At 37.3% G+C, this 72,089-nt stretch overlaps 1 long non-coding RNA gene across 1 annotated transcript; it reads right to left on the bottom strand.

Annotated features, from left to right (window-relative positions):
* Positions 1-18,092: 18,092 nt before the first annotated feature.
* LOC309643234 lies at positions 18,093-53,739 on the bottom strand. The gene is made up of 2 exons (XR_014253645.1): positions 53,651-53,739; positions 18,093-29,950 (listed from the first exon to the last, which is right to left on the bottom strand). It is a non-coding gene; the product is annotated as an uncharacterized lncRNA (long non-coding RNA).
* Between the last annotated feature and the right edge of the window lie 18,350 nt (positions 53,740-72,089).

The raw sequence follows: 72,089 nt of genomic DNA, 5'->3' as shown, positions 1-72,089 counted from the left end.
GGATCCTTGGACTATGTCCCCAGTAAATACCGGCTTCAGTCCGCATCCAAACAGTAGGCACTTTGGAGCACCAGGGAGAAGGAACATTAGAAGGAAAACAACAACAAAAAAAGGATGACCTAAAGGTCCATACCCAAGGGTCAAGGGGGAGCATTTAGTATGGAAAGAGTATTTTTCAAGAAAGCTATCATGGCTTCTGACATCTGGCACCAACTGGCTATGTGATTTTAAGTGAGTCACTAAATAACTGTGAACATCTAATTATTTAAAAATAAGATATTTACACTGGATTGTTATTTTAAAGAAAATTTACATATTGCACTAATATTGTAAGCTTTATAAATAAAAAAAATGAATATTTGGTATTATTGTTACCTGAAAACTGGGTTTGCCTCTTCGTGCGTGTCTAGCCAAAAGACACAACCAAGCCAAAGATTGGAAGGAAGGAAGGATTTATTACTACTTGCCCCAAGTAAGAACAACAGGGACATTTCCCAAAGCAGTGTCTCCCCTTAACAGCAAAATTGGGGAAGTTTTAAGCTAAGGGTACATGAATATTCATGAAGGGGCTTGACCAGAGGAGAATTCAGCATAGAATTTGGGCAAAGGTCAACAGAGTCCAAGCTTTAGTTGATTTAAGTCAGGAGGGTCAACATCATCATTCCATTCTCCACCTGGGTGGGAGCCTTAGTTACTGAAGAACTCAAAGATATATTATTATGTATATCCCTTGAGGAGGAACTAGGGTTCTGCTTTATCAATACACTATTGTTTGACTGCCCTTTCTCTGTTCCTGCATTCCTTTGTTCCCTTAAGATCATTAATTATTGAGACCTGTTCAAGGGCAAGCATTATGGCCAGGCGTAGATCACAAAATGGCTTCCCTTATGTCAAGAAAGCCATTCCTGCTTCTCTTTCTCCAGGGACCCCCTAACCTATCCGATTACATTATTATGATAATTTTTGTTTACATAGTCAAGAAAAAAACTTCTTTAATTGATTGTGTGTGAGCAATCCACTTTCTGGAATCCTAGAGCACTGGAAGAGGCTCCGTGTGGTTTATATTTGATTCAAAAATTCACCCTGACTATGCTCACGAGAAGAATAAATCAGCATTTATAAATGTGTGGTTTGCCCTTTCCGATTCCTTGTTCATTTTAATGTTATATAGGTTTTTAGAATATTTTACTCTTACAAGTTTACTTGGTGAAAAATTCATGATTTACATTTTTAGCACATATCACTTAGGTCCTTAAACTGCCATTTAAAAATCATCATTCATTCAAGATACGTGTGTAGCTCAAAAAGCTATATGGATAAACAATCACCTTAGTTGCGTGGTTTTACTTCCTCTTTAAAGAACATGGGAAGTAGCTAAACGCTATGCCCAACACCCATGTTCAGCAACAAATGCAGGGTTGGGAGACTCTCCATCTGTAGATGTCGTCCTTTGGTATGCTACAAAAGGCATCAAAGATCATCTTATAAAGCCTATGGTTTTGACATTGAAGAAGTTGAAGGCTAGCAAACAACTTTCTCTAGGTCTCTTATTAGTTTAAGTAATTGAAACGAATTAGCAAGGTCAAGTACCTATTATGTGGCTCCTAAGAACCCAAGGACCACTTCACAATGAAAGAATCCTCTTTCCTTACATAATTCAATTCCTCTGTGGATGGAAGGAAGGAAGGAGGGAAAAAGAAAAGAAAAAAAGAAAAGAAAAACTCAGGGGAATAATATTGGATAGGGTGAAAAGCTTCCAGCTGTTTTCAACAGAGAATTACGAATAAAACTGGGGTCATCAATGAACAAAAAGAGTAGAAGGTCATAGCCTATGGAGGTGGCTTCTGCCTTGACTAGGGCAAGGGTTTCCTGAGCACCCAGCTAGAAACCAACTGTCATGTAAAATCTTTAAAATCTTCTATATGTTACACCAAGCTCCTAACTACCACCTACTTCCAAACAAACTTAGACTATGCCTAGAAGAATCCAAGTATACCATAATCTATTTTCGAGTGTGAATTGACTCTGTAGATATTTAAATTCCCAAGGATTGAATAATTCATTTGGATATTATAACTCATTTTTGTTTGTATGATACTAGAGATGAAGATAATATTCATTTTCCAAGTGAAATCCTTTCCTTGACTATCTGGAATTTGCCAGATTTTCCTAATCCTTTTTCTTTCTCCTGGTTTCCCTATGAAGGAAAGGAAAAGGAAGAAGGAAGGAAGGAAGGAAAGTAGGAAGGAAGGAAGGGAGGGAAGGAGGGAGGGAGGGAGGAAGGAAGAAAGGAAGGAAGGAAGAAAGGGAGAGAGAGAGGGAGGAATAGACAGAAAGAGAGAGAGAGAGGAGGGAGGGAGGGAAGAGGAAAGAGAAACCCCAATTATTAATATAAAACTCTACCTTTCTAAGGAGAAAGTAAAACACTCGTGTACAAGTCAGTTAACAGGTGCAGCAGGCGATGAAGCTAAAGACCAGGGAAAAGGTTTTTCATTAGAATGAAATATGTTGAGAAGTAGCTAGCATTTGTTAAAGGTTTCCCACATGATCTCATTTAATTCTCATTACAGGTAATAATTTCATTAATTATTTCAACCTCAGAGATGAAGAAGTAGACGTTAGGAGGGGATAGAACACATAACCAACTATGAAAATATTGGACTGCATCCCAGTCTATTCCGTGGCATATTCTTTTATCACCAGTCTATGATAATGCCTCTAAGCAACAGTCTATTAAGGAATTACTCTATGACTAGCACTGTAACAATCTGAGTTCAGAGAGCAGCAAAAACAGAGAAATAGCACATTTGTAGCAATACAAGTTGCCAGGGCAAGGGAAAGCAATGCATTCAGAATTGGGATTAGCAAAAGAAAATACGCACTCTGTGTCTGCATATTTTTAGTTGAAGTGGTCCATGACTTTCCTTAAGAGAAAAAATGGCTGAGAACACTTTAGAAGCCACATACAGAATAACCATGAATAAACTAAGAGAAATCTCAGTAGTTCCCCATCAGATCATCGAATCTACCTGCAGTTACCTATAGGCAGAAAAGTTCTGTGGTCTTTTTGCAGATAAGCAGAAAAGTACTTAAATGTAAATTCTGTTCAAAGTTAAAAGAAAATACATGGATTTACAAAAAGCTTTGTAACTTTTATTCACTTCCAATTAGGTTGAAAAAAATAAGAAATGTCTACATTCCCTGTGTAGACCAAGTTATTAAGGATTTTCCTTGCTTGCTAAATTGTTAGAGAATAAAGACTGAAAAACATTCTCAAAGAGAAGCTGGGATTGATTTCACACCCAAGGAATAGTGATGCCATTTCTATGGTTAGCACTAAAGAAATAATGAAGAAGTTTATTTTTCTAAACTTATTAAGTAGGCCAAATTCAATGCCTCTGGTGGAATTAAGTGGTGATACTTTTTGACTCATAAAGGCAGTACAGTTTACCAAATCAAGCCTGGAATTGGAAATCATGGAGACATATGTTTCCAGGCTGTTTTCGCAATTTGTTAAATAGGGAAATTACTGAACTCCTCTGAGCCTCAATTTCCTTTTCCACAGAATGGGAGAAGTCCATATCCCACACACACCCAAACCACAGAGAACTCTGTTATCACCTGATTGCTCACAGGAAATAGCTCGGTTACTGTTTCTCTACCCACCACAGTTCCTTTTTTTCAATATTTACATATTTCTCACCTTGATGTTTCTGGGACTGGAATATTTCTTACAGTATATGTATATATTTAGTGTGTTGATATTTTTTCTTTTTATTTCTTGAAGAGCTGCTATTAAATTGCTGGTATGTTTTACAATGAATGAGGTCTCCAGATTGAGGAAACAGAACTCAAAGTCACTAAGATGAACAGATAAACTGTAACTAGTGGGTCTTAGTGAGAAAAGTCAATTCATGCAAAAGTGTTATTTGTTGATGCCCAGAATATTTTTTATTACCCCTTACAGTGAAAAATTATTTAACTCACCAAGATTTTTTCCTAAATAACAGGTATTGGTTCATTACTGATATAATAAACTTGCATTGTCTGCATTGTACTAAGGAACCAGCAGATTTAGAAAAGTTCATTAGGTATGTCCTGTTTCTTACAGTTACCCCTTGCTCTCACTCTTCTTCTATACATAAGGGCTTAGAAATCAGAAGACTACAATACCTTATCACCAAGCAACTTCTCCTAGAAGAACTCAAGCACATGTGTATTAGATTACATGTATTGTTCACAGTAGCTCCAAAATATGTGCAATCTTAATGTCCATAAACAGCAAATAGATAAATTATACAATATTCACACAATGGAATACTATATAGCAATGAAAATAATCAAGGTATAGCCACTTGCAAAGCATGAATGAAGCTCAAAAAGCACCAAAGTATGCACAGTGTATAATTCCATATAATAGAATTTAAAACACAGAAAAAACCAACCTATAATTTATAGGGATACATATATGGGTAGTAATATGAAGAAAAACAACAAAATGATTATCGTAAAGCTCAGGATAATGATCATCTCTAGGGGAGAATAACGAGGCTATAACTTGTGATGTGTACACTGTGCTCTTCTGAGCACTGGAAATGCTCTAATTGTCTGGATGTGGATACATGAGTGCTGACTCCATGAAAATTCATTAAATTATGGTTCACACCATGTGGGAAAAAAATATATGGAGCAAATAAGGGCTCAGAAATTTTATTATCCGTGAACTACAGGAAAATTTGCTTAAAAATGTGATCTGGCAATTTTGTTTTTTATCTTCCCCCAGAAAAGGAAGGCACCAGTTGTAAAAGATTCTGTCAGTCCTCTCCTGTCCTTTCTCTGTATATAACTTAGATTCCAGGCCATTCTGCCCCAATGCAGAAACACCTTGAATCGTTATTGCACCAGGGGAGCAAAAGCACCCCATCCCCCCAGCATATCTGCAGCCGCATGCTTTCTCTATGCCTATATCTGAAGAGCCAAAGGCAGCTAGAGAATTTCACTTGTCATTGCACATCCTTACAGCCATAAATTCATGAACATGATCTCAAACGGGCCGGCAAAACTGCAAGAAAGAACTCTGGTTCTTTCTGCTCTCTCACTCTCTGCAGTAACACTTTTATACCTTGCTCTCTCACTCCTCAAACACTCTGACCCTCAGTCCCAACCCCTAGTCCTACAGATGTGTGTACTTTTCCTTAAGAGAAAAGTCAGAATTCTTCAGCTTCCTTCTGAGGAATATACTATCCAACAAATCTGCCTCCCCTCCCTCCTTTTACAGAAGATAAACTGTCCTTCCTTGTATCTGAGTCTGATTCCTCTACCCATGTGTAGAATTCCCATTCTAACTTCAGAATGTTTGCCTTTCTGCCTGGAATATTCAACATCTTTCTTCCTTTCAATTTAACTTCCCGTTAAATATACTATATCAAATTTTGATCCAGCAGCCCTTTCCAGATATAACCATCCCTCTCTCCAAAAAGATGAACCAATTTCAAAAATGTTTATACTCATAACCTTCATTTATCCATACTTCACCGAATTTTCAGACAAACCAGTTATCTGCCTCTGTTATGACACTAGAATAGTTCTCTGGTAACCATGTCACTGAGTCCAGTAGGTATTTTTTAGTCTTCATCCTATCTCACCTCCCACTAGCTTTCAATCCTATTTGACTACTTTTTCCTGGAAGCACTGTCTTCCTTTTACTTCTTTTTATACTACTGACATATCTATATCCTGCTTTTCTCCCTAACTCCCTGACAACTTCTCAGTCTTATTCTCATGCACCTCTTCTTCATGTTGACATTCGAAACTGAAGTTCTTCAAGGTTAAAGATCAGGGCCATTTTTCCTCTGACTCTATGCTCTCCTAGGCTGTACAATACTGGCCCATAACTTCAATTACCAAAATACGCAAAATTCTCAAACTCCAACCAAAACTGTACTACTAAGCTCTGGGATGACCTGACATCTCCACTTACATGTCTCAAGTTCATACCTAACTAAACATATTCAAACTGAAATTATGATCTTCACTTTTTCCTATATCCTTTGCCTAATGGGATGGCACAGTGTAGGCTAAATACTCTGAATCATTTTGATACTTTCATTTCTTTCACCCAATTTATCACCAAGTTCTATTGATATTACACCCTCGACTACTACACGCTGCCATTGTTTCTTCTTGAAACCACTGAAATAGATCTCTAAGTAGCTAATCTGCAATGTTCGGGTGTACTTCTCAGTACATTTTCTTTGCTGCATTCTCCAAGATCCTTTAAAACAGAATTTATTAAAACCAACTTCTCTCCCACCTCAATTTAAAAACCTTCAATGAAATTCTATGTTGCCTAACAATGCTCTGCATGATCTATTACCTACAAATATTTCAAACCTTATCTTGTACCTGCAGCCCTGAAATTTCTCAATTTTTTTACTTTCTTTGCACACTTTTGCCTTGAATAATCAAACCTCTACCACTCTTCCTCACTCTATTTATGAGTATGGATATGTGTATATATACATCTATTTACATATAGAAAAAGACAAACACATTGTTTTTCTTCTTCTCCTTTTCAAAAATTATTATTTAAGCATGGAGAAAACTACATAAATAAGATGTGATGTCAGTTGTACCCACCACCCATATATAATAAAGGTATCATTGTCAAAACTGCTTAATGTCACTTCTAAGAAAATAAAATATTATAAATACAATGTTCCCATGGAATTTCTTTCCAATTTCATTCCTCTCTTTCTCAAGAGGCATCCAGACTCTGGAAATTTGTGGTTTTCCTTTCCAGCCGAGTCCGCAACTCCTTATGTATTTATAATCCATTTATTTTCTCCCTCTTTCTCTCTGTCTGACTAAAACAGCAATATACTGCATTGTTTTTTGCATTTTCCATTGTTATGAAAAAGTAATATTATTATACTTATAATTCTGCAAGAAGGTTTCAGTCAATGTTATAGTTTTGATATACATAAAATATGTATGTGAAAATAATGTACTCATTAACACTGAAAGTATTCATCTTTCCTCCACTGAGGAATATTTCTTTTTTGCTTGCCTTTCTTTTTGCAACTATAAAAAATGTCACAAGAAAGTCCTTAAATGTCTCCATATGCATATGTGTAAGAGTTTCTCCTGAATATATACTGGAAGTTGATGGATATTAGTGTACACATAACTTCAGCATTATTAAATATTGGCAAATTGCTTTCCAACATGGCTGTAGACACTTAAAGCAGCAATATGATTCCCCCCTCTACATTTTCCCAGTAACTACAACTCTGGGCTTCCAATGCTGAAACCAGGTCCTTTGGTTTAAATAGGTATTGTACAAACCCCCTTTCCATTTGCTTGCCCACATGGAGCTTCATATGGATACCCAAAGCAAGCGTTGATAAAGTGTTTTGGCCTGTGCTAAATAAGAGAAAGAAAATGTCTGGTAGCTTCAACACTTTCTAACTTAAGTGTGATTTACTTCCACTACTCTCTACAGTTTGACGAGCAGATATTATACTAGCTTAGTATTATATGAAGATTATAATACTGACTTTGTTTACAGAAATATTGTAACTGAAACTATTTTTTAATTGAAGTATGGTTGATATACAATATTATGTTAGTTTCAGGTATACTGCTTCTCAAGCCAGAACACACAATAACTTTTAAGATTGTGAATTTAAAAAAAAAATTTTTTTAATTGGGGTATAGTTGTTTTACAATGTTGTATTAGTTTCTACTATACAGCTAAGTGGATTTCCCTGTGCTATACAGCAGGTTCTTATTGGTTACATATTTTATACATGTTGGTGTATATATGTCAATCCCAATCTCCCAATTCATCCGCCCCTCCCCACTTTCCCCGCTTGGTGTCCATACGTTTGTTCTCTGCATCTGTGTCTCTATTTCTGCCTCGCAAACCGGTCCATCTGTACCATTTTTCTAGATGCCACCTATATGCGTTAATATACGATATTTGTTTTTCTCTTTCTGACTTACTTCACTCTGTATGACAGTCTCTAGGTCCATCCACGTCTCTACAGATGACCCAATTTCATTCCTTTTTATGGCTGAGTAATATTCCATTGTATATATGTACCACATCTTCTTTATCCATTCATCTGCCGATGGGCATTTAGGTTGCTTCCATGACCTGGCTATTGTTAAGTAGTGCTGCAATGAACACTGGGGTGCATGTGTCTTTTTGAATTATGGTTTTCTCTGGGTACATGCCCAGTAGTGGGATTGCTGGGTCATATGGTAATTATATTGTTAGTTTTTTAAGGAACCTCCATACTGTTCTCCATAGTGGCTGTATCAATTTACATTCCCACCAACAATGCAAGAGGGGTCCCTTTTCTCCACACCCTCTCCAGCATTTGTTTGTAGATTTTCTGATCATGCCCATTCTAACCGGTGTGAGGTGATACCTCACTGTAGTTTTGATTTGCATTTCTCTAATAATTAGTGATGTCGAGCAGCTTCTCATGGGCCTCTTGGCCATCTGTATGTCTTCTTTGGAGAAATGTTTATTTAGGTCTTCTGCCCATTTCTGGATTGGGTTGTTTGTTTTTTTGATATTGAGCTGCATGAGCTGTTTATATATTTTGGAAGCAATATTTTTTTAAATGTATTTTATTGAAGTTTACTTGATTTACAATGTTGTATTAGTTTCTGGTGTATAGCAAAGTGATTCAGATATATATATATAATATATATATTCATATTCTTTTCCATTATTATTACAGGATGTTAAATATAGTTCCCTGTGCTATAGAGTAGGACCTTGTTTATCCATTCTATATATAATAGTTTGCATCTGCTAATCCCAAACTCCCAATCCATCCCTCCTCCATCCCACCTCCCCCTTGGCAACCACAAGTCTGTTCCCTATATCTGTGAGTCTGTTTCTGTTTCATAGATTAAGTTCATTTGTTTCATATTTTAGATTCCACATATAAGTGATATCATATGGTATTTGTCTTTCTCTTTCTGACTCACTTCACTTAGTATGATAATCTCTTGGTCCATCCATTTTGCTACAAATGGCATTGTTTATGATAACCAAGACATGGAAGCAACCTTAGTGTCCACTGACAGATGAATGGCTAAAGAAGATGTTATATTTACCTGATTACTAGAGATTAAGCAAATTTTCATATGTATCCATCATTTGAATTTCCTCTTCCTAAATTGACTCTAGATGTTGTTTGCCCATTTTATTTTTATTTTGGCTAGTTTTTCTTATTGATCTGTAAGTTCTATAAGCATTCTTTTAATTAATCCTGGGCTGGATTTTGGTTGTTGTTTTTTGGCCGCGCCGAGCGGCATGCTGGATCTTAGTTCCCAGGCCAGGGATCGAACCCAAGCCCCCTGCATTGGAAGCGCAGAGTCTTAACCACTGGACCGCCAGGGAATCCTTCAGTCGTATTTTATATGTTGCTAATTTCATTTTCCAAACTGCAGCCTATTTTAAAACTTAGCTCATGTAATATATTTAGACATATAGAAACTTTAAAAATATAATGCCGAATTTATCAATATTTTACATTTTAATTTTTGTGATTGTTTCTTGTTCAAAAAAACCTTATCCTACTATGACACTCCCCTGTATTTTTCTCTAAGCAAAGGGTTATTTTGTTTGTTTGTTTGTTTTGTATTTAAAGCACTAGACCATGTGGGATTTGTCCTATGTGCAGGAGGATAAGGTGGGGATCTAATCTCGTAATTTTCCAAATCAAATTGTCAGATATCTGAAAGCAGTTTATTAAACAGACCAGAGACTGGCAAACTGTGGCTTATGGGCCAGCTGCCTAGTTTTGTAAATAAAGCTGTACTAAACACAGCCCCCCTCACCCTGTTATACAATATATTTGGTTCCTTTTGTGCTACAACAGCAGAGCTGAGTAGTTGTGACAGGGACTATATGACACCCAATACCTAAAATAGTTAATATCTGGGTCTTAAAGAAATTTTCCAATGCCCAGACTAGTCAATCATTTGTTTACTGTTTTATAAACTGTGACTTGTATATGTCAAGTTCCCATAAAGGATTTGCTTCTGGAATCTTTATTCTGTTGTTTCCCTCTAAGTCCATTCTTTTGCCTATATCACACTGTTCTCATTACCATAGCTTTATAACATATTTGGGTACCTAGTCCAGCAATTTTTTTCTACTTACCTCCCACCTTATTCTGCTCTAAAAATGTCATGTCTGTCTGTTATCAGAAATTCTAAATTCTAAATCATCTCTCTAAATTTAAGATCACTCTGTTAAAGCTCTGTGGAAAAAAACACATTTAGATGTTTATTTGCATGTGAGAAGATGTGACATCTTTAAGATACTGAGTCTTTCATCCATGAAGTGAGATATCTCTTTATTAATACAGGCCTTCTTTTATGTACTTTGTAAAAAAAAATTTTTTAAACATCTTTATCGGAGTATAATTGCTTTACATGATTGTGTTAGTTTCTGCTGTATAACAAAGTGAATCAGCTATACGTGTACATATATCCCCATATCCCCTCGCTCTTGCGTCTGTACTGTGAAAAATTTTAAAGTTTTCTCTATAATAGCTTTGTACATCTTCGCAGATTGATTCTTAGATATGTTCCCAATCTCTTCTTTATAACTTTTACCTCTCATATTTCATTTTTCCATTTCTGTGCTGCATTGTGGATAATATTCTCAGATCTATCTTTCAGTTCACTAAATCTCTCTTTAAATGTGCCTTATCTGCTATTTAACATTCATTGGGGTTTTTTATATCAAGGGCTATAATTTTATTTCTAGAAGTTTTATTTCATTCTTTTTAAAATATGGCTGTTCTTCTTATAGTTTCCATTTTTTCTAATCCTTATTTTATCCATCTAATCCTTTCAACATATTTACTTTATAGTGCCTTTCAAATTGTTCTAGTCACTCACACCACGGGTATTCTTAATTTTTATCTCCTTTCTATTGCTGATTCCCCTCATGTGGAATCTAACGTGCCCTTTATTTTGACAAAATTCCTACAGATGGTTTTTAAATTCCTCCTGCCAATTGCCGTGTGTGTGTGTGTGTGTGTGTGTGTGTGTGTGTGTGTGTGTGTGTGTTGTTTGCAGCTGTTGTTTTAGTGATTAGAATAATCTCACAGTAATTTCACCACCTTGAGGATACATTCCACATGTTGGTATTTAAATTAAGACTCCACGACAATGTCTCTAACAGGAGTCACCCAGAGCTCCAGGACAGAGTCAAGCTTCTTTGCCACTTGGCCTTTTTTGATTCCACTTCCTTCAAGGTTCTCTGCCCCTTTCAAAGGCCCACTGAGCACATCTTTTCCAGTTTTGTAGATGTTAAATCCTCAGATTCAATCCTCTTCTGACATTTCCCCAGTTCCTTGCTACATCACTTCACAAGCAGGTTCTTTCAGATTCTGCTTTATTTCTGCTATAAGGGGATTCCACAACCTTCTTTCAACATCTGTCATATTTATTTTATTGTTTTTGTTGTTATATCTAGCTCAACATATTTTATGTACTTTCAAGAAAAAGTCTACTTAATTCTGGCATTGTGATGCTGCAAACAAAGCTGCCAGTTAAATGGGTCTTGTTCTTCAAATTTCAACTTCCTCAAGAAAAGATCCCCTACCCCAACTCCCCAACGTAGATCAGATGTCCTGTGACATGCTCTTATTGGAGTATTGCCACCTATCACAAGTAACATTTTGTCTTAAAGCTGGATCACTATCCTAGACTCATCTTTCGTTCTTCAAGAAGATATTATTTCAGAATTTTCCCTGGCTTTCTTCACCACTAGAATTTGGTTGGTTAGAACTACTTTTCCATTGCAATAATCTTCCTAACCTTGGATCTTGGACTTCACAACTGGAGATGTTAATTCAATAAGCTTGCCCAGGTCTTCCACAGTGAAACTTGTTGAATGACAAGGACTGAGGTAGTTTTTGCCAAGCTGTTCTAAAGGAAAATAAAATATACTTACAAAAAAATGTTGAGGGCTTCCCTGGTGGCGCAGTGGTTGAGAATCTGCCTGCCAATGCAGGGGACACGGGTTCGAGCCCTGGTCTGGGAAGATCCACATGCCGCGGAGCAACTAAGCCCGTGCGCCACAACTACTGAGCCTGCGTGTCTGGAGCCTGTGCTCCGCAACAAGAGAGGCCACGATAGTGAGAGGCCCGTGCACCGCGATGAAGAGTGGCCCCTGCTTGCCGCAACTAGAGGAAGCCCTCGCACAGAAATGAAGACCCAACACAGCCAATAAATAAATAAATAAATAAACAAATAAATAATTTTAAAAAAAATGTTGATACTTTCTTACTCTACACTTGAAACACATAGAAGAACACACAAATGAATGTTTTCCAGAATAAAGATATGGTTAAAGTGATTTCTATTTCCATCACTTAACTAGAAAAAATGAGCATTAATTTCACATATTCCTTATACCACAACAAGGTATCCTATTTAAAAGATATCTTGCTAAATAAATATAGGAAACAAAAGTTAGAAATAAAAATTAATATGTAATAGAAGTCTATGGTACAATGACAATTATAAGGTGAAAGTTTTAACAGAGTTATCTCAGTAAGTGATATATGAAGTGGCTATAATGCAATATATATAGAAATAAGTTGAATAACAGTTTAATAAGATTCACATATTTTATATTTGCGGGCTTTCTGTCCAATAAAAATAAAATACATTCAGATGCTCAAGAAAAATTTAAATACAAATATATATTATACTGTTAGCAATACACAAAGCCCACTAAATCATTCAAAGAATGAAGTAAGTAGGGAATTCTTTGGCAGTCCAGTGGTTAGGACTTGGCACTTTCACTGCTGGGGCCCGGGTTTGATCCCTGGCAGGGGAACTAAGATCCCACAAGATGTGCGGCACAGCCGGAAAAAAGAAAAAAAAGAAAAAAAAAGAAACAAGTAGAAAAACTATGTAAAACAATATAAAATAACATGTAATTAACTGTAGAAGAATAGCGAATAATAACCAATTTGGAAGTTAAATATACATAGTATACCTTCTAAATAACTTGGGTTATAGAGGAAACTAAAACCAAAGTAAGGGATTTTTTTAAATGATTAGAATTGGGATTTCCCTCGTGGTGCAGAGGTTAAGAATCGCCTGCCAATGCAGGGGACATGGATTCAATCCCTGGTCTGGGAAGATCCCACATGCCATGGAGCAACTAAGCCCGTGCGCCACAACTACTGACCCTGTGCTCTAGAGCCTGCAAGCCACAGCTACTGAGCCTGTGTGCTGCAACTACTGAAGCGCACACACCCAGAGGCCGTGCTCCACAGTAAGAGAAGCCACTGCAATGAGAAACCCGCACACTACAACCAAGAGTAGCCCCCGTTCGCTGCAACTAGAGGAAGTCTGCGCACAGCAACGAAGACCCAGAGCAGCCAAAAATAAATAAATAAATAAATTTATTTTTTAAAAAAATGATTAGAATTGAGAGCATTGTGTACATCTCATCTATAGCATTCAGAGGAAAAATACACTATTCAGTTCAGTTATTAGAAAATAACACAGCATTTTCAGTAAAGCGCAGTACTCTATAGAGTACTCTTTTACTCTATACAGAGTGCTGGTATACAAAGCATTAGCACAGAGTACTAAAAACTAATGAAACATTCAAAATAAAATTTAAAAAAAGAAAATATTAAATAATAATAAAACTAAACCAAGAGCTAGTCCTTAAAAAAAGACAGATTAAAGATAAAATCTGGGACTTCCTTGGTAACGCAGTGGTTAAGAATCCACCTGCCAATGAAGGGGACACGGGTTTGAGCCCTGGTCCAGGAAGATCCCACATGCCGCGGAGCAACTAAGCCCATATGCCACAACTACAGAGCCTGCGCTCTACAGCCTGGGAGCCACAACTACTGAAGCCCGCCTGCCACAACTACTGAAGCTCGCATGACTAGAGACGGTGCCCTGCAACAAGAGAAGCCACAGCAATGAGAAGCCCGTGCACCGCAATGAAGAGTAGCCCCTGCTTGCCACAACTACAGAAAGCCCACGTCCAGCAACGAAGACCCAACACAGCCAATAAATAAAAAAATTAAAAAATAAATTTATTTTAAAAAATAAAAAGTAAAAATTAAAATTTAATTAATTTTTAAAAATAAATAAAAACAATAAAGATAAATCCAGACCACCAGACCAAAAATAATATAGAGCAATAGCAACATGAAGCTAATGTAATTCTACACAGATGTCTTTAAAAGGCAAATACTCTATGTCAATGAGCTTGAAAATCAGTTGATATATACATGTATAAAATATGTAATATGTATGTATATATGTGCACATAATCACTTTATATATAAAATACATATATGCATGTATACATATATCAATTGGTATATCAATATGATATATATCAATATATATATATTCAAGATAATCAAACAAAAAATCAATCCTTACCACCTAAAAAAGTAATAACCACCTAAAAAACTGAAAAAAACTCCATCAATTAGTAGCAAAATTATATATCTTATGAAACACATGTGAAATACTATGTTAAGCAGAACATTCAGAAGAGAAATTAGCTATCAAAAAACTTAGCAAAATGTATAAATCCATCAAAACTTTATAAGCAAGAGAGAGAAAGCACAGAACTGTGAAATGCTTTGACTATCTTCTGTCAGTACAAAAGCACTGACAGCAAGGCAGTGTGGTTTAAATAAAATAGAGTTAAAAATGGGCAGAAGGCCTAAATAGACATTTCTCCAAAGAAGACATACAGAAAGAAGACATACAGATTGCCAATGAACACACAAAAAGATGCACAACATCACTAATTATTAGAGAAATGCAAATCAAAACAAAAGTCCTGGACTTTTGATTTTTGGAAGATTTTTAATCACAGTTTCAATTTCATTACTTGTGACTGGTCTGTTCATACTTTATATTTCTTCCTGCTTCAGTCTTGGAAGGTTATACCTAAGAATCTGTCCATTTCTTCCAGGTTGTCCATTTTATTGGCATAGAGTTTCTTGCAGGAGCCTCTTAGGATGCTTTGTATTTCTGTGGTGTCTGTTGTAACTGCTCTTTTTTCATTTCTAATTTTATTGATTTGAGTCCTCTCCCTCTTTTTCTTGATGAGTCTGGCTGATGGTTTATCAATTTTGTTTATCTTCTCAAAGAACTAGCTTTTAGTTTTATTGATCTTTGCTATTGTTTTCTTTGTTTCTATTTCATTTATTTCTTTTCTGATCTTTATGATTTCTCTCCTGCTAACTTTCGGTTTTGTTTGTTCTTCTTTCTCTAGTTCGTTTAGGTGTAAGGTCAGGTTGTTTATTTTAGATTTTTCTTATTTCCTGATGTAAGATTGTATTGCTATAAACTTCCCTTTTAGAACTGTTTTTGCTGCATCCCATAGGTTTTGGATCGTCTTGTTTTCATTGTCATTTGTCTCTAGGTATTTTTTGATTTCCTCTTTGATTTCTTCAGTGATCTCTTGGTTATTTAGTAACGTATTGTTTAGCCTCCATGTGTTTGTGTTTTTTACATTTTTTTCCCTGTAATTCATTTCTAATCTCATAGCGTTGTGGTCAGAAAAGATGCTTGATATGATTTCAATTTTCTTAAATTTACTGAGGCTTGATTTGTGACCCAAGGTGTGATCTATCCTGGAGAATGTTCCGTGCGCACTTGAGAAGAAAGTGTAATCTGCTGTTTTTGGATGGAATGTCCTATAAATATCAATTAAATCTATCTGGTCTATCATGTCATTTAAAGCTTCTGTTTCCTTATTTATTTTCATTTTGAATGATCTCTCCATTGGTGTAAGTGAGGTGTTAAAGTCCCCCACTATTATTGTGTTAGTGTTGATTTCCTCTTTTATAGCTGTTAGCAGTTGCCTTATGAATTGAGGTGCTCCTATTTTGGGTGTATATATATTTATAATTGTTCTATCTTCTTCTTGGATTGATCCCTTGATCATTATGTAGTGTCCTTCCTTGTCTCTTGTAACATTCTTTAAAGTCTATTTTCTCTGATATGAGTATAGCTACTCCAGCTTTCTTTTGATTTCCATTTACATGGAATATCTTTTTCCATCCCCTCACTTTCAGTCTGTATGTGTCCCTAGGTCTGAAGTGGGTCTCTTGTAGACAGCATATAGATGGGTCTTGTTTTTGTATCCATTCAGCAAGCCTGTGTCTTTTGGTTGGAGCATTTAATCCATTCACGTTTAAGATAATTATCGATATGTATGTTCCTATGACCATTTTCTTAATGGTTTTGGGTTTATTTTTCTGGGTCTTTTCCTTCTCTTGTGTTTCCCACTTAAAGAAGTTCCTTTAGCATTTGTTGTAGAGCTGGTTTGGTGGTGCTGAATTCTCTTAGCTTTTGCTTGTCTGTAAAGCTTTCGATTTCTCCATCGAATCTGAATGAGATCCTTGCCGGGTACATTAATCTTGGTTGTAGGTTGTTCCCTTTCATCACTTTAAGTATATCATGCCACTCCCTTCTGGCTTGTACAGTTTCTGCTGAGAAATCAGTTGTTAACCTTATGGGAGTTCCCTTGTATGTTATTTGTCGTTTTTCCCTTGCTGGTTTCAATAATTTTTCGTTGTCTTTAATTTTTGCCAACTTGATTACTATGTGTCTCAGTATGTTTCTCCTTGGGTTTATCCTGTATTGGTCTCTCCTTGGGTCTATCCTGTATTGGCCTCTCTGTGCTTCCTGGACTTGGGTGGCTATTTCCTTTCCCATGTTAGGGAAGTTTTCAACTATAATCTCTTCAAATATTTTCTCAGGTCCTTTCTCTCTCTCTTCTCCTTCTGGGACCACTATTATGTGAATGTTGTTGTGTTTAATGTTGTCCCAGAGGTCTCTTAGGCTGTCTTCATTTCTTTTCATTCTTTTTTCTTTATTCTGTTCTGCAGCAGTGAATTCCACCATTCTGTCCTCCAGGTCACTTATCTGTTCTTCTGCCTCAGTTATTCTGCTATTGATTCCTTCTAGTGTAGTTTTTATTTCAGTTATTGTATTGTTCATCTCTGTTTGTTTGTTCTTTGATTCTTCTAAGTCTTTGTTAAACATTTCTTGCATCTTCTCGATCTTTGCCTCCATTCTTTTTCTGAGGTCCTGGATCATCTTCACTATCATTATTCCGAATTCTTTTTCTGGAAGGTTGCCTATCTCCATTTCATTTAGTTGTTTTTCTGGGCTTTTATCTTGTTCCTTCAGCTGGTACATAGCCCTCTGCCTTTTCATCTTGTCTATCTTTCTGTAAATGTGGTTTTTGTTCCACAGGCTGCAGGATTGTAGTTCTTCTTGCTTCTCCCTACAGATTTCCAGAGCTGGGAAGGTCCATGCCCTTGATGCTAGACTCTCCTGCCTCCCTTGGATAAGGTGGGGTATGCCGAGGTCACTGCTAGTGTTGCAGGGTCTCCTGCAGAGGCGGGGGGTGGCTGTGCGTCACCATGAGGACAAGGACACTGGCAGCAGAAGTTCTGGGAAGTACTCCTTGGCGTGAGCCCTCCCAGAGTCCACCATTAGCCCCACCAAAAACTGGAAGCAACTTAAGTGTCCATCGACAGATGAATAAATAAAGATGTGGTACATATATACAATGGAATATTACTCAGCCATAAAAAGAAATGAAACTGAGTTATTTGTAGTGAGGTGGATGGACGTAGAGTCTGTCATACAGAGTGAAGTAAGTCAGAAAGAGGAAAACAAATACCATATGCTAACGCATATATATGGAATCTAAAAAACAGTACTGATGAACCTAGTGGCAGGGCAGGAATCAAGATGCAGACGTAGAGAACGGACTTTAGGACACAGAGGGGGAAGGGGAAGCACTGTCATATTTACACTACCAAATGTAAAATGGATGGCTAGTGGGAAGCTGCTGCATAGCACATGGAGATCAACTCGATGCTCTGTGATGACCTAGAGGGGTGGTATAGGGAAGGTGGGAGGGAGGCTCAAGAGAGAGGGGATATGGGGATATATGCATACATATAGCTGATTCACTTTATTGTACAGCAGAAATACAACACTGTAAAGCAATTATACTCCAATAAAGATGTGAAAAAAAATTTTTTAAGAAATAAATAAAATAGAGTCAGTGCCTCAAAAGAGGGCTGACACTCAGCTCCACCAATGCCAGTTACTCTGGCACTAGAATCTCCATTTTGCATTAATTACAGTATCATCAACTTAAACTTTGACAACGAAGTAAACAATAATTAGTGGCTGGCTAACCTTACCCTGAGAAGTATTGGAAAGGAGTTTGAGAGTGATTTATGCCACACAGGATGAGATACAGGGGAAAGAATTTCCTTTACAAATACAAGAGATATCTTGAGCCTGTATGTTTAAAATAATTCTGCATGAGGCGAAAAGCGCTTCAGCTAATTCTGGCCAGTGATATTTCACGAGTTGGTTATCTCCACTGTCCACCCATTGTGTTAGAGAGTAACTGCTACCTGGGAAGAACAAAGGCTTGGAAAGTGTAAAAATACATTGTCCTCCTGCCTTGGGATCTGAGCAGTGACAGCGACCTATTGGTTAATAACTTATCCCTGTCCCTTATTATAATCAGGAATGTTGGACCCTTCTATCAGGGCTAGGAAAGGATTAACAACCAAAAGGTGGAAAACAATAAATTTGTGCTAAAAGACAATAAAAACCTGAGCAACAGACAGTATTGTTCTGGGGGGCGGGAGGAGGTATGCTTGGGAAGATTTATATACAAAAATTGTTGCAAGATTATAATGGTGGCAATGGCCAATAAAATGTACCCCCAAACTTAAAACATTCTAAATCCAAATCCCAATTGTTTTAAAGGAATACGACAACTTGACTCTAAAACTGTCTAGAAAACTAAATGTTAAAGAATTTAAAATATTTTTTTAAATTTAGATGAACATTTTAGGTGTGAAATGGGAAACCTCAGGTAAGGATCATAATGGCGAGTAGAAAAGAGAACTACTTTACTCTGCAAAACAGGTGGGAAAAACTGGATTTCCAGAGTCATCTTGTGAAGGAAAGTATTGGGCAAATGAGGAGCACATTAAAATTATGTGAAGAGGTTAAAAGAGGGGGCGAATCATATGAAAATGGTCCTGGGGGCTGGAAGAAAATAGCAGAACATGAGCAATTTCGACCAGCTGAAATAACCGAGACATTTCTAAAGGCATGAATTTCAGTTTGTGATGAAACTGCGATGACTTTAAAACAGTTCTTTAAATTCTTTGACATTCTTTCCAACAAAAGGTGTAGCCTAATGTCTAATTATCCTCCTGTTGAATATGGGTCAGTCTAAAATACTTGTATCTAACAAATGGAGGGCAGCAGAAATGACTCTGCCTGACATAGGAGGCTAGTACTGTTTTTGCCCAAATCTCTCTTGAGATGCTAGCTCTTAGAACTCATCTACCATGTTATAAGGAAGCCCAGGGCACAAAGGGAGCCCGTATGTAGGTTTCTGGTCAATAATTCCAGCTAATTTCCAAGATGAGAGCCAGTATCACCCAAGAGAAATGCAAGTGAATAAGTCTTAAGATGATTCTAGTCCTTAACCTCTGATTTAGACCAAATTAGGCAGGGTGGAACAGAAATAAGATGTCTCTACCAAACCCTACCCAAATTGCAACTTTGTGAATAAAATAAATGTTATTTTTTTAAGCAACTACTTTCATGGGTGGCTTGTTATGTACCAAGACAATTATAATAATACCCTTTGTATATTAAGAGTTTGTACAAATCAAAATTTAAATGATAAGCTACCTGGAAAAAATGGCAAAAGTGGAAAAGTAATTCATAGAATAGATACGAACAATACATGTACTAAAAATGCCCAATATTATTGTAGGAATTAAAATTAAAATGACACAGCGAAAACATTTATCCCTTATTAATATGACTTCAACTTCTTACAACAAAAAGGATCTTAAATGAATACATTGATCAAAAAATGATGGCAAAATAAATTATGATACATCAGATGTGTTTATTACCGTGTGAAATATGCATGAAAATTTGTTAAATCTAAAATTGCAATGCTAAATAGAAGAAATCTCATTCTTTGGTTAATAAATCAGATGTCTATAAACACAGAGGGGATTGGTTGAAGGTACAGGATTAAGATAAAAAATTCAATTTTTATTCTATATACTTTTTTATTTTTCACAGAGATCACATATTGCTTTGGTAATAATAAAGAAACCAATTTTTCATTAAAGTCCCTGTCTGTGAAGGAATGTGGATGCTTTGGAACTGGTACAAAGATTTGAGAGTTTTCAGAAGAAGTGTGTCCCTGTTGTGCTGTTACCAATGGAACGCATTCCCTAACCAGATGAGATTGCATTTGTAAATTATACAATCAATAAAGTGAAAAGACAACCCACAGAATGGGAAAAATATTTTCAAATCATATATCTGATGAGGAACTTGTATTCAGAATGTATAAAGAATTCCTACAACTCAATAATAAAAAGACAACTCAAATATTTACAAAGGATTTCAGTAGACATTTCTCTAAAGAAAATACACAAATAGCCATGCACGTGAAATAACACTCGATGCCATTATTCACTAGGGAAATGCAAAACAGAACCACAATGAGATACCACTTCACACCCATTAGGATGACTATAATCAACAGGATAGACAATTACTGGAATTCTCATTCACTGCTAGTGGGAATTTAAAATGGAGCAGTCACTTTGGAAAACAATTCAGTAGTTCCACAAATGTTAACTATAGAGTTACAGTATCACCAGCAATTCCACTCCTAGGGAAAAAATGAAAACACAAAAAATTTGTCTGTACATGTTCGTAGTATTATTTATAATAGCTAAATTTTTGAAACAGCTCAAATGTCCGTTAATTGATGAATAGATGAACACAATGTGATATATCCATACAGTGGGATATTAATCAATCATAAAGAAGGAGCAAAGTATTGACATATATGCTACAACATGAACGAAATTTATCACACTAAGTGAAGAAAGTCTGATAGAGAAAGACAAATATCATATGATATCACTTATATGCAGAATCTAAAAAATATATATGCAAATGAACTTATTTACATAACAGTAACAGACTCACAAACTTAGAAAACAAACTTACGGTTACCAAAGGGGAAAGGTGGGGTGGAGGGATAAATTGGGAGTTTGGGATTGACATATACACACTACTGTATTTAAAATATAATAGATAACCAACAAGGACCTACTGTGTAGCACAGGGAACTCTGCTCAATATTCTGTAACAACCTAAATGGGAAAAGAATTCACAAAAGAATAGATACATGTATATGCGTAACTGAATTACTTTGCTGTACACCTGAAACTAACACAACATTGTTAATTAACTATATACTCCACTATAAAATAAAAATTTTTAAAAAACATGAACAAAACTTGAAAACTTTATGCTAAGCAAAGGAAGCCCATTGCAAAAGACCAATATCATATGATTCTATTCATATAACATGTCCACAATTGGTAAATCTTTAGAGACAGAAAATGGATTAGTGGTTGCCTGGGACTGAAAGTATGGTAAATGATGAGTGATTGCTAATGGGGATGGGATTTCTTTTGGGCATGATGATAATGTTCTAAACTTATATTGTGGTAATAGATGCTTGAGTCTGCGAATATACTAAAAAACACTGAATTGTATAATTTAAATGGGTGAATTGCATGGTATATGAATTATATCTCAATAAAGATATTTTTTCTTATCCTTTTTTTCTTTTTCTACAAAAAGAAGCCATATCCTAGTCAAGGTATTCAGTGCCTTATGAATTCAAGATAGGTAAGTCCAAAATAGATTCAATTCTTTCCATATACACATGAATTGGTAAAGGGTAACAGGCCTCTACCGTAGGAGGAAGCAAGGGAGGAAGAAAGATGCCAATCGACAGTTGTAGAAGATAGTCGATTTAATCTCCAGAAAACTGTCCCCACCTCTGCATTAAGCCATTCTGCATTAGATAACCATTTAATACAATCTAATGGCATTGAGTATGTAAATACAACAACACTAAACTATGATTATTTGTCAATTCTGGAAGGCTAAGAATTCCTATAAGTAGAAGACTATCTTATCCATCATTTCATTGCTTAGGATTGCAATTATGGAATGCCACATACGTTCAACTATTGCTGGTAGAAAATAAGAATAAATTTATCTGGGAATTCAAGAAGTTCCAAGTCACACCCAGGAACTTCTCAGAAATGTAAATTCTCAGGCTCCACCCAGACATACTGAATCAGACACTTCCGGCTTAGGGACCAGCAATCTGTGTTTGAATAAGTCTTCCAGGTGATTCTGGTTGACCCTAAAGTTATAGAACACTCAGATAAACACAGTCAATATGTAGTACACTTCTTTACAAAATAAGATATTAAGACTATCCTACTCTCTTTTACTTTTTTTTTTTTAGGCCCTTATGCTGTCCTTCCAAGGAACAGCACCTTTTTCTAATGTGACAAATCATACAGACAATTTTCCATTGATGTTTGTGAATACTTTTAATTAATGAAGCTATAAAATATAAAGAAAATTCAGTGAGTCTCCTAGACTGTATCAACAACTCAGACAGTTCTAGGTAGCTGAGATTCATCAGGTTAAAAAGAGTGCCTCCCACTACTCTCAAAAGTGAGAGACTTACCCAAATATTTTAAGCCCGGTCCTGAGAATTAGGCACGATACACTGATGCCAAAAGCTTCCAGCCTCCATGTTAGAAAGAAGTGTCTTTTAGGTTTCCAAGGAAACAGAGAAATTTCCTGTTTGAATCCTCACTTGGGCTGAAGTGAATTCTAAAAATCATCAGGATCATACACCCAAAGGCAAGAATAGAAATGGCCCAGGTTTAAATATAGTATCTGCCTTGGCCACCATAGGAGAAGACAAAGTAATAGGTATGAGCAACAATTTGCCAACTGCACAAATTCTACCAATTATGTTGTATAATTTTAAAGAATGAATTATTTCCAATCACTACTGCCACACATGAGTTAACCGGAGGAGAGAAGCAGATTCCCAGCCTCCAGTTAGAAGTGCCTCAGGCAGATTCAAAATGCACAATCAAAAATATCTTTGAAAGAAGGCCACACAGCATCTATTAGGAAGTAAAGCAGTTTCAAAGTAATTCGTGGCTGATTCTAGGGCTAGTATGTGTGCGCATAAATACACAATCATATATAGTGTTTAGTGTATGTATGTGTGTATGAGACTGGATATAAATTACATCAATTAAGAGTTTCCTACATAAAGATGAAATCTAAATTGAAGAGAAAGCAAGATATGCCCTGGAGCCTTGTATTTTAAAAAAGTGATAAAGTCAGCCAAAAAACACATCGCAATTAAAAAGTAAATAATCCTAGCTAGCTGTGCCAAATACGGTGGACCATAAAACAAACTTGTAGGAAGACTGATCCCTAAGGTAGCAGTACTGATTATCCGTAAAATTTATCCTGTGACTTTTTCTGTTAAGACAGAAGAATTAAAAGCACTCGGGATAGTAGAGTATTTTATCTTTTCAACTTTTAAAGCAAAGTCTCCATTTGATATTGCATTGATCACTTTTATTGTGTTGTTTTTTAAAGGTTCCTCCATCCGTTATGAAAGTTATGTAAGTAGTTATACATATTTTTAAATGAATAGACTACATTTTTAGAGCATTTTTATGTTTACAGAAAAATAGAGCAGAAAGTACAGAAAGTTCCCATGCACTCCCATCCCTCCACTCAGTTTCTTTTATTATTAATGTCTTACATTGATGTGGTATATTTGTTACAATTGATGAACCAATATTGATACATTATTAACTAAAGTCTATAGTTTACATATAGTTCACTCTTTGCGTTTTACATTCTCTGAGTTTTGACACATGTATAATGACGTGTCCATCATTATCATACAGAGTAGTTTCACTGCCCTAAAACTCCCCTATGCTCCACCTATTCATTCCTCACTCCCCCCTCACCCCCAACCCTCTGGCAATCACCAATCTTTTTCCTATCTCCAAAGTTTTGCCTTTTCCAGAATGTCATCTAGTTGGAATCACTAAGTATGTAGCCTTTTCAGATTGGCTTCTTTCACTTAGCAATATGCTTGTAAGATTCATCCATGTCCTTCTATGGCTCAATAGCTCATTTCTTTTCATCACTGAATAATATTCCATTACATGGAGGTACCATCATTTCTTTATCCATTCACCTATTGACAGACAACTTGGTTGCTTCCAATTTTTGTCAATTATGAACAAAGCTTCTATAAACATTCATGTGAAGGTTTTGTATGGACTCTTCATCAGTTATGAAAGTATGTAAATTATATTTTAATCAACACACATTTTTTTAAAAGTTATCTTTGCATCCTGAAGTATCTCAGTCATTCTTGTCATATCAGATCCATGAAATTTAGTCCTGCTGTAGGAATTGGGATTAAAGAAGGGAGGAAAAGAAGAATCATAGGAGCTCATGGTTAGAAAGAATACTGATGATCATCTAGTCACTTCCTGTGTCCTCAAGCCCACGTTTGGATTCTCCTGCATGTCTCATGTTCATACAGTTTCTGCTGACCAACTGTTTTTTGTTTGGCATGCTCTGAATTTTAAAAATATTACTTCTTGTATTGTACCATCTGAATTTCTATTTCTTAGGGCTCCACAGGAATAGTAGACTTAATCATCTCCTGGCAGCCTTGAGATTTTTGAAGACATTTTCACATTTCCCTAGTTTCTTTAAACTTTCTTCTTAGAATATGTTTCTGACTCTTCATCAGCATGATCCATTCATGATTCTAGTTCAATTGTATGCCAAATTTCCACACTATTTCTACTTAAATGAAAGAAACAGATATGTCATCCTACAGGTTAATTACACAACATAAAATTAGATAAAATTTCATGTTTTTGCATTGCTTTTAATGCCAAAATCAAGCTATAAATGTGGTATAACAAATCCATTGTTTACAGATCATGCTTGTTATTTGCATTGTCTGGTAGAAAGGTTGACATATACAGACATAATCTTAAAACCTATGCCAAACAGCCACTATGGAGAACAGTATGGAGGGTCCTGAAAAAACTAAAAATAGAACTACCATATGACCCAGCAATCCCACTACTAGGCATATACCCTGAGAAAACCATAATTCAAAAAGAGCCGTGTACCACAATGTTCATTGCAACACTACTTACAATAGCCAGGACATGGAAGCAACCTTAGTGTCCATTGAGAGATGAATGGATAAAGAAGATGTGGCACATACATACAATAGAATATTACTCAGCCATAAAAAGAAACGACATTGAGTTATTTGTAGTGAGGTGGATGGACCCAGAGTCTGTCATACAGAGTGAAGTAAGTCAGAAAGAGAAAAACAAATACTGTATGCTAAAACATATATATAGAATCCAAAAAAACAAAAAAGGTTCTGATGAACCTAGGGGCAGGACAGGAATAAAGACACAGATGTAGAGAATGGACTTGAGGATAAGGGGAGGGGGAAGGGTAAGCTGGGACGACGTGAGAGAGTGGCATGGACTTATATACACTACCAAATGTAAAATAGCTAGCTAGTGGGAAGCAGCTGCATCCCACAAGGAGATCAGCTCTGTGGTCTGTGACCACCTAGAGGGGTGGGATAAGGAGGGTGGGAGGAAGATGCACGAAGGAGGGGATATGGGATATATGTGTACGTATAGCTGATTCACTTTGCTATACAGCAGAAACTAACACAACATTGTAAAGCAATTATACTTCAAAAAGGATGTTTAAAAAAAATCCTCTGTCAAAACCTTTAAGGATGCTGTTTAAATTTAAGGATGGGAAAAATGCCTTCTGATATATCTCATTTGAATTATTAACAAAATTGCAAAATTCCTTTGATGAAAAATAAAGCAATCACAAAAAGTAAAAAAAGGAAAAAAGAAACCCAGGAAGACATAAAATGTATTAAAATCATAACTTCTGTATTAATTACAATGGATTTAGTGAATCCCAGATTAAAAATAGCTGAAGAGTAAATCAGTGAATTAGAATAAAAGTTCTAGAAATTCTTACATCACTCCTATAGACTGCTTAGTAAATTTACGCTTTTTAACCTCCAAATCTGGACAATGCATTTTAGAAGAACAGGGTCCTGGAAGAGAAATGCTTCCACAAAGGATACAGCAACATCTCCTAAAGCTACAGTTGCCACCACTTCAGGCTCCTATTATTGTCAAGAGACCAGGAGGACAGGAAAGAAGTCAGATGTAATTGTTCCTTATCATCAGGAGAAGACAGGTCTTCTAGAACACACTGAGGAAGGGAAGAATACTTTTGGTAATCACATGGTCCCCTGGAACATCTCTTGGTACTTTCTTGCCTAATTTTGATGGTAAATAGACAAATACAGTGGTCTGATAAGATTATATCACCCAGGAAATCAAACCTCTCAGAAATGAAGGTCTAGGTTACTGGATTGGGCAAGCTTTCTAGGGGTTTATTGGAAGGACAAGGGGAATCTAGATGAGCAGCAGAGGAAATATAAATGAGTATCAGTTGTGTCCCCAGGACAAACTGTAGTGATGGGGACTATAGTTCATTCCATTAAACTTCTTTTAACTTTCCCCAGAAGACCTGTTCCCAGATAGAGAGAACATATTATATAAAAGTAGAACCAAGAGGCACAAACAATGGAGTTACGGATGTCCTCTTCAGGACCATTCCTCCAAAGCTCACATCCTTCCAGAATTTACCCATGGCCAAAGAGAGCTGTCTCAATCAAGGTTAATCCCTCCCCACAGGCATCCCATATCTATTGCCTTAATTTAGGCAATCTTCAATGATAAAGATTTGAAATGGGGCAATAGATACTGTAACTGGTTCATATTAACCTCCCCATGCAATTTGTATCTGCATCTTGTCCAGTGAAAACAGCTCTACAAGTGCAGCATTTTTCTAACACCCCATTTTGTAGTCTCAGAACACTTTTCAATTAAACTGATCTAGATGTTTAATGATGAAAAATAAGAAATTTGCACTCTAAAGTTGAATATCTAATTAATTCACATTTCTTTCCGTTAATGTAAATCAGGAACAATTTACAGTAAACACAAAGTTTGGATGAACTCCAAAGCTCTCCACAGAATCAACTGTAGATTTTCTTCGGATTGCATCATAGCCTAACTTCTCCGTATGTTCATCCATCCTTCCTTCCATCTTTCACAGATATGGTTCCCAGTAGCACTACTCAATAAACATAGTGCATGCAATCTCCATCTGAAAACTTGTTTAGGGAAGCTAACCTAAGAAACTATGTTGCCAGATTCCACTGAGAAACTCTCTCACACTGGTGCCTGAATACAAACATCTATAAATCTTTACATAAGTTATCATTATTATGCTGGTATTTAGAATATCATCAGTCATTTACATGTGCCGAACACTTAATAATATATCATTAAAAAAAAGTGAAAAAAATTTATATATATATCATTAAAAGAGCAAATTCATACATCACGTATATAATATTTTGAATTCATATTTGTGTGTAAAAGCTAATAAATGTCAAAGTTAAACCTCTTGCAATAAAACTTATTTGTTCATGTCAACCACAAGGTATGTATTACAGGCTCTAACTATCTCAAGTACCAAACAACTATGTTAAACAACCCCATGATTCTTCATTTGCCTTTGTAAAAATTCAGAAATAACTGGGCACAATACAATCCATCATGAATTACCTTGTACAATAATTCTCCACGTTTTTTTCGTTAATGGCTTTAGTCTTTTTATCTAGAATGTTCCAAGGAACTTACATGAGCAAATTGTGATACTCACGAGTTTCTTACATTTTTATACTCCTTATTCTCTAAAGGCCAGTTCTCACTGTTCTGCAGTCTTTAACTGAATGACTATCATATTTTATCGAACACAAAAAATAATCATCCCAGACACTTGCTTCTCTCTCATTTTCCACATTCCATCAGTCATCAGTTCTCTTAATCTGCCTCTTTAATGTGTCTCAAATTCTTTTCTCCTTTCCCGTATCTAGTGCCATAACATGAATTCAGTTGTTTATTCTTTGAGCACTTTTACACTAACATCAATCTCCCCCATGAATTTTACAAACAGTGATAGCCTCCTGAACACCCACCTTACATCTTCTTTCTTCCACTCTTCTTGCTCTTAATCTGCAATGATGTCAGAATCATATTTCTAAATCACAAATCTCAACTGTTACTGTCCTACTTAAAAGCTTCTATTGTATTTATGTTAGAGTATATTTTTTATCATGGAATAAATAATATGGACTCTTTCTACTTTTTTAACTTCCTCTCCTACCTGTCTTCCATATGCTACCTCTGTTTAAGCTATCCTTAACACTTACAACTTTTTCTAAACATCACATGCTCCTTTATACTCACACATATTTTGTCCCCTGTTTACTGCCTCCTCTTCCCTTGATGATTTTTATGCACCCATTTCTACTCAATCCAAGCATCATTTCTTCAGTGTACTCTTCCCTAAGTCACATTTTCTCTATAAACCTGTCAATAGTTAGTTGTCTTTGTTACCATGTTGTCCTACACACAGCACAAACTGCAATGATTTGCAGCCATGTTATTTACTAATCTTCCGTTTTATTGTACTCAGACACAAGGGTCTTATCGTGAATATCTCTACACCACTAGGGTCTAGCAAAGTTTTAGCCTATTGCTAATACTCAGAAGATATGAACTGAATTGAATTGAATTGAATTGAACTGAATAGAAGCATTTAGGATTATTAACAATAACCCATTAACCATATGGTCCATTGCTCTTTCCTAAACCTGACATTCAAAAATGGTTTTATTCTTTAGTGTATGTCTTTAGAGAGCCCATAGGGCAGATGAGGAGACAATCATAGATAAGAGTCCCAAATTTTGCTCTCTGGGCTGATGACCTCATCCCTTTCCTTCAACAGGCTGGTCATGTTTTAACTCTCGGAAGTAGAGGTGGGGCCTTGAACACCAGAAATCAACAAGTCACCCAGAGTCAACAATGTTAGAAAAAATGTAAACTGTACTGCTATAGAGTTGTTGTTTATTTGCTTATTTGTTTTCTCTTAAGAAGCGTCAATATCTACTCTCATTATTCCTTCAGTCGTGTCGGGGAAGGTTCATATGGAGACCCACATTTCACTTTGGAAATATTCAGGGTTTTTTTCCCTTATAATGCTAACCTTAGGTAACTGTCTGCATATTGTTAAATTCATTGACTATAATAGTGCACATTAAAAAGTTAATATGGTATTTGAGAGAAATATACAACATAATGTTAGAATAAAGCTTCATCTTTGATTACTGCAATATACTAATACAAAGGTTTTTCAAATTATGAGTTCTTTTTAACATTGCAATGAAAACTAGGTTCTCTTTTGTATTTATCACTTTTCACATAAGCACAAGTGGATCGTATAGATGGAAAGCAATGACTAGACGCACTTAGATATAAAAAAGAAGCAATACAAATTAGAGTGTTTCACAGCAACCAGAGTCTTTAAAGAATATTCAAATTAGACAACAATGGAGAAAAAATGAAAAACAAGGAGAAATGAGCTTTCTACCTTTTAAGTGGGAAGAATTGGTTTGAGAAGAAAATAAGGTAGGATATTCTCCCACTTAAATGTGTTTATCAAACATTCTGTACATCTTTTATGCATAAACCTGTTCTTTTTTGAAGGATTAAAGGATCATAGAAGCAGAGAGTAGAATGGTGGTTAACAGGGAATCGGGGGTGGGGTGGGGGAAATGGGGAGATGTAGATCAAGGGGTACAAAGTTTCATTCATGCAAGATGAACAAGTTCTGGAGATCTAATGTACAACAATGTGACGCTAACAATACTGTGTTTTATACTTGAAATTTGCTGAGAGGGTAGATCTTAAGTGTTCTTACCACAGGAAAAGAAAGGAAGAAAGAAAAAAAATGGTAACTGTGAAATGATGGGTAAGTTAATTAGCTTGTTGTAGTGATTATTTCACAATGCACACACATATCAAATCATCAAGCTGTACAGATTAAATATATATAATTTTAATTGTCAATTATATCTCGATAAAGCTGGGGAGAAAAAAAAAGGTAAATAAAACAAAGTAAACCCCTCACAATTCAAGACATAAGCAAAAGTAGGCATGCCTCTAGATTTTATCCTTGGCTGTTTTCTCTTCCCCAATCATTCTCATCCTTTGCTGAGAAACTCAATTTCATAGATTTGTCAATACTATCCATGTGAATCTTCCCCACTCCTGATCTTTTTCCTGAAATTCAGCATCACATATGAACTACCTGCCTGACATTAGCTATGGTATATCTCATCATCAATATTTAATAAAATCTATTTTAAAGAAAATAACTTGTATTCATTACAATTAGTAATAATTTTGTTCAACAAGCCCGAGATAGTATTAAATAACTTGGAATTTAATTTCATTTTCATATTCAAGATGTCTAGAGGTGACGCACTCTCTTCTTGACCAAAATTTAATCAGGCTCCTCTGAGCCCTCTTCTCATCTAGGACTAAATCTTGGCTTATGACAACTGAAGATTCTCAACACAAAAGATTTCCTTGATCCCCAACTCTTGAAGTTGACTTGAACAAACATTAGCATGATTTCCAGCAGCTCAAGGCCATATCCTGAGATGACTCAGACTTGTTAAGTTCCTGCTTGGGAAAGCTCAAGGCTACCAGAAGAATTTACCATTTGTTCCAAACCAAACTACAAATATATACCCTGAGCCAACACCTGCCTTGTCTGTTATTAAAAAAACAGGCCCACCAACTTTTGTAATTTTTCCACACTCCTGACTGCTCCAGACCCTACTGACTCCTCCCGATTCCCATTTTCTCCCTTAAAACTCCCAGTCATTTCTGCCTGGATTGGAGTTGAGCTCAATTTATACTGAAGTCTCTTCCCCTACTGCAGTAGCCAAAATAAAATCTGTCTTGTTGCCTTTAACAAATGTCTGGCTCTGTTTCTCTTTGACAGAGATTGTTTCTCCAGAGCTGATTGGCAAGGCACTGGCTGAGGGATCTACTTTCTTTTTATTTTGTTCCTCTGTTATGAATGACTTCAAATCCCAACACCACCTCACAGTACAAGATATCTGCTACAATTCCAACTATTATGGATGCATTCCAGCCAATTGGAAGGGGGAAGGTGGCACCTCTCTTTTTTAGCCTGAATATAAAAATGAAGCCACATTTTCTCCTTAATGAAATAACTATATTTAATTAGATAATCTCTAAGTTCCCTTTCAAACATCCCATGGAATAATATATCATTTGCCAAGAACACTCAAATCCTTTTAAGAGTGTATCTGACAATGAACATAGGACCAAAAAATAAGAACAGCAGAGCAGTAAGTGGCTCCCAAAATGTATTCACTGAAATGCAATGGAAAAATCCCTAAACCATAATTATTAAGGCTTGGAGGGGTTGTTGTCTACCAGTCAGGAAGTAGGGGGAGGAAACTGACATAATGACACCATACTTCAGGGAAATCCAAAAATGTGAGCTTGAGATTTAGTATGTAGAGATGAGTTCATTTAGAATAGGCAGTTCAAAATCTACAAATAGATTTTCTGAAATTGGACTCTTCTCATAATATTGAAACACATGAGGGAGGAGGAGGAGGGGAGGGGGGAGGAGGATGAAGGGGGAGGAGGGAGTAGGATGAAGGGGGAGGGGGGAGGGGAGGAGAAGAAGAGAGGAAGAGGAGTAAAGAAGCACCATTATTAGCATGTAAGAATACTTGAGAATGTTAACATTTTGGTGACATTCTTAGAGAAGCCTTAAGAAAATACTTTACATTATTTTATCAATATATTCTAAAAGCCCATATGCAACATGTAAATTAACTGATAATATAACTTCCAGAATCAAGGGAAGTGGAAAATGTAGTTTGTTACTGCATAATGAGAAAAATGGGCATTTGATGCTAAGTACACATAGTCAAGGGTCCTAAATCCTAACTATACATTAAAATTACCTGAAAAAAACTTTTAAAAATGCCAGTGCCCGGACCCCACAAACAGATCGATTAAAACAAGATATCTGTGATGGGCTTAGGCATTAGTATTTATTTTAATTTTCACAGGTGATTATAAGACTTACCCAGGGTTGAGAAACACTAGCCAATTTAAAGGGTTAAGTGTTCCTTCACTTACAGTAGATCTTTCTGAGAACCTCTGGAAGCCATGGCAGTGTTAAGGGTTCACATTTTTACTTGCCATTTCCTAAAATTTAATTTTACCCAGATGGCTTCCTAATTGGTTTGCTTTACTTTAGGTTAGTTGAAAAATCTCACTCATTCAAAATGAACCCAAAATGTACTATGCATTTTAAGTACTGTGGTGATTTTAGCTTAAATATAAGCTTTTTATAATACAGCTTGGAGAACATACAGAACTTCTTGCTAATGTGGAATAACTTGGTGGAAATTAAAGTACTGGTTACCAATTGCAGCTTTCTACACAGAACTGTGTTTTTTATTGGTTATTAGCTCATATATTCAGAGATAGCTGTAATGATCTTGCTTTCAAGGGAGCATTCTCACTTGAGCATGCTGGTTCTTTACATTCACGTTTTAAGTTAAGTTTTATTTATTGTATACGGGCTGGAATGGGTGATGCACTTTGCAGGTTAAAACTTAATTAGTGGGACTTCCCTGGTGGCGCAGTGGTTAAGAATCCGCCTGCCAATGCAGGCGACACGGGTTCGAGCCCTGGTCCGGGAAGATCCCACATGCCGCAGAGCAACTAAGCCCGTGCACCACAACTCCTGAGCCTGCGCTCTAGAGCCTGTGTGCCACAACTGCTGAGCCTGAGTGCCACAGCTATTGAAGCCCATGCGCCTAGAGCCCGTGCTCTGCAACAAGAGAAGCCACCGCAGTGAGAAGCCCGCACACCGCAACGAAGAGTAGCCCCCGCTCACGGCTCGCCGTGTGCAGCAATGAAGACCCAACACAGCCAAAAATAAATAATAAATAAATAAATTTATTAAAAAAAACAAAAACAAAAAACTTAATTAGTGATATGATCCATATGTACAATCCCATCTGCTTACAAACAAGATAAATTAAGGGCTTGGGAGTGACTGTTGCTAAGAATGTTATCTCATTACAGTGAAATAACCCATTTCATAATACATAATAGTGGTGTGGTTCTATAATAGCCACCACTAAATCTGGTTACACCATAGGCATTGCCTGTTCTCACCTCCATACTTCCAGCTGGCTACTTCCAGCTGGCTATGGAACAAAATAGGACTGACACATCATGAGCATGGCATGAAGTGATGTCACAGCCTACATAACATAAACAGTAACACTGCATGGCCTTGGAACCACAGAGCATAGTTTCTTAGTAATCATTGGCAGTAGTAATAAATGCATGCCCTTTATTGCTGGTAATTTAAAAGAAGTGGCAAAACTGGGAATGTGTACTTGTTCTTAAAGGTCAAATGAATTGGAAAACAAATGCCAAGGCTTTTACACAGTCAAACAGATTTTTATGATAGAAGCAAAGTGACTTGAGAACTGCATAAAATATACAGAATCATACTAGTGGAGTCCTAGCAGATTTCGAACCTACCCAGCTGCCCTGTGAGAAGCAATCACTGACAAGTGATTAAGATGCGATGAAATGATTTCTCACAAAATAAGGAAAAAAATACATCCTGAGTTTTTGGTTGTAAATATCCAATACTTAGCTAAACTATAAAAAGGCCAGGCAATCAACTTCAGGCACTGCAAAAACCAGGGGACTCAGCTTAATCCCCTCATTAGACACATGAAAAAGTTGATGAGAAAGGAGTTTTATAGTATCCAAAGACACAAAATTCATGAGTTTCAGAGCTGGAACTAACACTCAAGTCAACTAACTCCTAGTCTATGCATCCTCAGAATGTCTTTCAAATTTTGTTTAACCTTTGTACTGTAGCTTGCAATTTGGTTTGAGAAAAATATGTCAAATTCTTTTCAGTTTACAAATCAAACATCTTGGGATTCTAAGTTATCTGAATTATGTCCAAAAGACTTAGGGGCTATCAAGCAAGGGTCTACCCTCAAATTCTCCACTGAAATAGTTGAATGAATGGTGTTGGAACAGATAATACAAAAATTTACTTCTGTCTTCTGAGTCTTTAGCCTATGTTAAGGTATCCAGTTAAAATTTATTTTATATTTTCTAATAATTTACTAGGACCTAATATTTCTCTTACAGAAGCATTCAGTACTCATATTTATTTATTGTACTCTGACTATAGTGAATTCTTATACACTTGAAAACCAAACACTCATCTGGAAAATGGAAAAATGGCACTTACGTAATAGGGTTCAAGACAACATCTATAGAGAAGTTAAAGAAGTTTATGTTACGTAAACTACCACCAATCAAGAATGTTATTATAATCATGAATAATCATGTGCAGATCTGGAAGAATAAATTATAAATGTCCAGGATAACTTTGGAATTAAAAAAATATTTTTCTCTTCATACTATTACATTAAAATACAAAGTATCCAAATAATTATCTGACAACAGGTTGTCTTTTCTTAAAACCATACTATCCTCCAATACTAGACATGGAGGGAACGTTAGAAACCATGCATTTCCAGGGATTTGCTACTTCTAAGTGATCAGAGAATACTTTTTCCTATTAAGCCTTAGATAAAAGTCCACTACATAAATTGCTTTGATTCAGGCAGCTTCCCAGTAGCTTCCTTTACTCAATAATATCTCAGTTAGTTTAAGAAGTTTCCTAATCCTCCTCAAAGCTAAGTGTGAAAAACACTGATCTAGTCCAACCCTCTTATTTTACAGGTGAGGAAACCCATGTCCAATGCTATTAAAGTTGGTGAATTAGTGGTAGAGCTAGAAAGAGAATGCCAGTGTGCAGTAAAGGATTAACCTTACCCAGAGAGATGTGGTCTTTGCCACTGGCTCCTGGGAGGTAACCCTAAATCCTTGGAATGGCCCCTGTCCAACAAGAGTGGCTTTGTTTGCCTAGAGGTGTTGGGACATGCGGATTGTCAATGTTAATAATGTAATTTAAGGCAGAGGAACTTGGAACACTTATAAGCTCAACCTCTGAAGGGTTGAAAGACTAAGGTCAGCCTCGCAGGTGGTCACCCATGTGTACATGACCTAGGCCCAATGAAAACCCTGGAAAACAAAGCTGGGGTGAGTTTCCCTTATTGGGAATACTCCATGTGTATTTTCACATGTTGTTGTTGGAAAAATAGGTGCCATCCAAACAACTCCATGTGGAGAGGACAAGTAGAAGCTCACACCTGCTGACTCTGGGATGCTGCCTGGTGTTCCCTTCCCTTGGCTGATTTTAGCCCATGTTCTTTGGGTGTAAAAATTCATAACCATGAGTATAATAGCTTTTCTGAGTTCTGTGATTCCTTCTAGCAAATTATTAAACCTGAGAGTAGTGTTGAAGACTCTTGAACATTGTAGGCTGTCACTATCTTGACTACCACTTACATAACCCACACAATCCATTTCCAATTTATTCCAATGGCAGATAGCCATTATACACAGCAATAACGTATATGTACTGTCCTATTCATTAATGGCAAGGAGCAGAGGTAAACCCACAAATAAGATTTCAAGTATATTCTCCACTTCTTAGTAATAAATTATTATATAGATCTGGAGTCATAAATATAAACTAAGAATGAGGCTTTAAAGTTTTTGTAATAAGGCTTATGTGAATAAATAAGAATTTTTAAAACATTTCATTTTACTGTTTTCACACAATTATCTCACTGATTTCCCTCAGAGCTCTGTGTGGTAGAAAATTATTATTATAGATATTTGTATCATAAAAACTAAAATTTCAAGTGCTGCTTTGACATGTTTAAGTCTCACCAGAAACGTTTCCCTGCTCTTACCAGATATGGCCCCACCCACTGGGAAATGTTCCCAGCCCTGCTATTTCCCCTGTCAGCCAGACTAGCTGCACCCCAATTCCAGATGGTTCCTCAACAACCTAATAGGTTTCACTTCCCTACCAACCATCAAATTATTCAAACAAGTCACATCCTCCCATGGGAACCGGGGGCATCCCATCCTTGTGTTACTACAAAGCCTGCTTCCCCTGGTCACTCTGGTTCATGCTGCAGTGTGTTTGGGCTGTGAGTATATGTGACTAATAAACTACTGCCAATCTCATCAGAGCACTGTTGGGCATCACATGTTTACTCACCTTATGCTACTTAGGGTACAGGATTCCTCCACCAGTGGGGTGAATAGGAGGTGGTCAGAACACCATTGCACAGATGAGTTAAATTCATCTTTCATGACATGCCCATGTAAAAACAAGACCTCCTAATCACATAGTGCTTCAACTGTAAACATTTCTCTCCCTACTGAATCCAGGTTGCTATTTCAACTGTATGGCATCCAAGATAGAACGATTATGAGAGCTTTGCGCTAAAAAAGAATAAGGAGACATTTTTCCATGACCAGACCAAGGATGAAGATTCACATTAGAACCATGGCTTCACTTTTCTTTTTTCAAGCCAAAAGATTACAGGGACTTCCGTGGCAACCCAATAGCAAGAGGCTCAGAAAACAGATTAATTTTACTCAATGCCAATGTTTTATGGAGCTGGGTCTGGAACAGTTCCTTGTAGGTCATTTAGCTTGCTTCAATTTCTTGGCCACAGCTGACACCCAGGAGCATAGCCCTGTAGCTACAACAGTGTTCCGAAGGAGGACACTGATTAGAGAAGCTTGGCTGCACTGTGCAGCCTCAAGGCAGGCAGAGGGTTGAGATCTGCTAAGCTTTACTGGACATTAATTTCTAGGATTTCATTATAGCTTACTGTGAACCCAATGGATCTGTTTTGGGAAGTACTTACATGGTATCTTTCCAAATGATGAAAACACCTACTGAAAGTTGTGCAGCTTCCTTTTAAGGGTGTGAAGAAAAGATAGCTCAGGGCTATTAAGAGAACTGCAAGGTGGTGAAAATAGAGTGTGTTTTCCAGTCAGGCAGCTCAAGGATCTTATTTGTCTCTTAATAGCTTTGCATACTTGGGCAAGTTATTCTACTCTCTTAATTGTCATCTGAAAATTGAGAACAGTTATAGTGGAAACAAGTTTAATATATAATATTATATTATATTTAGACTCTATCATTTCAAAACCTAGATATATGTAAGTATGAGTTAAATTTTCTAAGAAATAAAATTAAAATAACCTAAAGTTTTATACATGTTCTCCAGATTAACACAGAAATACAAGTTTCTAGAAAAAAGAGTCATGTGGCATTAAGAAAATTTAGGTAATTTGCCTTGAATAACCTAAGGAAAACATGTAACAGCAAAATAAACATACCTGCCTAGAAGCAGAAGTTTGTTCAAACTTTCAAAGCTGATTCTGTTCCAGGTTGGTAAACACGTGGAGGTGCTAGGAGAGTGGCTCCTGGAGAGGGCATGAAAGGTCCACACCCTTTCCCCATACCTGCCCTCTGCATCTATTCCATCTGCCTGCTCCTGACTTACATCCTTTTATAATCAACGGGTGGTCTACAGTGTAGAGGACAGGTTCTTGGTGCTCCAGTCAGGCGTCAGGGCTGTGCCTCTGAGGTGGGAGAGCCAAGTTCAGGACACTGGTCCACAAGAGACCTCCCAGCTCCACGTTAATATCAAATGGCGAAAATCTCCCAGAGATCTCCATCTCAATGCTAAGACCCAGCTCCACTCAATGACCAGCAAGCTAAAGTGCTGAACACCCTATGCCAAACAACTAGCAAGACAAGAACACAACCCCATCCATTAGCAGAGAGGCTGCCTAAAATCATAATAAGGCCACAGACACCCTAAAACACACCACCAGACTTGGACCCGCCCACCAGAAAGACAAGATCCAGCCTCATCCACCAGAACACAGGCACCAGTCCCCTCCACCAGGAAGCCTACACAACCCACTGAACCAACCTTAGCCACTGGGGCAGACACCAAAAACAACGGGAACTATGAACCTACAACCTGCAAAAAGGAGACCCCAAACACAGTGAGACAAAGAAACACACAGCAAATGAAGGAGCAAGGTAAAAACCCACCAGACCTAAAAAATGAAGAGGAAACAGGCAGTGTACCGGAAAAAGAATTCAGAATAATGATAGTAAAGACGATCCAAAATCTTTGAAATAGAATGGAGAAAATACAAGAAACATTAAACAAGGACCTAGGAGAACTAAAGAGCAAACAAACAGTGATGAACAACACAATAAATGAAATTTAAAATTCTCTAGAAAGAATCAATAGCAGAATAACTGAGGCAGAAGAACGGATAAGTGACCTGGAAGATAAAATAGGGGAAATTACTGCAGAGCAGAAAAAAGAAAAAAGAATGAAAAGAATTGAGGCTAGTCTCAGAGACCTCTGGGACAACATTAAACACACTAACATTTGAATTATAGGGGTCCCAGAAGACGAAGAGAAAAAGAAAGGGACTGAAAAAATATTTGACGAGATTATAGTTGAAAACTTCCCTAATATGGGAAAGGAAATAGTTAATCAAGTCCAGGAAGCACAGAGAGTCCCGTACAGGATAAATCCAAGGAGAAACACGCCAAGACACATATTATCACACTATCAAAAATTAAATACAAAGAACAAATATTAAAAGCAGCAAGGGAAAAACAACAAATAACACATAAGGGAATCCCCATAAGGTTAACAGCTGATCTTTCAGCAGAAACTCTGCAAGCCAGAAGGGAGTGGCAGGACATATTTAAAGTGATGAAGGAGAAAAACCTACAACCAAGATTACTCTACCCAGCAAGGATCTCATTCAAATTTGACAGAGAAATTAAAAGCTTTACAGACAAGCAAAAGCTAAGAGAATTCAGCACCACCAAACCAGCTCTACAACAAATGCTAAAGGAACTTCTCTAGGCAGGAAACCCAAGAGAAGGAAAAGACCCAGAATAATAAACCCAAAACAATTAAGAAAATGGTAATAGGAACATACATACCAATAATTACCTTAAATGTAAATGGATTAAATGCTCCAACCAAAAGACATAGACTGGCTGAATGGATACAAAAACAAGACCCGTATATATGCTGTTTACAAGAGAGCCACTTCAGACCTAGGGACACATGCAGACTGAAAGTGAGGGGATGGAAAAAGACATTCCATGCAAATGGAAATCAAAGGAAAGCTGGAGTAGCAATTCTCATATGAGAAAAAATAGACTTTAAAACAAAGACTATTACAAAAAACAAAGAAGGACACTACATAATGATCAAGAGATCAATCCAAGAAGAAGATATAACAATTGTAAATATTTATGCAACCAACATAGGAGCACCTCAATACATAAGGAAAATACTAACAGCCATAAAAGGGGAAATCGACAGTAACAAAATCATAGTAGGGGACTTTAACACCCCACTTTCACCAATGGACAGATCATCCAAAATGAAAATAAATAAGGAAACACAAGCTTTAAACGGTACATTAAACAAGATGGACTTAATTGATATTTATAGGACATTCCATCCAAATACAACAGAATACACATTCTTCTCAAGTGCTCATGGAACATTCTCCAGGATAGATCACATCTTGGGTCACAAATCAAGCCTTGGTAAATTTAAGAAAATTGAAATTGTATCAAGTATCTTTTCCGACTACAACACTATGAGACTAGATATAAATTACAGGAAAAAATCTGTAAGAAATACAAACACATGGAGGCTAAACAACACACTACTTAATAACCAAGAGATCACTGAAGAAATCAAAGAGGAGATCAAAAAATACCTAGAAACAAATGACAATGAAAACACGAAGACCCAAAACCTATGGGATGCAGCAAAAGCAGTTCTAAGAGGGAAGTTTACAGCAATACAATCCTACCTTAAGAAACAAGAAACATCTCAAATAAACAACCTAACCTTACACCTAAAGCAATTAGAGAAAGAAGAACTAAAAAACCCCAAAGTTAGCAGAAGGAAAGAAATCATAAAGATCAGATCAGAAATAAATGAAAAAGAAATGAAGGAAACAATAGCAAAGATCAATAAAACTAAAAGCTGGTTCTTTGAGAAGATAAACAAAAGTGATAAACCATTAGGCAGACTTCTCAAGAAAAAAAGGGAGAAGACTCAAATCAATAGAATAAGAAATGAAAAAGGAGAAGTAACAACTGACACTGCAGAAATACAAAGGATCATGAGAGATTACTACAAGCAACTATATGCCAATAAAATGGACAACCTGGAAGAAATGGACAAATTCTTAGAAATGTACAACCTTCCGAGACTGAACCAGGAAGAAATAGAAAATATGAACAGACTAATCACAAGCACTGAAATTGAAACTGTGATTTAAAATCTTCCAACAAACAAAAGTCCAGGACCAGATGGCTTCACAGGCAAATTCTATCAAACATTTAGAGAAGAGCTAAGAGCAAACACCTATCCTTCCCAAACTCTTCCAAAATATAGCAGTGGGAGGAACACTCCCAAACTCATTCTATGAGGCCACCATCACTCTGATACCAAAACCAGACAAAGATGTCACAAAGAAAGAAAACTACAGGCCAATATCACTGATGAACATAGATGCAAAAATCCTCAACAAAATACTAGCAAACAGAATCCAACAGCACATTAAAAGGATCATACACCATGATCAAGTGGGGTTTATCCCAGGAATGCAAGGATTCTTCAATATATGCAAATCAATCAACGTGATACCCCATATTAACAAACTGAAGGAGAAAAACCATACGATCATCTCAATAGATGCAGAGAAAGCTTTAGACAAAATTCAACACCCATTTATGATAATAACCCTCCAGAAAGTAGGCATAGAGGGAACTTTCCTCAACATAATAAAGGCCATATATGACAAACGCACAGCCAACATCATTCTCAATAGTGAAAAACTGAAACCATTTCCACTAAGATCAGGAACAAGACAAGGTTGCCCACTCTCACCACTATTATTCAACATTGTTTTGGAAGTTTTAGCCACAGCAATTAGAGAAGAAAAAGAAATAAAAGGAATCCAAATCAGAAAAGAAGAAGTAAAGCTGTCACTGTTTGCAGATGACACGTTACTATACATAGAGAATCCTAAAGATGCTACCAGAAAACTACTAGAGCTAATCAATGAATTTGGTAAAGTAGCAGGATAAAAAATTGATGCACAGAAGTCTCTTGCATTCCTATACACTAACGATGAAAAATCTGAAAGTGAAATTAAGAAACACTCCCATTTACCATTGCAACAAAAAGAATAAAATATCTAGGAATATACCTACCTAAGGAGACAAAAGACCTGTATGCAGAAAATTATGACACTGATGAAAGAAATTAAAGATGATACAAATAGATGGAGAGATATACCATGTTCTTGGATTGGAAGAATCAACATTGTGAAAATGACTCTATTACTCAAAGCAATCTACAGATTCAACGCAATCGCTATCAAACTACCACTGGCATTTTTCACAGAACTAGAACAAAAAATTTCACAATTTGTATGGAACCACAAAAGACCCCGAAAGCCAAAGCAATCTTGAGAAAGAAAAACGGAGCTGGAGGAATCAGGCTGCCTGACTTCAGACTATACTACAAAGCTACAGTAATCAGGACAGTATGGTACTGGCACAAAAATAGAAACATAGATCAATGGAACAGGATAGAAAGCCCAGAGATAAACCCACACACATATGGTCACCTTATCTTTGATAAAGGAGGCAAGAATATACAGTGGAGAAAAGTCAGCCTCCTCAATAAGTGGTGCTGGGAAAACTGGACAGCTACATGTAAAAGGATGAAATTAGAACACTTCCTAACACCGTACACAAAAGTAAACTCAAAATGGATTAAAGACCTAAATGTAAGGCCAGACACCATCAAACTCTTGGAGGAAAACATAGGCAGAACACTCTATGACATAAATCACAGCAAGATCCTTTTTGACCCACCTCCTAGAGAAATGGAAATAAAAACAAAAGTAAACAAATGGGACCTAATGAAACTTAAAAGCTTTTGCACAGCAAAGGAAACCATAAACAAGACGAAAAGACAACCCTCAGAATGGGAGAAAATATTTGCAAATGAAGCAGCTGACAAAGGATTAATCTCCAAAATGTACAAGCAACTCATGCAGCTCAGTATCAAAAAAACAAACAACCCAATCCAAAAATGGTTAGAAGATCTAAATAGACATTTCTCCAAAGAAGATATACAGATTGCCAACAAACACATGAAAGCATGCCCAACATCATTAATCATTAGAGAAATGCAAATCAAAACTACAATGAGATATCATCTCACACCAGTCAGAATGGCCATCGTCAAAAAATCTACAAACAATAAATGCTGGAGAGGGTGTGGAGAAAAGGGAACACTCTTGCACTGTTGGTGGTAATGTAAATTGATACAGCCACTATGGAGAAGAGTATGGAGGGTCCTTAAAAAAGTAAAAATAGAACTACCATATGACCCAAAAATCCCACTACTGGCCATATACCCTGAGAAAACCATAATTCAAAAAGAGTCATGTACCAAAATGTTCATTGCAGCTCTATTTACAATAGCCAGGACATGGAAGCAACCTAAGTGTCCACTGACAGATGAATGGATAAAGAAGATGTGGCACATATATACAATGGAATATTACTCAGCCATAAAAAGGAACGAAACTGAGTTATTTGTAGTTAGGTGGATGGACCTAGAGACTGTCATACAGAGTGAAGTAAGTCAGAAAGAGAAAAACAAATACCATATGCTAACACATATATATGGAATCTAAAAAAAAAAAAAAATGGTCAGAAGAACCTAGGGGCAAGACGGGAATAAAGATGCAGGCCAACTAGAGAATGGACTTGAGGATATGGGGAGGGCGAAGGGTAAGCTGGGACAAAGTGAGAGAGTGACATGGACATATATACACTACCAAACGTAAAATAGATAGCTAGAGGGAAGCAGCCGCATAGCAGCGGGAGATCAGCTGGGTGCTTTGTGACCACCTAGAGGGGTGGGATAGGGAGGGTGGGAGGGACGGAGACACAAGAGGGAAGCGATTTGGGGACATATGTGTATGTATAACTGATTCACTTTGTTATAAAGCAGAAACTAACACACCATTGTAAAGCAATCATACTCTAATAATGATGTTAAAAAACATAAAATAAAATAAAAGCTGATTCTTTTGCTTTTAATAATTTGCTAATGTCATCTTTGCATTTGGCTGGAATAATTTACCTATTTACATATTCCTAGGAAAGCATTTATGGATTTGCATCACATATGGTAAAATAATATAACTCCAGCCTGACAAGCATATGTGGTAATTTGACATCATATATGTTAAAATAATATAACTCTAGTCTAACAATTATCTGCAGAGCCTGTGGAAATCTGCAAGTAGAATGAGTGTTGGAGCACAGGATCAGGGACACTGGGAGGGATTTTGAAACATTCTGGCCAAAGCACAACCTATCTGGTGAAATAAGGATGTTTAATATAAAGCATCATGGCTTCTAGAGAAAAGAAGTTTCACGTCACATTGCCACTGTATTGAATTTTGAAGAGTAACTTGAGAAATGAGAGATACATTTTCTAACTTCCCTTTATTGCCCCAGTCAGTAAAAACCAAAAACCCAAATTCAGATCATTTTCAGACTGTTTTCCTTCAAATTTCTGACATAAGGTAAACATGCCCATTTTTTCCTGTCCTCATTCAATACTGACATGTAAAATCTCACAGCTGATAAAACTGTTTTTCTCCCAGTTCCATTAAGGAAGTCTAGAAAAAAATTAAATCTTTATTATGCAAATATATTCCAAAAGGAAAGAGTAAATATTTGAGTTTTCGTGGCAGAAAAGTCAGGGAGATTAATCTTTTACTTTGTTTATACATAACCTCATTGTGGTTTGGGCACAGGGATAATATATAGAATCACCAGATTTGCTGATAGCTTAGGCACATTATAGACTGAGTGAACATACTGTTACAAATAGTTTCATTTTTTCATTTTAAAGTGTAGATATGACTCTTAAAACCCAAAAATCTTCGTGCAAGTTGTTTTCTTTCTTTAAATTTTCAGACCCTAGAGAAGCTCATCTGCGTTTGAGTAATTTGCGTACAAACCATTAGAAGCATTGTTCTGAAAATGCTTGATGTGTTAGGGATATTTCTGAAACATGTTTATAAATCTGTATGATTATTTCCTATGTCTAAATATCCATATACAAACACTGCTTTGTCAGATATTTACATGTACATAAAATGGTTTTTTTTAAGAGGTAAAAATAGCATAAGCAAATGATAAAACTTTGAACACTTAAATATAAAACACATTGTTTCATGTCAGTGTAAATGAACTGCTTTACTTTCACCAGATCCCAAGTCTCTCTGCAAAGAAGCAGTCACAACAAAATTTCTTGATTAGTCTATCAGAATATGTACATGTGTTTGTAAGTCTCCATGTTTGTGCATTTTTCATATGCAGAAATTAGAGGATACTCTGCTTGTAGAATTTTTTAACTTAATATTTTATAGGTATTAACAAATTGGTTGTCAAAGAGGGAACAGCGATTAACACTTCCAACAGCAACATACACGGCTGTGCATTTCCCTCCATCCCATTCAGCACTATTTATTTTTAAATATTTTTATATTTCTGTTTGATAAGTCAAATATTTACAAAGCCATTTTAATGTAGTTATGAGAGTTGGAATCATCCTATAGGTTTATAAGCTATTCATATTTATTTATATTTATTTTTTTAATGTTGGGTTGGTGTTTTATTAAGATTGCATGTGCTTTATATATTAAAATAATTAAGAGTTGATCTGCCATAATATATCACATTCTTCAAGTGTTCTGTGGCTTTTATTATAAAGTTTAAGTATTTGATATTCATAATTTGTATATTTTCAATTGTACAAGTATAACAACCTTTCCTTTATGCCTTCAGCATTTTGTGTCTTGATGACCTCCTGACAAGTCTACAATGTCCAGTTTATCTCCAGCAAGAACTCTCCTCTGAGGTCTGACTGACATAAGGAACCAACAATTGAACTTTTTAGCACATATGCAAATTACAAATGTAATTGATATGTAACCAAAGCACTAATTTACTATCTTTTCTCTGATTATTTTCCTCCTGCATTGTCTCTTTCCTGTTCAGCATCACCTCACTAAGCCAAAAATCAGGAATAATCCTAGAATACTCTCTTTTCCTTATCATCACATTCGATCTGCCTACACACACGTGCACGTGAGCACACACACACAAGCATGCACACTTACAGGGCTAATAGTCTTCCAGTACACACCAATGTAGCTTACATGACTGCTGAAATACTGAAATACTTTTCTACTGATTGGTAAACACCCACGGTCTTGAGTCGCCCAGGGTTTCACACTGCTCGAGCTAACTCAGCCTCTCCTCTGGATTCCCCGATATCTCACCCACGTCAGCAACTACTGTAATAACATGTGCACAGCAAGGAGCCACTAGAACCTGATCCCAGTGTATCCATTCTGATGGATCTGTGCCCGTGCCATACCAGACGCTATATGAGCTTTGATCATCACTGCTGCACGATTCACACATACATGCGTGGGGAAGACTGCCTCAGCTAAAGGAATGCAAGTAGACCTGGTGCACCTCACATGCAAGCAGCAGCTTTAAGGTGAGTCACGAGATCCTGCCAGCTTTCATGCTTCTGTCCTTTCTTCTGCGGAGGAGAGGTGAGGAAGAGATGTGAAGAATACAGCTGAAATGGGAGGCTGAACTTACTATATGTTTGGAGGATGACCGTAGGAATTGAGGAGGATAACATCTCCTCGTTCTCATGGCAGATGACAAAGAAGGACGGCTACTTCAAAGAAAGACTGCCTCATTCACCACTCCCTCCTTTATGCATAACGTTCCAGAAAAACGAAAACATATTTCATATTGTTCCATGCCTCTGCCTTTGCTTATACTGTACTCTAGGCCTTGAAAATTCTCCTTTCTCTTCCCTCAGGTATTTGAAACATCATTTTTGTGTATGTGTGTCTGTCTTTTCCTATAGACTGTCTGCTACTTGATGTTATAAACTAAGTCTTATTTGTCTTTGTACGGCTCATATTTGATATATTGTGTAAATTCCAAAATATTTAAGAACCAAATAATGAACTAAGGAATGACTGAATGAATGGATGGGTAAGTGACTTGATATCACCTACATCATATTTCAATTTATGATTTATATACCATCTTGCTTTCTATTCTCTAAGCTCCTAGATGGCTAGGATCATGCCTTTTACAACAAAGCCTAAATCAATGACTCAGAATAACAGATATTTAAATGTCTACTTAAAGACTGGATGAATGAATACTGGGAAAATTAAATGCTAAAAGAAGAACTGACAAATAAAGGAGTTCATAGCCAAAAACAAGACTTCAAACAGTCAATTATACATTTCAGGTAATTTTTAGTGCTGTTTTACTTTCTTTATAAATTTCTTTACAATTTTCTTTTTCTTACTTAATGAGCTAAAAGAATAAAGACATTATTCCTGTTGTGGGTTAGTTATTTAGCATATATAAAGCAAGAAAATAGAATTTAGTAGCCTATTAAAATTTATTGAAGCTTGTGGGTATGTTTCTTAAACAAATAGAATGCAAGGTAAATCTGACACCATGCTATTTTATTTTGTGAAATGTTTTAAATTTATCAGCATTTTAAGGCAAAACCCTCTACTGCAGTTAAGATTTAGTTTCAAGCAAAGAGATTTACATGTTTCTGAACCATTAAAAAAAAAAAACTAGTTTCTGTTTCAGGTAGTTTAGGAAAAGGTAAGGCAAATAGCATAACCCAAGGTTCATTTAGCAGACTTTTAAGCCATGAAATAAATATAGACCAAAGAAAGACCTTATAGTTAAGAGGGGAACCACAGTGCCAAATTCCAGCAGAGGAGATATTCTGCTATTGGAAAGACACTAGAAAGAGATGAAAACATGTATTTAAAAAGTCAGGTTGGGATCTGGAGAGAATGTCCTTACTGTCCCTTTGAAGATAGGCTCAGTAGGGAAAAGGCATTTCCTAAAAGAGATATGGTAAAAGGGACCCTGAAATGATTCTTCACAGTTACTGGATTCTGACGTAAGAACAGGTAAGCTCATAGCTAGCATCTGAAACAACACTGGTTAGTAACTTAAGGATCAGAGCTCATACAAACATGAAGAAAATTAATGTGGCATATTCCTGAAACAAGCTCTTTGTTAGAATTTTTTAAAGTTGGGGTTTTTTTATCATTCTTATTTTATGAGGCATTTATGAAAGGAGATGATTCATTGTAACAGTAAAATATTTATGATACTCAGGTAAATGTATAGCTATGACTATACAATTTCCAACAGCTAGTAAAGTTAAATTCCTTCACTATTAAAGAACCTCATAGAAAATTATTTTAACTGTAGTAGAAAAATCCCAAGGCCATAACTGTCCCAAATAGGGTTATTTCCTCAAAGCAACCTGAGTTAGCTAAAAGAATCATCTTAGTTAAGAGCCAAGATGGTAGGTAGATAAACAGGGCTGTGTCAAATCATAAATTGTTCAGTTTATAAAAAGCTTAGTTTTGTGAAGACAGGGGTCATGTCAATCTTAGTCACCAACTAACCTCAACTCTTAGCACAATACCTGGAACACAACAAGAATTCAATAGACATCTGTTGGTTGAATAAAGGGATAGATAAATGAATGACTGTATCAGAATGAAAATGGAAAAAATGCACGTCAAGATTGGTTACTGGAAGATGAAGAAACAGAAAAATGTCAGTGCTGAAAGACTGATTCACTACTGAGGTCATAAAGGAATGACAAATCCTAGAGCTTTCCGGTTACATCAGGGACAATATATGCTGCTAGGTTGGTCAGGCCCATTTGGAGGAGTTATACAGGAAAAAATGAAAATACAGTCAGCCTCTGGTTCCACGGGTTTGGTATCCACAGATACTGAGGGAAGACTGTATTCATTGCATTACATCATTTTATGTAAGGAACTCCAGCATCCATGAATTTTGGGATCATTGGGGGCTCCTGTACCCAATCCCACCCCTCCTGCAGATACTGATGGATGACTGTAGTTCTAACTAGTGAAGAATTACTGAATAAAATAATAGAATACAAACAACAATACACTTATGTTTAATCATTTATTTAGCATTTATATTTTGTAGTGGTTTTCAGAATGAACCATTGTTAGACATTGTATGCCATGATGCAAGATCTTGAAACATGCTTTGCTTTGTCATGGTACCCTATGTAGCTATTCTCAGTATGTCAGTTCTACATGTAGGCAACTCAGAGAGGTGAAGTTTCTTATCTAAGAACACACAGAGATGGCAGGCAACACCAAGGTTAAGGACCCAAACTTCAGCTTTTATACACTTTGCCACTGACACGTAAACACATTCTCTTGAGCTTTGATTCTCAGTTTCCTTTCCACAATGGCCCAGATGATTCTGTAGGGTTATATCACAATGAACAGTGAGGGAATGATGTGCACAAAATCCAAAGACTGATAATCTCCAAAAAAAAAAAAAAGACTGATCATATCTGGAAAACGATGCCATCTGATTGTGGGTGGAGGGCACACTGGAAGCTTCTAAGTGCTGTGGTAGTGGTTGTATCACTTAATCTGGAGGCTATATGAGAGATACTCTCCCCAATAAAACAGTAATTCTAATAAATCAGATGAGCATGATGCAGATTGTGTATTGCAAGTTGGGGCATAAAGAGGTGGAGACAAACTGAAGCCCATTTTACAGGTGACTCTAACACAGAACTTGGGGATCATGTAGTCATATGTGCCAAGTCCCAGGTCATTTTCTTGAGCATCTCATCCAGTTTAGATTGCAGTATACTTCATCAAGACCTTGGTAGCACACTGCTTGGCATTTACCTACAACTCAATATGTGAAAGCTGTTGTTAACAATAATAATAATTATGATGATTAATAATGAAATTAAATTGTGATAGCCAAAGGTCACCAAAGGGAAGGCTAACCCACTGATTACACGCAAAGGAAAATAGTATTAAGCACTAAATAAACAGACTAATCAGCCAGAGGAATGCAGCTAATACCCCTAATCAAGCAACAGGAGTTATGGTGAGGAACGATTGTCAGCAAGGTGGTGGGAGATCACGACCGTATAAAAACTGTACTTGAATGTACCAAGAGCTGGGGCTTCCAGAGCAGCTGATACCTGTACTAAACTATGAAGGCACATGTGGCGGCACTGCATAGTGAGGCCTCTCAGGACAGTAAACAAATAGGCACTTCATCAACTGACGGTAAGGACCACGAGGCATTCATGTGTGAAGTTGTGTGACACAGCCCTGGAGCTCTTAAGGAGCCTTTTCCCACTCCAACTTCTCTGGACTTCCCAAAAGCAACTCGGTTCCTAATTTAGCCAAGTGTAACTTGACTGAGTTTAAGCATCCTTCTCTCTCCATCAAGACTTAAACACCCCATAAGAGAACTCATTTCAAGCCCTAGTATTGCACTATACTTGTAAATTTGTGCAAATAGAGGGGAAACCACCAGCTATATGAAAAGATTCAGGGAAATAAGATTATTAATACAAGTTCAGAGTAAATAAGCCCAATTAAACAAAGTTCCTTTAAAAAAAAAAAAACAGAAAACTTCAGAAAATATTATTTTACAATCTTAAACACTTCAGGGCATTTTATCTATAAAAGGGAACAGATCGAGACCAGAAATGCTCATTTTGAAATTAAAAACATGTCTCCTAGGGAGGGTGGGGAAGGGATGGATTGGGAGTTTGGGATTAGCAGATTCAAACTATTATATACAGAATGGATAAACAACAAGGTCCCACTGTATAGCACAAAGAACTATATTCAATATCCTGTGATAAACCATAATGGAAAAGAATATGAAAAAGAATGTATATACATATATGTATAACTGAATCACTTGGTGATACTGTAGAAATGAACACAACATTGTAAATCAATTATACTTCAATAAATTTCTTTTAAAATGTCTTCTAGATAATAAAATATAACTGAGTCAGCCTCAAAGTTGTCACTTATAAATGTTCAAAGTATGACTTAGGCATTACGCTGAGAAAAGAATGAAATACTACATTTTTATAAATTGACATCCCTTGAAATGGGTATTATATTTGGGATATTGTTAAAGTTGAATTTCTCCCTCTAAAAGCACCTCATTGGAGTAAATAGTTCTTACATTTTGTTCCTTCAACAGATCAAGATTTTCCCCTAAAGCTGATATTATAACATATGTGAGAACGGAAGCCAATAAAACATCTTAGGATTTAAGTTTTTCCGAGGTTGGAGACCCTAGAAACTAATCAGGGTAAACCCTGGTGAAAAGAAGTGTGCTTGGTAAAGATCTTTAACTATCCGATCCAGACATTCTTGGCTGGAACACACACACTTGGCTGAACGTTTGACAAGGCACATAAGTGAGGGAATCTTTTCTTTTGCTCCTTAAAGAAGCACTGCAGCCTGAGCAGAAATCTATGTCATTAGCCATGGCAGAGACCAGCACCACGGCCCAGCCAGGCCACCCATCCACATGAGGCCTGACTGGCATTGAAGTGCTGTTGTGGATGGCCTTCCCACACTGCCCTAATGTCAGACAAGAGGACCATATAATTTGTTATCCAAACTGGGACAATTTTGACAAAGAAGGGAGAAACAGGGGCATACCAGGGCCATCCCTATCACATCTGCACTTCTAAGCACCCTAACTCATTGTGGAGTATGGTAAACGATAAAGGAATTTGCCCTCTAGAGCTGATCCAATTAACCCCTCTCAGCCTGGGAGGAGCAATCCTAGGAGGTTAGAAGACTGAGTTTCAAGGAATCACTAAAGAATTAGAGAAAAGCAACAGTTCATAGATTCCTCCTCAAACATCTGTCATGCTGTTAGCTGCAAGAAATGTAATACATAAGAACTCAAGAACAATATATTCATGTGTGTCTCTGTGTGTGTGTAGAGGATGGTATGAGACACGAGTACAAATTACTCAGTGTCTACTACAGTGATAGAAGAGCATAAAGTGACTACAGAATTCAGAGGAAGAATTCCACAGTTTTTACAAGACTGATTATAGAGGAGAAGAATGATCTGGGCTTTGATAGAGGGGCAGCAACTGGGAGATGTGTAGGGCATTCCTTATGTTAAATACAGCAGATATGAGCAGGCCAAAGACTGGCTTTGGGGAAGGTTGAGCTTGATCCATGCAGAGACAGAGCTGGAGGGAAGTACTAAAGGTCACTATGACAGGTGCTGTCACTTTTGGTTGGTACATCTGCCAGACAAGTCCTTCCTGAATCCTCTGAACACCAGGACCCATGTGTCAACACAATGATCAAATATCACCTAAAGGGCTCACCTGTAACTTTTCTTTAATACCAAGTGGTGGGCTGTTTATTTACATTAAAGGCAGTTGACCACTGATGGGACCAATCACTCTCATAGCAGACTATATTACCAAAATAGACAGTTTCAAGACATGTCAGAAATAGTGAGAATACTTGGGATGTACCTTAATCAAGAAAAGGTTCATATTCTAAAGAAGAAAAGTTATTTTTCAAAACAATCTTTGGAAAGAAAAAAGGGTCCCTGAGGTTGCAGAATTAAGCTTCCACTTGCACTATGACATGTGTGATGTCAATCATAATGTCAGTCACAACTCCCCATTCCAATTAGAATACCCCATCCCTCTCTTTAAGTGAAAAGCCCTATTCAATGACTATTTTTAAAAATATTTTGATATATTCATAGTAATAAACCTGGTTTGCATTTCAAAAAAAAAAAAAAGAATACCCCATCCCTCTCACCATAGATATTGTTTGAGGGATAATCTCTGGACCTAAGTCCAGCCAATCATAATCTTTCCCAGAACTTTTCTTCCAGAATTCCCAAGCAATACACTTTCTCATTAAGAATGCATGGTATTCTAAGCTTATTAATTTAAGTCTACGGTCAGACACCCAACCCGGCCTCAGAGAGGAAGCTTCTTTGCAACAGCAAAAAGTGAGTTCAACATGAAAAGATAAGCAGAGATAAAAGGTGGAGAGAGAGAAGAAAATAATATTTTCTTCTTCCGCTTGAGATCCTAGATCCCAAATGTTATTTCTTTAATTCTCTTAGCGTTGCCAGAGCTGCTCCGCGGGTCTTTGCTCAAAACCCATCAACCCCCACATTTAGTGGGAGTGTCCTAGCTCAAAACCTGCCACGCCCCACCTCCAGCAGCAGGTAACATAAATCTTTAAGTTAAAGGATCAGAGATAAGAAAGGAAGCTACAAACAGACAAACAACAAAAAAACAGATGGAACCAGTTGGGACCAAGATGGCATGAATTTGACCTCCAACAGACCCTGAGTCTCATTTCATTGGGGTTGGCCAAAAAGTTTGTTAGGGGTTTTTCGTAACATCTTATGGAAAAACCCGAACGAAAGTTTTGGCCAACCCAATACCTTGATTTTACTATATCATCATATTAAATGACACACCCACCAGTGGCCTTGACTGGACATTAAGGACCAAAAAACGGATAAAAAGGGGATGGCACCCCAATCCCTCAAAAAAGCTCTGCCTCTTCCCCAATAAACTAATGCCTCTGCCTCTCCATCATTAGTCTCACTCCTCCTCCCTTTGTCTTTACTTTTTAAAATTAAATCCCTTTCACATATAGGTGAGAAGTTGATCTGCGAACTTAGTTCTCGCTTCTCCATTCTTTGACCACCGAATAAAGCTTGTGCTGTGTTGATTTCAGCTTCTGTTTCCTTATTGGCTGCTGGAACCCAATTGGAAAAAGAACCCTCCCCCTGCCCTGCCAAAGCACAGAGCCTCAGCCAGGCTAGGGCCTGAACAGGGTCCCTACAACCTGATTCGGTAACATTAGCTATTCCAACTGCTTTCCAAATTATGGGACCCAGTGCATCAGCACATCCCTGAATAGCCTTGATTATACGACTGAATGTTGTCTCAGGACCTTAGAGACCAAAACAAGCAGCAGGGACCAGATAAGTCGGCGTTCTTAGCGAGCGACCAAGATGGCGGACCCTGAGCTACCTCCTTTCACGAGCACACCAAAATCACAACTATCTGCAGAACCATTGATGAAAAAGACCAGAACCTACCAAGAAAGATTTTCTATAATGAAACATAAAGAAGAAACCACAAGGAGACAGGTACGAGGGGCAGACTTGGGATATAATCAAGTCCCATAACCCCGGGTGGGTGACGCACAAACTGGAGAATAATTATAGTGCAGAGGTTCTCCCACAGGAGTCAGGGTGCCGAGCCCCACTTTGGGCTCCCCAGCCCAGGAGTCCTGCACTGGCAAGGTGAGCCCCCAGAGCATTTGGCTTTGAAGGCCAGGCAAACTTAAATTTGGGAGCCCCACAGGACGGGGTGAGGGGGTGCGGCGGGGAGGGGATTAAATAGAGACTTCACTCTTAAACGGCGCACACAAAACCTCACGTGCACCAGGACCCAGCACGAAAGCAGTAATTTGATAGGAGCCTGGGCCAGACCTACCTTCTGGTCTAGGAGAGTCTCCTGGAGAGGCGAGAGGCGGGAGGCGGGCGGGCGGGCGCAGCGGCAGCGGCAGCGGCAGCGGCAGCGGCGCTCGTTCTACCACCCGGAAGCCGGTGCTGGAGCCGCAGTTAGCTCATTAGCGCCAACACCTGGCCGCAGCCAACAGCCTGGAGGTGTGCTGGGATGCCTCAGACCAAACAGCTAACTGGGCAGGGACACAGCCCCATCCATCAGCAGACAGGCTGCCTAAAGCCTTCCTGAGTCTACAGCCTCCTCTAGACACAGCCCAGCCCTCCAGAGGGCCAAGACCCAGCTCCACCCACCAGTGGGCAGTCACTGGCCCTGCCCTCCAGGAAGCCTGTACAAACCTCTAGACGAGCCCCACCCACCAGGGGCCAGACACCAGACAGATGCAAGAAAAACACAATCCCCCAGCCTGTCCACAGCGGGCCAGAACCTGCCCTGGGACCATCTGGCCCCTGGCCTTGCCCACTAACAGGCCAACACAAGCTTTGGGACACCTGGGACCCGATACCCAACTGTATCAGGAACTGACCTGCCCCCTGCCCTTCCCCACTCCCCAGTGATCTGACACCAGCTCTGGGATCCCTGGGCCCTGCAGCAGACATCAGGACCTGGCTCTGCCTGCCAGTAGTCCAGCACTAATTCCAGGACCTGGCTTCACCCACCAGACGGGGGCAACAGCCCTGGAGTCTTCTGGACCCTGACTCTGTCCACCAGTGAGCCAGCAGTAGCCCCAGGGCCTCCGGGGTTTCTGTAGTCAGCCGCCTTCTGAACAGGTCCTGCTAACCAGCAGCCAGCCAGCAGTGTCCACACAGGGCAGAGCCTGACAACGAGCCAGGCTAGGGGCCAACCAAGCCTACAAGACTGCCCACATAGTCAGCCCACCAAAACAGAAGGCCCCAAGCAGCCCTCTTAGGGGGAACCCCTAGAGCATATAGCTTGAGTGACAAGAGGGGAGTGCTGGAATGCAGAGAACGCCTCCTACAGAAGGCCACTTCTCCAAGGTCTAGAAAGGTAACTAACCTACCACATACATACAAATACAAATAGCAACTTAAACAAAATGAGGCAGCAGAGGAACATGTTCCAGATGAAGGAACAAGATAAAACCCCAGAAGAAGAACTAAGTGAAGTGGAGATAGGTAGTCTACCCGAGAAAGAGTTCAGAGTAATGATTGTAAAGAAGATCAAAGAACTTGGGAGAAGAATGGATGCACAGAGCTAGAAGTTAGAAGTTTTTAACAGAAATTTAGAAAGTATAAAAAATGACAAGTAGGACTTCCCTGGTGGCTCAATGGTTACGAATCTGCCTGCCAGTGCAGGGGACACAGGTTCGAGCCCTGGTCTGGGCAGATCCCACATGCCATGGAGCAATTAAGCCCGTGTGCCACAATTACTGATCCTGTGCTCTAGAGCCCGTGAGCCACAATTACTGAGCCCACGTGCCACAACTACTGAAGCCTGTGCGCCTAGAGCCCATGCTCCACAACAAGAGAAGCCACCTCAATGAGAAGCCCCCGCTCGCCACAACTAGAGAAAGCCCATGCCCAGCAACAAACACCCAATGCAGCCAAAAATAAATAAACAAATTTTTAAAATGACAAGTAGCAGTGACCATAAATGTTTTGTGATCTGTACACTGATATTGCCTTATCCAGACTCAGGCCGACATCCCCAAAACAAGACTCATCCCATCACAGAAGATCTTCAGTTCTTTAAAAATGTATCAAAAGCCCTAGAATTTCTAAAACAATCTTGATAATGAATAAGATGAGAGGAATCATTCTACCTAATTCATAAACTTACTATTCAGCTACAGTAAGCGAGACAATGTGGTGTTGGTGGAGGGGTAGGTGTATAGATCAATGGAACAGAATAGAAAGCTCAGAAATAGTCCCACACAAATATTCCCCCCAAAATTTTATAAAGGTGCAAAATTCAATGGACGGGGGATGGTCTTTTTAACAAATGATTTTGGAGCAGTTTAACATCCGTAAGCAAAACAAACAAAAACTTAAATGTAATATGTAAAACTATAAATTAAAAATAGGAGGAAATCATTTCTAGGCAAAGAATTCTTAGTCTTTTTTTTGTTAATGATTTTTAAAATATTTATTTATTTATTTATTTGGCTGTGCCGGGTCTTAGTTGCAGTACACAGGCTCTTCGACCTTTGTTGCAGCATGCGGGTTCTTTAGTTGCGGCATGTGGGATCTTTAGTTGTGGCATGCAAATTCTTAGTTGCAGCATGCATGTGGGATCTAGTTCCCTAACCAGGGATCACACCCAGGCCCCCTGTGTTGGGAGCACAGAGCTTTAGCCACTGGACCACCAGGGAAATCCCAAGAGTTCTTAGTTTGACACCAAAAGTATGATCGTTAAAAGGAATAATTGATAAGTTGAACTTCATCAGAATTAAAAACTTTCACTATGCTAAAGACCCTATTAAAAGGATGGAAAGATAAGCTACAGAAAGAGAGAAAATATGTGCAAGCTACATATCTGACAAAAGACTAGTATCTAAAAACATGTAGGGACTTCCCTGGTGGTCCAGTGGTAAAGAATCTGCCTTCCAATGCAGGGGACATGGGTTCGATCCCTGGTTGGGGAACTAAGATCCCACATGCCGTGGGGCAACTAAGCCCAGTCACCACAACTGCTGAGCTTGTGCACCTCAGTGAGAGAGCCCATGTGCCGCAAACTACAGAGCCCATGCGCCCTGGAGACCGCGGGCCACAGCTAGACAAAGAAAACCCGCATGCCACAACTAGAGAGAAGCCCGTGCGCTGCAACAAAACATCACGCATGCTGCAACTAAGACCTGACTCAGCCCAAAAATAATAATAATAATAAATAAAATAAATAAATATTTTTAAAAAGAAATAAGCTTTCATGGGGAAAAAAATGTAAAAAACTCTCAAAACTCAATAATAGAAAAAGAAACAATTAAAAAATGGACAAAAGACATACACAAACATTTCAACAAAGAGGATATACAGATGACAAATAATCAAATGGCAAGATATTCAAGATCATTAACCATCAGAGATATGCAAAATGGCTAAAATAAAAAAATACTGACAACACCTAATGCTGGCAAGTATACAGAGAAACTCAATCACTAATACATTGCTGATTGGCATGGAAAATAGTATGCTATTTCTTATGACTAAACATGCAACTACATACAACCCAGCAATTGCACTCCTGGAGACATGAAGACATATTCATACATTGCTGGTAGGAATGCAAAATAGTTCAGACACTCCAGAAGAAAGTTTGACAATTTCTTAAAAAAGAAAGTATGTAACTACTATATGATCTGGTAATTGAACTCTTGGTCATTTATCCCAGAGAAGTAAAAACTTATGTTTACATAAAAACTTTTATGAATGTTCATAAAAGCTTTATTTGTAATAGCAAAAAACTGGAAACAAACCAGATGTCTTTCAATGGGTAAATGGTTAAGCAAACTGTAGTATATCCATAGCATGGAATACTAATCAGCAATAAAATAGAAAAACTATACAATTCACACACCTTGGATGAATCTCTAGAGAATTATGCTGGGCCAAAAAAAAAAAAGTGAATTCTAAAAATGCTTATTGTATGATTCCATTTATATTAAAAATGTGATATAATAACATTTGATAAAGGCAGAAAAGATTAGTGGTTGCCAGTTATTGCCAGAGTGGAGAGGGTGGGAGGAGGAAAGTGGGTGTGGTCATAAAAGAGTAACAGGGGTAAACTTGTGGTGATGGAAATATTCTGTATCCTGACTGTGCTGGTATATACAACAAACCTACACATGTAATGAAACTGTCTAGAACTAAATGCACACATACACACACACACAAACAAATAAGTACAAGTAAAACTGGGGAAATCTGAATAAGAGTGGTGGATTGTATCATGTCAGTTTCCTGGTTGTGATATTATCATTTTGGAAAATGTTACCATTGGGGGAAACTGGGTAAAGGTTACATGGAATTCTCTGTACTATTTCTCACAACTGCATATGAACTTATAATTATCTCAAAATAAAGAAGTTTTCTTTTAAAAATTGATTCTACACTTGTTTCTCCCTAAAGCCAACTGCAGTAATCAATCTCTCACATGGCTGTTATCATTAAGACTGTCTTCAGGCCCACACAATAACAAGAAGAACCAACAACCTCAAATATTTCAGATAGAGTCAAAAGAGAGTAGACTGTTTAGCCTTCACTTTTTCTGCATCATGTGTGCCAAGCAGCCAAAAGGCTGGACAGAAATTATTTTCAAGGAAATTGAATATATCCAGTTGGAGGGTGCAACTTCATCTACCCAAATGAATCTTCTGTTTCATAGCCTTTCATCTTCAACTGATGCTGATGTTGATGGATTGAAGTAGGAGATAAATATAGTCTCTCTCTAAGTGCAACCTTCAAGAGATCCAGGGACCAAGGAGTGGGAGTATGGAAGAGACAAAGTCGAAGTATCAATTATACATCCCAGCCACAGAGGCCAGCATTCAAAAGTTACACCTTTACAATACTCATACAGCCACCTGCATTTATTCCACATATTCATATGGCCCTTATGTCAACGATGACATCCAAGACATCACTACCTGTGATAACTGTACTCATGCTGGAAGCCTGCTTTGAGACCATATCCTGACTCTAGAATGTCCTACTAGTAATACTGATGTATTCTGCCTAATGATTTTCATTCGGACATGCCATTATTTTGGTGGTCACAGATGCACTTACCCAGATGAACCTGGCTTAGCTGTGTATCCAGATGAATTTTACCTCCAACCATAGCAATTCCTGTCAACCTATTTGCCAATGAAGCATCAATTTTCTAATTGCTTGCTGGGGTTCAGATCAAGGGATTCCCATTTTCCTATCCATCACCCATTGATCAATGGACAATCTTATATTTAATTGTCTTGACCAGTGATTATGAGTGCGATAAGATCCAAATTTATTATTAGCTTGTCCCTTCTGTCTCCCACTGTGTTTTCTGTGGTCAAAATTATTTAATGAGATCTTTTTTCCCTACAGAACAATCAAAATAAGGGTGTCCCTCAACTTCTCTCAGAGATGTTGGGCAAGTTTAACAGACATCTAGATTAACTTTCTTTTCCAATTGTTATTCTCTATGAAAGTGCTTTGAAACTACTTATAACACAGTATTAGTAGGATTGTTTCTCTAATACAAATATGGGAATTGTTCTCACAACGAAATATTCAAGTCTAAATTTCTTGTATGTCTATTTCAACAGTTTCCATACTGGGCTTTCTTTCCTTTTTTCTAACTTCATATGCATTATGTTTTATTCTGCTTGAAAGTATCTTCACAAGGATTCAAGTGTCCTTCAGAGTCCTCTTTAACAAACATGGTTGAACCATCAAAATATTCCTACAAAATGTTATCAGGATATGAGTTACAGAAATACTATGTCTTAGAGAACTATTTCCAAGAGGATGTACTGGTTAAAAGATGCTCTTACTAATGCTAAATTAAGAGTTTCTTCTCTGTAAATGTTTGTTTTCTTTTATAAATATTTGAAAGTGCCCACTCTGACCACAGCACTGATGGGAAATAGGGATATAGGCATTAGGTATAGAAATAAACCAAGAAAGGATCTCTTCCTTAATTAACTTGAAGTTTAATAGTGGGATAATGATCATAATTATATAATCACAATAATGTAATCATAGTGCTCAATAGCTACACAAAGATTACCCCTACTCCTGATACTTTCCCTATGGACTGCACAAGTGTGCTTGACTCATTAGCAGAAAAGAAAATTTGCTTATGGATTTTTAACTAATTCCATGCATTAAGGGAATTCACCTGATGGTCTAGTAATTATGTCTGCCAGCTCCCATGCCTGACCCATTCTCCACCCATCTCTGTTCTACTCTGGACCCACCAGAGACTGACTTCGACGAATCTACAACTCTGGGCTTTCATTCCTGTGGTTCTTTATTGGGTCCAGTTCATAGAAGGGAAGAGAAGGCACCAGCAGGAGATAAGAGGTCATGAAGAGAAAGATTTCAGGATATTTATCCCCCTCCCCCTCATCCCCAACCCATCCCCCACTCCCACTCTGCCACCCATACACACATGGTACTTCCTCCTTGTCTAAGCACCATGCTTCTGGCAATGGTTATGACTGCAACTAGAAATGGCAGCCCCATTCATAGTTGTTGGTCTCACCTGAATCTAATAACTCCTTTTCCTATCCTTCCCCTTCAGGTATAGAGTGGTAATGGCTTCTTGCTGTGGTTAGTCCCTGGGTACCTCAGTATCACTTTCTGGTCTCCTTAACCCTGTCCATACTTCTGTAATAGTCTTTTCATCAAATTGTTTTCAACATCCCAGCTAAATGTGCTTTCTTTTTTTGTTAGGACCTGATTTGTACAACTGGGATTACACCTGTATTACAAGATTGAAAAGGAAAAGTGATAAATGGCATACAGGTTAGAAGACTCCTCAGGTTCAGTGGAGTAAGACATCCTTTCCAGCTAGCAGATTAGAGAATGCTTTGTGGATGAGAGGCGATCGATAAAGGCATGGGTTAATTCTTCACTTTTCTAATGAAAAATATTGGTTCATTTTTTCTCAATCTCGCTCTTGCTCACTTAGATTTGAGCTATTCAGAGAAAACTGAATATTGCTCCTGGAAAGAGCAACTATGGGGTTAGAGTTTGCCTTTCTGATGAACTTGAAAAATGTCAGTGTCTCTATGTGAGCCTGATCCGAATGCTCCTGTTGAAATATCATGAGGCCAACCCTGTTCACAGAGTGAGGTGGCAGGAGCTCAGCTGGGAAGTGTTCTGGGTTGCAGTGGAAGCATAGGGCAGAGGCAAGCCAGAGTGAGCCTGTGAATAGAAGCTAATTCCTTACCCTCATTTCCATGCATCTCTGTGTTTCTCCTGGTAAACAATATACCTGGCAAATGGGATGGGGGTGGAGAGGGCCTTTTTTTTTTTTTTTCTTTTTAAAGACCAAGGTATTTTGTTCCTACTAAGAAGTATTAAAATGATGTTTAAAAAGATTCAGCACAATAGTCAGGAATAATTGCATCATGTCAGAGAGTTATGTGGACTATTGTTCAGGACTCTTATTTTGATTTCCCGGCTCTGGCATGCTCCAGGGCTGAGGCCCCATTTAGCACTCCAAACATAATAACTCCACATTTGCCTGGAGAGAAAACAAGAAGTAAAAGTCTCAGATACCTGTTCCCAGGAGAGTCCTGGTTCTCCTCTCTCTCTCTCTCCCCCCCCTTCCTTCCTTCTCTCACCTGTTTTTCTCTCTTCCCCTCCCTTCCTCCTTCTTTTTCCATTTGCGTTTCCTTTCTTCCTTTCTTTTTTTTTCAGTCTGTTTATTTGCAGGGAGAGGAAAATTATTATAAACATTGTTGAAAATGTACCTTGGATGGTACTTAAAACTAGAATTATTTCCAATGACATACAGGAAGAAAAAGAACAAAACAATTGAATTCCTCAATACAATTTAAAATGTTAGGGCAGCCCTAATTGGGTTTGAGCTGAAGCCCTAAGGCATCAGGGCACCTGCAGCTGGAGAAATGTTTCCCTATCATCCATTCTCAAAGTTCAAGATCCACGGCTCTGGGCGAGGTCATGTATCTAACCAGGGTGGCTCTTTTCCTTGTGTGGACTCTGCCTCTGGATTGCTTGCTCTACACATGGAGCCGTTCGATCAACAAATGTGTAATAACTGCATCACCACTTCCAAGAAGCCTTGCCGAACACCCGCTTCTCAGTGGGGTACATCTGTTACACTGTGTGTCAACCTCTACTGCAACCTGTCTGCTTGCCTGCCTCCTTCTATCTCTGTTCACCCAGGCAGCGACTGTGCTGAATCCCCCTCAGATTCCTCAGTGAGAGTGCAGCGAGAGCGCAACAATCCTTGTTTAATAATTAATGAATAAAAACAAATAGAAGCATATACATGAGCAAAGTAACAGATACATTCTTCTCAATGTTTTTAACTCTTCTTTGCAGATAGAATAAACCCAGCATTCATCAAGTTTCTGCTCCTCTCTTTGATTGTAAGATCTTACCACCTTGAGAAACTCCAAGAGTTACAGAATAAAGACCCACCTCCTAAACTTGGCAATCAAGAATTCCATGACGACACCAGCCAAACTCATCATTATCAGTATGTCATCTTACCTGTGTGTCAGGGGCACTTAACTCCTGCAGTTCCCTCACGGGTCAGGCTTCCCCCTCCCTCAAAAAGGTCTCCCCTTCCTCTCTTTCTTAACTGGTAGCTCCTTTTTGTCTGTGGCAGTCCTGAGCCTTAGCTCAAGCACCTCCTCCCATCGACTATTCCCTGACCTCCTTGTGATAGGCCTTCTCTGTCTCCCTGCAACCCCCTATACTTATCATACTAGGTTGTAAATATGACTTTGCTTGCCTCTCTCCCCTCACCCTCCACTCTCCAACACACATACACATCCACTTATAAAATGATTTGAGGTTCTTGACTTCGAGTTCCAGAACATTGCCTGGAAGGCAATAATTGTCCAGTATGCATTAACTGATTAAATGAATGACTAGCCCAGTCCGGAAAGGAGAGCAAAGATTTCTTGAAATTTCTTCTTCACTGTTGGTTTTTGCTTTATGTTCTTATTACAACAGTAATATATGTTCATTATATTAAAAATGGTAATTGCTGTACTGTGTATAATTCCCTCTCCCCCTCCATCTTTACCAATTTGGAAGATAAAATAGAACCTCTTTGTTTAAATTTGCATTTTTATTATGAGTGAGATTAAGCTTTTTTTCCCTAAAGTTTAACGGCCATCTGTATATTTTTACTGAGTAATCTACTTCTGTCTTTTACCCATTTTTATTAGAGTATTCAATCTGTTGATTATTAATATATGAAAATTCTTCTTATAGAAAAAATAACTACTTTTTCCTGTCAAATTTTCAAATATATTTTTCAAGCTTACTTTATTCCTTTTACTTTTGTTTATTTTTGCCTAGTTTTTGAAATACAAATATTTTTAATTGCTGGTATTTGAATATATCAGTATTTTAAATATGATTTCTGCCTTTGAATTTATTTACAGAAAGGTTTTCTTATTTACTTACTGTTTCACTTTTAGATTTCATTTTTTAATCTTTCTGGAATTTATCTTGGCATAGAGTATATAATTTCTCCACAGAAATAACTAATTGTCCCAGCATGATTTACTGAATAATTCATAATTTCTCCACTATTTGAAATGTCACATTTATCAGTTGCTAAATGTTTATATATATACATGAGGTCGTTGTTGCCCTGTACAAATCTGGCTCCATTGAGAAAGATTCTCTTGCCTCAACAAAGCACAATCAGAGATCAGGGTTTGAAAAAAAGACAATTTTATCTTAACAAGACAGTTTCATATTTGGCAGTTACATCTGAAAATGTAAGTCAGATTTCCCCTTCTCCCTCTCCTCTTCCATTTATTCTTTTTTTTTAAATAAACAACTTTTTAAAAATAAATTTACTTATTTATTTATTTATTTTTGGCTGTGTTGGGTCTTCGTTGCTGCATGCAGGCTTTCTCTAGTGGCAGCGAGTGGGGACTGCTCTTTGTTGTGGTGCGCGGGCTTCTCATTGCAGTGGCTTCTCCTGTTGCGGAGCACAGGCTCTAGGCACGGGGGCTTCAGTAGTTGTGACACACGGGCTCAGTAGTTGTGGCTCGTGGGCTCTAGAGCACAGGCTCAGTAGTTGTGACACACGGGCTTAGTTGCTCTGCGGCATGTGGGATCTTCCTGGACCAGGGCTCGAAGCCGTGTCCCCTGCATTGGCAGGCGGATTCTTAACCACTGCACCACCAAGGAAGTCCCCATTTATTCTTCCCTTTTAATTTTTTATCTCTTCTCCCAGATTTATTTTTCTATATGAAATATAGCATAATTTTTGAAAACAAAAATTATATAAATTGATTGGAATGAAATATAAGCTTTACATGGATTGAAAAAAATAACACCATTACACTTCTGAGTGCATCTCTTTTTATATTTCTAGATAAACTTTTAAAAGCTATTTAAAGGATATACCTGATAAAGTTCATTCCAAAATGTGTGATATTCTGTCTAGATTTTTTGAAAGGAGTCTCTTTTCTTCTGTATTATTTTCCTATTGCTGCTGTAATAAATCACCATAAAAGTAAGGACTTAAAACAACACAAATTTATTCTCTTACAGTCCTGGAGGTCAGAAATCCAATTAAAGGGTTTCACTGGGCTGAGGGGTCAGCTGTGTTCCCTCTTCAGACCCTTCCCTTGTCTTTTCCAGGTCCTCGAGCTGCATTCCTTGCATCTCTTGTCTTGTGGCATCTCCTTCGTCTTCCAAGTTAGCAACAAAGCATCTTCAAATCTCTCTCTGTGTGCCCCTCTGCTTCCAACCATCACATCATCTTCTTCTGTAATAAAATATCCCACTTATTAGGACATTTGTGATTATATTTAGGACCTACACAGATAATCCAGTAAAATCTCACCACCGCAATATCTTTAATTTCATCTACAAAACCCCTTTATCATATAAGGTAATATTCACAGGTTCCAGGGATCAGGACCTGGATATCTTTGGAGGCATTATTCAGCTGACCACAACCGCCAAGACTTACGACTTAAAGTAAAATTTTACTTGGTACTAATAATTTTCTAGATAGATAATTGAAACAACTAGAAATATTGGTAAATTTTATCTCCCTTTCAGGAGTTAAACCTTTTATTCATTTTTTTCTGTATTATTTTATTCAGTATAACTTTAGAAAAACTAAATGATACAGGTAATAGTGGGCATAATTTTCTTGTTCTTAATTTTAATAGAAATTCCTTTGGTGTTTCACCAATAAACTCTGATTTTTCAAAGCCACTTAAACATTCATCTTATCAATATTTTATGATTGTGTTCTCATATTATTAAAATAAAATAGAATTAGAAATTAACTCAAATTGAAATTCTCAAATGTACTGCCCTTTACTTAGTCTCTGCCTAAACTTCCATAATACTGTGGCTTCGAAAAGCCAGAAATCTTATTTATTGCCTCTAGATGGCCAGAATTCATCCTCTTATGCATTCTTTTGAAAATACCTAGAGCCCTTTTCCTATGTGGCATTCACTCTGTTAGGTCTTACAAATATCAAGGAAAATAAAACATATATGATCCTTATAGTCAGAATGAGAGGTGATCATCAAACAAATATATGCATAAATTGTTTTAAATGTTATGAAAGGAAAAATGGTTCATTAAAACAAATAAATAAAAAGAAGTTGGAGAACATAGTGGATTGTATATAAAACTATGTATTATTTTTTTAAGGCATAAAGCCAACAAAGAAAAAGACAAGGCCACTGAACAAAATAGAATAAAAAAATATATCTTTTATTCCATGCTTACGGGAGAAAAACAGACAATATTTTGACTTCTGGAAATACACATTGTCTCTCCCCAACCCCCCAACCAAATTCTTTTTTTTTTTTTTTTTGACATCTTTATTGGAGTATAACTGCTTTACAATGTTGTGTTAGTTTCTGCTGTATAATGAAGAGAATTAGCTACATGTATACCTATATCCCCGTATTCCCTCCCTCTTGCATCTCCCTCCCACCCTCCCTATCCCACACCTCTAGGTGGTCACAAAGCACAGAGCTGATGTCCCTGTGCGATGCAGCTGCTTCCCACTAGCTATCTATTTTACATTTGGTAGCGTATATATGTCCATGCTACTCTCTCACTTTGTCCCAGCTTACCCTTTCCCCTCCCCATGTCCTCAAGTCCATTCTCTAGTAAGTCTGCATCTTTATTCCTGTCCTGCCCCTAGGTTCGTCAGAACCATTTTTTTTTTTTTAAGATTCCATATATATGTGTTAGCATATGGTATTTGTTTTTCTCTTTTTGACTTACTTCACTCTGTATGACAGACTCTAGGTCCATCCACCTCACTACAAATAACTCAATTTCATTTCTTTTTATGGCTGAGTAATATTCCATTGTATATATGTGCCACATCTTCTTTATTCATTCATCTGTCGATGGACACTTAGGTTGCTTCCATGTCCTGGCTATTGTAAATAGTGCTGCAATGAACATTGTGGTACATGACTCTTTTTGAATTATGGTTTTCTCAGGGTATATGACCAGTAGTGGGATTGCTGGGTCATATGGTAGTTCTATTTTTAGTTTTTTAAGGACCCTCCATACTGTTCTCCATAGTGGCTGTATCAATTTACATTCCCACCAACAGTGCAAGAGGGTTCCCTTTTCTCCACACCCTCTCCAACATTTATTGTTTGTAGATTTTTTGATGATGGCCATTCTGACCGGTGTGAGGTGATACCTCGTTGTGGTTTTGATTTGCATTTCTCTAATGATTAGTGATGTTGAGCATTCTTTCATGTGTTTGTTGGCAATCTGCATATCTTCTTTGAAGAAATGTGTATTTAGGTCTTCTGCCCATTTTTGGATTAGGTTGTTTGTTTTTTTTTATATTGAGCTGCATGAGCTGGTAAATTTTGGAGAGTAATCCTTTGTCAGTTGCTTCGTTTGCAAATATTTTCTCCCATTCTGAGGGTTGTCTTTTCATCTTGTTTATGGTTTCCTTTGCTTTGCGAAAACTTTTAAGTTTCATTAGGTCCCATTTGTTTCTTTTTGTTTTTACTTACGTTTCTCTAGGAGGTGGGTCAAAAAGGATCTTGCTGTGATTTATGTCATAGAGTGTTCTGCCTATGTTTTCCTCTAAGAGTTTGATGGTGTCTGGCCTTACATTTAGGTCTTTAATCCATTTTGAGTTTATTTTTGTGTATGGTGTTAGGGAGTGTTTTAATTTCATTCTTTTAGTGTAGCTGTCCAGTTTTCCCAGCACCACTTATTGAAGAGGCTGTCTTTTCTCCATTGTATATTCTTGCCTCCTTTATCAAAGATAAGGTGACCATATGTGCGTGGGTTTATCTCTGGGCTTTCTGTCCTGTTCCATTGATCTATGTTTCTATTTTTGTGCCAGTACCATACTCTCTTAATTACTGTAGCTTTGTAGTATAGTCTGAAGTTAGGGTGCCTGATTCCTCCAGCTCCGTTTTTCTTTCTCAAGATCGCTTTGGTTATTCGGGGTCTTTTGTGTTACCATACAAATTGTGAAATTTTTTGTTCTAGTTCTGTGAAAAATGCCAGTGGTAGTTTGATAGGGATTGCATTGAATCTGTAGATTGCTTTGGGTAGAATAGTCATTTTCACAATGTTGATTCTTCCAATCCAAGAACATGGTATATCTCTCCATCTGTTTGTATCATCTTTAATTTCTTTCATCAGTGTCTATAGTTTTCTGCATACAGGTCTTCCCCCCCAAATTCTTAAGCATTAATGGGCATGCACAAAAATGTTTTACTTGGTTCTCTTTGATTGAATAGAGTTGGAGGCAACCTAGATGTTTATCTCCAAAGGATACTTAAAATGTAATGGATAGGAATTCCATTTCTGTTGTAGATAGAAGAAAAAAGACCAGATACAACCTCTGTCTAAAGCAACCAGAAAAAGAAACAAATTATATGAAACAACAGTTTTAAAGACACTGGACATAGCCTATGAAAAACAGTGTTCCCCGAGAGACAGGAAATAAATGAGGTTAAGTCCTACAGCTGCCCCATCTCACTACCTTAATGTTTCTGGGCCACAGTACAGGCAGGGGGAATCCAGAAGGGGCTAAGCAGACTTGCTAAGTTTTAGAGACAGTGCTGACAATCCGAGGAGCTAAAGAGGGTATCGTTGACAGGACAGAGTACTCATACAGGAGATGTTCAGAGTTTTCCTTGAATATTAATCAGAGTACTGACCAACACATGCATATGAGGAAATTACTAGATAGAGCTCTGGACATGTATAACAAACTATAAAAGTAAGACTCAAAAGGATCAAACTGTTTTGAAATAGCTAAACAGCATCCCAGAGTATAACTAAGGATTTTAGAAATGCAATAATACCCAGTTTCAACAAGATAAAATTCACAATGTGTGGCCTTCAATCAAAGATTAGCAGGAAATATGACCTATGACCCATAATAAAAAAATCAATTAATTGAAATTGATGCAGAGCTGTTAAAGATATTAGAATCAGCAGACAAGGACATTATAATAATTACTATCACAATATTGTGTATGTTCAAAAATTTAAGTAAAGAAATAGAAGATATTAAAAAGACATGGATGAAATTTCTGGAGATAAAAAACTGCAATAAAAATATATACTGGTTGGGATAATTCGTTGAAGAGACAGGGCAAAAAAAAAGGTTAGTGAACTTGATCTAGTAACAGAAACTACCGAAAGGAAAACACAAGAGGGAAAAAAGAATCCAAAAGATGAGAAGAATGTCAGTGAGTTGTGGGATAACTTTAAACAGCCTAATATACATATGATTAGAGTCTCAAAGGAGAGGGAGAGGTGGACCAAAAAATATTTGAATAACTAATGGGTGAAATTTCCCCAAATTTGATGAAACCACAGGAAATAGTAACAGCATTTATGACTATACCTAAGATATAAGATTACATATAATGTATAATATTTTGTTCATCTTACGTAAATCTCTTTTAAAAATTATTACCAATACAGTAACAACAATGACATATTGTGAGGTTTGTTACCTAGGTATAATAAAACGTATGACACCAATAGCCTAAAGACAAGGAAGAGGGAAATGAAAATATACTGTTAGAAGATTCTTAGCCTCTTAGCTGAGACCAGCAAACCCTCACTCTTCAGTGAGTTTCCCAAGTAACTGGTTTGTCTCTCTGGATTTCCTGTTCTCTAGGATTCTGCCCAACAATGTATCAGTAACATGTTAGCTCTTCTAAACTCTTATAAAGACCTTGTCCCATAGTTCATATAAAATATTTAGTTGTCAACATGAGAGTTTGTCCAAAGAGGCTAATCCATCTTTACAGGTTCCATCATTTTGAATGTGATATCTACCCAATTTTCTAGTCTTTCTTTCAAAAATTCCTACTATATGAATTTTGACACTTTTTATTCCCAACTTCATCTTTCTCAAGTTCTCATATTTTCCAACATTATTGAGGTTTTATTTCCCCCATCTCTGTTGTATTCTGCCTAATTGCTCAAAGTTTATTTCAGTTCACTATTCTCTCTTCATTTGTATCTAATTTGCTGTTTAAATTGTTGTTTTTTATTTCATTGAGTTTATTTTTCATTTCTAGAAGTTTGATTTGCTTCTTTATACAGATCCACTTCTTTTATGGTATCTGCATTTTCATAGAATTTTAATTATTTTTTAATATGTTGATGGTATTGAACTTTGTTTTCCTTTTAAAATTATTTTATTATCTCAAATGTTAAGGACTTTAATATTAAGATTGAATGTACCAATGATCTCTTTTAGTGCATTGTTTAACTTTTAAAATTTTTATTGTGAGCTAATCTCTATCCTTTTTTTCTTTTCTTTCTGTGAATATTCTTTTGTAGCATAGATTCTGAAATTGTCCTGCCAGGGAGTATTTCGTGTATCCTTCAGCAAGAAACCCCTGTAATATCACATATTTAGAATCAGTGTTCATTTTATTTTCTAAATATTTGGAATCCAAGGTACGTTGGGGGTAAATATGAACCACAAACTGAGAGGTGGCTTAGGCTCATGGGAAGTTTCTTAACCTATATTCCAGACAAAAAGGAAAAGAACAAAATATTTCCCTGGCAATTTCTGTGATTTGTTTTTCTTTTGTGGTTCTCGCTTCAACTTGGGATAGAACACTTACAGGATTAAGTCTCTCATTTCGGGAGTCTCAGTTCTAAACTTCCATACCTCTGGACCAAAGTCTTCCCTCAATGTCCCTATAGGCATAAACCCCCAGTCATTAAGCCAGAATATTTTGACTTGAGCACTACTGACTTTGAGGCCACATGATTCTTTGTTCTGGGTGGCTTTTCTTATGCAGTGTGGGATGGTTAGCAGAATTTCTAGCTTCTACCCACTAGATGCTATTAACACTGCCCACACCACAGCACACTCACAGTTGTGGCAACCAAAAAATGTCTCCAAGTATTGTCAAGCGTCTCCAGGCAGGGAGTGGACAGGAAGGGGGGCGGGTGGCAAAATTCTCGCATTTGAGGACCACTGCTTTAGGTTATTCATCACAATCCCTCCCAGACGCCAGCTCCTCCCTCCGTCAAAGAGCAGCAGCGCTTCCTCACACAATTATTTCAGTGTTTTTCAGGGCACTCTTCTCTCTCTCTCCTGGCACCTGAGAAATTCTCTTTCAATCTAATAATCCCAGTTACACGTTTAAATTATGTATGTTTAAATTTAGGGGAAAAAAAATTTAGTATGTGTTTCTATATGTTTCCAGTGAAAGGGCTTTTTGGTTATTTTAGTATGGATTATTTGGCTTGGGTTATTTTAGTACACATGTATTATTTAGTTTTGTGTTATTTTAGTACATGCTCCCAGTGAAAGGGTTCTTGCGTCATTTTAGTATGGGTTATTTGGTTTGGGTTATTTTAGTATGCCACTGCATAGGCAGAAGAAATTCCCTGACTCTTCAAAGGGTTGAGCTATTGCTGAAACCTGCTCTTCAAAACCCTGGAAAAGTGATTTCCAGTAACCTAATCAAATAATATCCGAATGGCTGTTTTAAGCCTTGGGAATATCCGAAACATCAACTGTCAAATGTTACCGTGAACACCAATAAGTTATTGAGATTCTACTGTATGTAGAGGACGACTTTTCATAATTTAACAATCTCTAATAAATAAGCTGTGTATGTTCATGTTCATTTGTTATCATTCCTAAAAATTACTACCAGGAATGTCAGACAGACATTGTCTGAGATGGTTTATACAATTACTAGAACTCTAAAAGACATAACCTATACAAAAAGAGTTAAAATGTTACTTTTATTCTTATAATGTATTTCTTTAAGCAGCAAAATAGCCCAACATAAATTCTTGGGTGGTTAGTAAATAATTTGTTGTAATGAAAAGATCATTGGATTTGGAGTCAGAAATCCTAGATTAAATCCTGACTTTCAAATTGTGTGTTCTAAGAAAAATTTTCCCAATTTCTCTTACTTTCAGTTTCTTTGTCTTAAGAGTTACAATAAGAATTACAATTACAATAATTCTTAAGAATTACAATATTAAGATTACAATAATTAAGTGTTACTCAAGGGTTTTACTCTAGATTTTTTTTTTTTTTTACCTATTTATTTTTGGCTGCATTGGGTCTTCATTGCTGTGGGCGGGCTTTCTCTAGTTGCGGCGAGCAGGGCTACTCTTCGTTGCGGTGCGCAGGCTTCTTGCTGAGGTGGCTTCTACTGTTGCAGAGCACGGGCTCTAGGCACGCGGGCTCAGTGGCTGTGGCTCGCGTGCTCTAGAGTACAGCCTCAGTAGTTGTGGCACAGGCGCTTAGTTGCTCCATGGCATGTGGGATCTTCCTGGACCAGGGCTCGAACCCGTGTCCTCTGCATTGGCAGGCGGATTCTTAACCACTGCGCCACCAGGGAAGTCCCTACTCTAGATTTAATGATAAAAATTGTATATATTTTTCTGAAATATAATCCACCCAATCATAAGATATCACATAATTATTAGATACATCTATGGAGAATATCAAATTTAAGATTTTCCCAAGTTAAAAATGCAAATAATGGACAAAATTAAGATTTATAAAATGTATGTTTCACATTCCTAACACCAGGGTTTGCTGCCTCTATCCAGCAGAGAACTAGCTAGTCAAGAATCCAGTCGTATATAGAATATAGGCTACCTTTTCTTAAAGTTCTCTGAGGTGAACTTAGTCCAACTACAGAAATATGAGGCTTTAAATATTTGTTTTTTTCCAGATATAGATGGCTAAATTCCTTTAAAAGACCACTGCTATTTTGGAATTCTGTTGTAAACCTAATTTCAGTTACTTTGACATGATTCTGTTTTGTACTGCTAAAATATTTCAGGATAATTATAGAAACATTATACCCTGTTATTTGTCAGGAGGGAAAAAAATTTATCAAGCTGTCTCATTTTTCAGATTACTTGTAGATCAGGCAGTGACTGCAGGGAGGGAGCATGAATTATCTGCAAGTTTCTTTGAATTAGTTGTTTCAACAGCATCTCAGTTAAAAATAAGTGGCTTTTCAGCTAAGCTTCTATCTGCATTTTTGTTTACTATGCAGCAACTTTACATCGCTACTGAATTATAGAAGAGAAACCCATCTTTACTGACACTGCATAAGGAATATACATATATATACATATACACACATATATACTGATACATATGGAATATATATATGGATTTCTGACAAGAGTGAGAACGTATGATGAGGGATAATGTATTAACTCTAACATCATTGAAAGTGATAACCATTTTTTCCATATGGGATAG

This window comes from Balaenoptera physalus, assembly GCF_965194825.1.
Source record: "Balaenoptera physalus genome assembly, chromosome: 14".
In the NCBI taxonomy this organism is placed as follows: Eukaryota; Metazoa; Chordata; class Mammalia; order Artiodactyla; family Balaenopteridae; genus Balaenoptera; species Balaenoptera physalus.
Note: the sequence above shows the minus strand (reverse complement) of the source record. Positions and strands in the feature narration are given on the sequence as shown.